Raw genomic sequence first — 71,170 nt, forward strand, 5'->3', positions numbered from 1 at the left:
GTGGCTGTTCCCCTTATTACAGAAGCACTTAGTCTCGGGTTTGGGTTCAACCTTGGGTTTCTTCACTAGAGCAGCAGCTGAATTGCCGTTTCATGAAGTATCCCTTTGTTCCCTTGCCCTTCTTGAAACTAGTGGTTTCACCAACCATCAACAATTGATGCTCCTTCTTGATTTCTACTTTCGCGGTGTCAAACATCGCGAATATCTCAAGGATCATCATATATGTCCCTGATATATCATAGTTCATCACGAAGCTCTAGTAGCTTGGTGGTAATGACTTCGGAGAAACATCACTATCTCATCTGGAAGATCAACTCCCACTCGATTCAAGCGATTGTTGTACTCAGACAATCTGAGCACAAGCTCAACAATTGAGCTTTTCTCCCTTAGTTTGCAGGCTAAGAAAATCGTCGGAGGTCTTATACCTCTTGACGTGGGCACGAGCCTGAAATCCCAATTTCAGTCCTTGGAACATCTCATATGTTCTGTGATGTTTCAAAAACGTCTTTGGTGCCTTAACTCTAAACCGTTTAACTGAACTATCACGTAGTTATCAAAATGTGTATGTCAGATGTTCGCAACATCCACAGACGACGTTCGAGGTTCAGCACACTGAGCGGTGCATTAAGGACATAAGCCTTCTATGAAGCAATGAGGACAATCCTCAGTTTACGGACCTAGTCCGCATAATTGCTATTATCAACTTTCAACTAAATTTTTCTCTAGGAACATATCTAAACAGTAGAACTAAAGCGCGAGCTACGACATAATTTGCAAAATCCCTTTTTGACTATGTTCAGGATAATTAAGTTCATCTTATGAACTCCCACTCAGATAGACATCCCTCTAGTCATCTAAGTGATTACATGATCCGAGTCAACTAGGCCGTGTCCGATCATCACGTGAGACGGACTAGTCAACATCGGTGAACATCTTCATGTTGATCGTATCTGCCATACGACTCATGCTCGACCTTTCGGTCTTCTGTGTTCCGATGCCATGTCTGTACATGCTAGGCTCGTCAAGTCAACCTAAGTGTTTGCATGTGTAAATCTGTCTTACACCCGTTGTATGTGAACGTTTGGATCAAACACCCGATCATCACGTGGTGCATTGAAACAACGAACTGTCACAACGGTGCACAGTTAGGGGGAACACCTTCTTGAAATTTTAGTGAGGGATCATCTTATTTACTACCGTCGTTCTAAGTAAACAAGATGTATAAACATGATAAACATCACATGCAATCAAATAATAGTGACATGATATGGCCAATATCATATAGCTCCTTTGATCTCCATCTTGGGGCTCCATGATCATCTTGTCACCGGCATGACACCATGATCTCCATCATTGTGTCTCCATGAAGTTGTCTCGCCAACTATTACTTCTACTACTACAGCTAACGGTTAGCAATAAAGTAAAGTAATTACATGACGTTTATGTTGACACGCAGGTCATAAATAAATTAAGACAACTCCTATGGCTCCTGCCGGTTGTCATACTCATCGACATGCAAGTCGTGATTCCTATTACAAGAACATGATCAATCTCATACATCACATATATTATTCATCACATCCTTTTGGCCATATCACATCACATAGCATACCCTGCAAAAACAAGTTAGACGTCCTCTAATTGTTGTTTGCATGTTTTACGTGGCTGCTATGGGTTTCTAGCAAGAACGTTTCTTACCTACGCAAAAACCACAACGTGATATGCCAATTGCTATTTACCCTTCATAAGGACCCTGTTCATCGAATCCGATCCGACTAAAGTGGGAGAGACAGACACCCGCCAGCCACCTTATGCAACTAGTGCATGTTTGTCGGTGGAACCGGTCTCACGTAAGAGTACGTGTAAGGTTGGTCCGGGCCGCTTCATCCCACGATGCCGCCGAATCAAGATAAGACTAGTAACAGCAAGCATATTGAACAAAATCAACGCCCACAACTACTTTGTGTTCTACTCGTGCATAGAATCTACTCATAGACCTAGCTCATGATGCCACTGTTGGAGAACGTAGCAGAAATTCAAAATTTTCCTACGTGTCACCAAGATCTATCTATGGAGAGACCAGCAACGAGGGGAAGGAGAGTGCATCTACATACCCTTGTAGATCGCTAAGCGGAAGCGTTCAAGTGAACGGGGTTGATGGAGTCGTACTCGTCGTGATCCAAATCACCGATGATCAAGTGCCGAACGCACGGCACCTCCGCGTTCAACACACGTACAACCCGGTGACGTCTCCCACGCCTTGATCCAGCAAGGAGAGAGGGAGAGGTTGAGGAAGACTCCATCCACCAGCAGCACAACAGCGTGGTGGTGATGGAGGAGCGTGGCAATCCTGCAGGGCTTCGCCAAGCACCACAGAAGAGGAGAAGGACTTAGGAGAGAGGGAGGGGCTGCACCAAAGGCATAAAGGGGTGTCTCAAGAGGCCCTCCTACCCTCACTATATATAGGGAGCCCAAGGGGGGTGGGCCAGCCCTAGGAGATCCAATCTCCTAGGGGGCGGCGGCCAGGGGAGGTTTCCCTCCCCCCCAAGGCACCTAGGAGGTGCCTTCCCTCCTTGGGACTCTTCCTTAGGGTTCCCCTTCACCCTAGGCGCATGGGCCATAGGGAAGTGGCGCCCCAGCCCACTTTGGGCTGGATCCCTTCCCACTTCAGCCCATGGGACCCTCCGGGATAGGTGGCCCCACCCGGTGGGCCCCGGGACCCTTCCGGTGGTCCCGGTACAATACCGATGACCCCGAAACTTGTCCCGATGGCCGAAATAGGACTTCCTATATATAAATCTTTACCTCCGGACCATTCCGGAACTCCTCGTGACGTCCGGGATCTCATCCGGGACTCCGAACAACATTCGGTAACCACATACAAGCTTCCTTTATAACCCTAGCGTCATCGAACCTTAAGTGTGTAGACCCTACGGGTTCGGGAGACATGCAGACATGACCGAGACGTTCTCCGGTCAATAACCAACAGCGGGATCTGGATACCCATGTTGGCTCCCACATGTTCCACGATGATCTCATCGGATGAACCACGATGTCAAGGACTTAATCAATCCCGTATACAATTCCCTTTGTCTAGCGGTACGATACTTGCCCGAGATTCGATCGTCGGTATCCCGATACCTTGTTCAATCTCGTTACCGGCAAGTCTCTTTACTCGTTCCGTAACACATCATCCCGTGATCAACTCCTTGGTCACATTGTGCACATTATGATGATGTCCTACCGAGTGGGCCCAGAGATACCTCTCCGTTTACACGGAGTGACAAATCCCAGTCTCGATTCGTGCCAACCCAACAGACACTTTTGGAGATACCTGTAGTGAACCTTTATAGCCACCAGTTACGTTGTGACGTTTGGTACACCCAAAGCATTCCTACGGTATCCGGGAGTTGCACAATCTCATGGTCTAAGGAAATGATACTTGACATTAGAAAAGCTTTAGCATACGAACTACATGATCTTGTGCTAGGCTTAGGATTGGGTCTTGTCCATCACATCATTCTCCTAATGATGTGATCCCGTTATCAACGACATCCAATGTCCATGGTCAGGAAACCGTAACCATCTATTGATCAACGAGCTAGTCAACTAGAGGCTTACTAGGGACATGGTGTTGTCTATGTATCCACACATGCATCTGAGTTTCCTATCAATACAATTATAGCATGGATAATAAACGATTATCATGAACAAGGAAATATAATAATAACTAATTTATTATTGCCTCTAGGGCATATTTCCAACAGTTGTGGCCTCCTCGGCCCACCTCCGGTGCCCATCTTTTGGTATATAAGTCATTTTGACCTAGAAAAAAAATAAGAGGAGGACTTTCGGGACGAAGCGCCGCCACCTCGAGGCGGAACTTGGGCAGGAGCACTTTTGCCCTCCGGCGGAGCAATTCCGCCGGGGAACTTCCCTTCCGGAGGGGGAAATCATCATCACCAACAACTCTCCCATCTTGGGGAGGGTAATCTCCATCAACATCTTCAACAGCACCATCTCCTCTCAAACCCTAGTTCATCTCTTGTGTTCAATCTTGTTACTAACTATAGATTGGTGCTTGTGGGTGACTAGTAGTGTTGATTACATCTTGTAGTTGATTACTATATGGTTTATTTGGTGAAGATTATATGTTCAAATCCAATATGCTATTTAATACCCCTCTGATCTTGAGCATGATTATCATTTATGAGTAGTTTCTTTTGTTCTTGAGGTCACGGGAGAAATCACGTTGCAAGTAATCATGTGAACTTGATATGTGTTTGATATTTTGGTAGTACATATGTTGTTATTCCCTTAGTGGTGTCATATGAACGTCGACTACATGACACTTCACCACATTTGGGCCTAAGGGAATGCATTGTGGAGTAGCAATTAGATGGTGGGTTGCGAGAGTGACAGAAATTTAAACCCCAGTTTATGCGCTATTTCGTAAGGGACCGATTGGATCCAAAAGTTTAATGCTATGGTTAGAATTTATTCTTAATACTTTTATCGTAGTTGCGGATGCTTGCGGGACGGTTAATCATAAGTAGGAGGTTTGTTCGAGTAAGAACAACACCTAAGCACCGATCCACCCACATACCAAATTATCAAAGTATAGAACACAAATTGAACCAACATGATGAAAGTGACTAGTTGAAATTCTCGTGTACCCTCAAGAACGCTTTGCTTATTATAAGAGACTGTTTTGGCTTGTCCTTTGCCTTAAAATGATTGGGCTACCTTGCTGCATACTTGTTACTATTATCGTTACTTGCCCGTTACAAATTAACTTGCTATCAAACTACTGCTATTTACAATTTCAGCACTTGCAGACAATACCTTACTAAAAACTACTCCCTCTGTGAACAAATATAAGAGTGTTTAGATAACTACTTTAGTGATCTAAACGCTCTTATATTTCTTTACAGATGGAGTACTTGTCATTTCCTTCTACTTCTCGTTGGGTTCAACACTCTTACTTATCGAAAAGAGCTACAATTGACCCCCTATACTTGTGGGTCACCAGTCGGTACCAACGGGATCATATCGGTCCGCGGCACGGTCCAGACGTACTTTCTCCCGTAAACGGGAGACAAATGTGGGAGAGCTTTGCGGACGTCCGAACCGCTCCCAAGCCCGCTTCCAACCGCCCTGGGCCCTGGCCCACCATAAACCCCCACCCGCCCCTCCTGCGCTTTTCCTTCCGATGCACACGCCGCTTACCGCACCGCATTCATGCCGCCCCAGAGCACGGAGCGGCCGGCATTGATGCCGCATTATGTGACCAACGGAGGGCGGAGCTGACCGCCGCGACCTCTCGGCAGCCGTCGTTTCAATGCAGACGCAGCTTCTCGAGGAACCAACTCCGGTCATTGTGCTGCATTGAAGCGGGATGACCGCCCCTTCGCCTGGCTTGACCGTGGCTATATAAGCCGTGCTCCGGCAAAGCACAGAGCTACAATCACCCTCCCCAAGCACCGACGCACTCTGCCTCTTCGTCACCCACCTCGTCAAGCCCTTCCTCCTCTCCCATCTCAGAGGCAATGTCGAAGTCATGATGCTCCGCGCCGATAGGCGGCGTCGGTGGAAGCTCTTCCTCCGGTGGTTCTTGGCGCCGTCATTGTCGCTCTTTAGGCCCTTCGGCATCCACGATGGATGGCTCCTCCGCCAAAGAGGAAGATCGTCATCTTCTCCGGTGTTGAAGAGGACCAGACGCCGCCGCAGCAGCCGCCCTGACTCCTCAAGAAGATCGTCTGTTAGATCAAGATAATTATGGAGCGGTCGCTCTGTTACATGGGCCCGTCACCGCCATCCCCGGCGCGCGTCAAGGAGGAGTCGCCATCCCCACTGTGCCACCACACGAAGCGTGAGCTAGCGTCCCTGCTCCATCCTGTGAAGGAGGAGCCGGCCTCGCCCCCGCACCGCCATCGCGGCGTCCGGATCGGACGCCGGGTCAAGGAGGAGCCGACGTACCCGCTGTGCAGTCGGTATGGCCGCATGGACGCGCCGCCACCGCCTCGCCGTCAAGGAGGAGTTGCTGCCCGCAATCAATAAGGCGCGGGGCCGCCTCCTCCACTACCTCGGAGGAGGCGGTTACGGCGGTGCCTCGGGCTTGAGGGCCGTCGTCTCCAAGGCGGAGTGCGCGGCGAGGTACAACCGACGCAATGCCGATCATCAAGAGTGACATGGCGCCAGACTGTGTCCGCAACGACCCTGACCTCGTCGCCGCGTGACCATCCAGTTTCAACTTCAGTTAGTTTGAAATCCGCCCGGTTTGAACAAATTTCGTCTAGTTAGTTTGAAATTGTTGGCCGGATATATGCAGACAGCATTGGATGACGGCCTTTTGCATCCATATCCTGGGACTGGTCCCCGTCATTGAAAATGTCCTTATTAATTATAATTAATGCTGTCCCTCAAAAAAATATAATTAATGCTAATTAGCACGTGAGACATGCGCGCTCCATCCACCAAAAAGTGCAACTGCATTTTGGCACATCCGGGGACGGTGGGGTGACGGGGTTGGGACGCGACGCGTATGAGAGACGGGGACGGCTGAGGCCCACGACCAGTCGCCCCGTTGACGTTTCCATTTCCGCCACTCCACAGTCCACACCGAAATCAGATCCAAATCCCACCACACCAATCCATCCGCCCCCATCTCCATCCCCGTCGCCCGATCCGATCCGGTCCGGTCCCTCGCCATGGCACCGTCGTTCTGGGGCCCCGAGTTCCCCCCGCAGCCGGCGGCGGTGTTCGATGACCTCGCGCTCGTGGAGGCGGAGGACGCGTACGAGGGCGAGGGGGACGAGCAGCATGAGCACGGCAGCGACGGGGAAGTCGTCCCGATGGACATCGAGGACCTGGAGGAGGCGCATCTCTCCTGCGGCTGCGGCCGCAACCTGCTCACCCTGTGCTTCCGGGGCGTTGTGCACATCTTCATGTCCGCCTCCCCTGACAAGGTGTCGCAGGTGGAAGCTGCACTTTCGCTGCAGGGGCGATTGGATCCGGCGGACTCTACCACTGTGCCGCCCGCCGCGCGCAACACGCTCACCATGATCTTCCGGGGCCAGGAGTGCAGTTTCGACTCTGTAACCCCTGATGAGGTCCATCCCTTGTACTCTGCAAACTGTCTTCTCTGCCTTTTTTACGTGATTCAGTAGTCTCGGACGATGCTGCAAGGTGCTAGTGTATTTCATCGCTGTCGCAGGTGCAAGATGTACTTTTGTCGCTCGCGGGAAGGGAGCTGATGGTCCCTAGGATTGAGCTCAAAATGGAGTTCCTGCACGGGAGCTACGACTTCGACTCTGTATCCCCTGATAAGGTCCATCCCTCGAGTTAGCAAATTGTCTTCTCTGCCTGTTTCACACATGATTTAGTACTAGCCTTGAATGATATTGCAAGGTAGTAGTTTCTTTGATTGCCGTCGCAGTTGCAAGCTGCACTTCCGCTGCTGGGGGGAATGGATCTGACGGTCTCTACGGCTCTGCCATGTGCCAACAACCAGCTCACTGAACCCTTGATATGCTGGATCGACGTGTTCGACCCTGTATTCCCTGATAAGGTCCGTCTCTTGCCGTTTGCAATTAGTATAATTTTTCCTTCTCTGCCTTCTGTACGTGATTCAGTAGCCTTGAATGATATTGCAAGGTGGTAGTGTCTTTGATTGCTGTTGCAGATGCAAGCTTTACTTTCGCTGCTCGGGGGAGACGAGCTCAACCCAGGCATTGGTGGTGGAGCATCACCATCAATTCCATACAGACTATTTTTACAGTCTATAAACCATGTTTGGTAAGATTATGTGCTGGATGATTCACATGCGGCAGAGGTCGAATTTACCCTGCTTCAGAGGTTGAATTTTCCACAGTGGTGGCACCATTGATGAGATTTAGGGAGAAGCTGAAAAAGCAGGACTTTGTTAAGAAGATCTGTTATACTACTGTTTGGAAGAAACTTGCACTAAGGTTGGTATAGTTGTTGACTGGAAATTCCAGTAATTATGTCTCAAATGTTGTCTGTTGAAAATGTCTGAAATACTTTAAGTTTGTTGTGTTGGGAGTCGCCAAATTTGACAATATATATTGGAATATGCTACATTCCTTATGCATATTATTTTGCCATGATTTTCTTGGGAACATATGCACATCGTAGCTTTTTTCTTAACAAACTCTGTTCAGTATGAAGATTGATTAACTGCCTCTAGTTGTTCTGGTCGCTTGATTAGTGTGTACCATGTCAAACATCACCGTTATGCTGCGATTCTCGTCAGTTGTAATACTAGTGTGGCACTTCTTTCTTTAGACATGGTTTCCGTGATCACGACATAGATTGCAGTATCCTGTGATACTATGTTCTTACCAGAGCCAAATGATTTGTAGTGTATCATATATAGCAATTTATAATTGTCAGGTTGTGTTACCACATCTGCACAACCATAGTTTTTTCTTAGAAAACTCTGTTCAGTACTCCCTCCATTTCAAAATGCATATTTGTAAAGTTTGACCAAGTTTATAGAAAAGCATCGACGTCAACAATATGAAAATAAATGTCATGATGGATGTGATGATATTGATTTGGTATTGTGGATGTCGATAAATTTTTCTTTAAATTTGATCAAACTTTACAATGTTTAACTTAGGATAAACTAATATGCAATGTATTTTGAAATGGAGGGAGTATGAACATTGATAAATTGCCTCTAGTCACTTTATTAGTCTCGTGTCAAGCATTACCAGTATGATGTGATTCTTGTCGGTTGCAATATTAGTGTGGCACTCCTTGATTTAGACATGGTTTCCGGGATCAATGTTTTTAAGGCGGTAAGGTGAGGCGAGGCTCTGGGGGCGCATCACCTTTTAAGCGCTAAAGCGTAAGGCGAGGTGACGCCTTAGACACATACATATACAATATATGGTAGCCAATTAGGCGATTTAACAACTAGCATTACAATAAATAAACTGTTACCAACGTCGGATATAGCTCTCTAAATCGAACATATGGACTGTCAAGCTAGATCTTCCTCACTAAATCTGGCCAGAACCATACGTCCTAGCTGGATCGTCGGATGTAGCTCTTCTCTTGGGATCATTTGATAGACCATAAGCATTATCAGCCACAGGATCCATCAGAGCAGGGACACCTGGCTACTGGAGCAACACTGAGAGACGGTCCAATCAGCCGTCAAAGAAAAAGAGAGAAGAGACAAATCACTGGAGCAACCAGATCAAGCATGGGGAAGGAGAGAAGTGGTGGTGGGGCTGTTGCCTTGTGGGTGGATAAGCAGATTTGGGAGGAAACAGATGCAGAGAAGGAGCAGTTAAGCACATCTAGCTACACTGCTGGGAGAAACAGAGCACTGGGAGAGGTGAAGAAAGAGCAGAGGAGGGCTGGGGAGAAGTGAGATGAGAACGGGAGCCACACCTTGCTGCGCCAGAGGAGGAGGGTGGGGGCGGGGGAGGGAGGACCTGAGCCCAGAGAGGAGGAGTGGCACAGAAGATTGGAGCCATGGAGGAAGAACCGCTGGCAAAGGTCAGAGAGCAGAGAAGGAATCCCTCTCGCGTGGATTGGACAATTTGTTCGATCCTCTCTCTCCCCCCTCTCCGTCTTGTACCTGTTCGCGCATGAGCCAGTCTTTCACGCGAAAGTTTCCCATGTGGGCCGCTCTTTCCGGCCTGAGAGCAGCGCATGGCGTCTGATCTGGCCCAAGGTGCCGCCCTGCTTGCCCAGGTGGACGATTCCGACGCCCTTTTGTCTAAGGCGCATGCTTCATGAAGCAGTCACAAGCGAGGTCGATGCCTTGCCATCTGAGGGCGATCTGACACCATAGCGTGGGTGATGCCTTAGGGAAGCTTTTAAAACAATGTCTAGGATCACTGCATTCTTACTAGAGCCAAATGATTTGTAGCGTATCATGTACACCAATTCCATTGTATTCATTGTCAGAATGCGTTACCATGATTAGAATCGCTCGGTGCACATGACCTATGTGTGGTACCATTTTCTATCCGAACAAAATCTTAGGGTCAGCCATGCTTCGCAAGGGTGGGTTAAGCAAGAGATATGCCCTCGAGACCACATTAAACCTCATAACTACGTCTAGTTCTAGCTAGTTCGTCATCTATTGCTCTTGCGTAATTAGTTGACCCCTTGAGGCATTGGGCTTCAGTTCTTAGCAAAATCACATTCATGCAAGTTTCAAAAATGCGTTGGGCGTAAATTCCTAGTTCTGCCTCTACGTAGAGCCTATATTGCCTAAGCGCACGCCTAGGCACTCTTAAAGACAGTAGCTCTGCTTCTGCCTAGCGTCTAGGAATGCTTAAGTGCGCGCCTAGCAGCTATTTTTTGGTTGGGCTGCATTCATTGTACGACACTTTCTTCATCTCTTGAATGAGAAGAATCAGTATTTCCCCAGAAAGGAATATCTATGAATTAATTTGGATGTTGCATTCTGTAAAACAGTCATTTACATTGCGTTCTGTTAAAACAATTTGTTGCGGTGCATCAGGTTAGAAATTCTACTCGGTTATCGATTTGGAATTAACCCTAGCAGTGTTAGTGATAATATAATTCTACCATAGTATTATATTTTTCTGAATTGTGTTAGAAGATATATTTCAGATATTTTAAATAATATATAAACAAAATTATAGTTTATGAAAAATCTAATAGTATAATGATACTACAATGTGGTACTGCTGAACAAAAAATCGGTCACTGCCTTGTAATAACCTTTGTTTTAGATAAGATTATATTTGCTTGTTGGTGCTTCTTGACTAAGTTGCTTCTGAGTGATTATGCACAAGCACTATTAATATTTGTCATATTTTACTCTTTATTCATAGGATGCAGCGCAGTAGATGCCAATTTACATCTTCAAGGCCAAAACCTGATAAATCAGCATCCAAGTTGGTAACTCCAGATGGCTCCGCAAATAGGGAATTAGTGGAGGCTCGATGTCTGTCTGCTGCCGAGTAAGGTAATGGAATGTATTATGTTGTTATTTGTTTATATGTATTTAAAGTTTCCAGCAATATTTCTAGATGTTTCAAAAGAGGTTTTGTGTGGGATTTGGCAGCTATGCGTGAAATTAATTGCTCCAGTATGTCATTGTGGGTGTGAAAAAAGGAACACAATTTCTAGCAAATACTTAGTGCAGCTGGCTTCTACACATCATAGTTTATAATACTCCCTCTTCCAAAATACTTGTTGTGATACTAAAACCACGTCAAGTATTTTGGAACGGAGGGAGTACCTTTTTTTGTCTAGCTCATTTTTCCTGGGATATTCAGTTTTGTTTGCTTTGTTAGTTGTGTATATGGACTGGAAGGTATTATCTGATACCTAGCATACATGGACAGATGCTTCTTTCCATATGGTATTGGTATTGTTAGATCTTACCTTTTTGGCTTCTTGAGCATATGGGATTTTATTTGTAAATTGTGGTGATGTCTTAGAATTCTTTCAGATGCCATCACTGTGGTATTAATGCAAGGACCACTTGCTCCTTTGCTGTTTCCATTTCCACCATCCAAACTAAAAGCAGATCGAAATCCTAGGGTTACTACCCCCTCCAGGCTATCTCCATCCCCATCGTCCGATCTGATCCTTCGCCATGGCACAATACAACGGCAAGCAGTACCGGCCTCGCCGGGGCCCCGAGCACCCCCTGCAGCCGGCGGAGGACCCGGAGGCGCACGCCGTGATTAACCACCTTGCGGTCATGGCGGCGGAGGCGGAGGTGAAGGCGATGAACGCGTACAGGGAGGAGCATGAGCAGGAGGTGGAGGAGGGCGAGGGGGATGGGCAACATGGGCATGGGGAGCACGGCGGCAAGGTGGAGGTCGTCCAGATGGATGCCGATGCCGTGGTGGCTGCTGCTGCTATGGCAGCGGCAGTTGTGGCGGCCACACAGTTGGACCTACACAGGGCAATGGTCTCTACAATTGGGTCGCACCCTTTTATGTGATGTATAAGCCAAATTATAAAAAAGGGCAGCCCGGTGCATGTAGCTCCCGCTTGCGCAGGGTCTGGGTAAGGGTCCGACCACTTTGGGTCTTTTGTACGCGGCTTTTCCCTGCATTTCTGCAAGAGGCTGTTTCCAGGACTTGAACCCGTGACCTCATGGTCACAAGGCAACAGCTTTACCACTGCGCCAAGGCTCCCTTTCTATAAGCCAAATTATAGTTCATGAGAAATATAATAGTATCGTGATTTTATGATATGGTACTGCTTTACAAAAGAAAGTACTGCCTACTATTCTGATGCTAAAAACCTTTTTTAGACAAGATTGTATTTTGCTTGTTTGTCTAGATTACCTCTGCACGCATTATGCACAAATACAATTAACGGTTTTCAGATTTTCCCTGTATTTATAGGATGCAGCGCAATAGAGACCAATACATCTTCAAGACCAAGACCTTATGAAGCAACATCAGAACTTGGCAACTCAAATAAGGGATTAGTGGAGGGTCGACCTCCGTTGGGTAAGTATATTTTTTGGCCTCGAACTCTTCCAAAAGTGAAGAAATCGTCCCTCAACTTCAAAACCACCAAAATTCAGTCCCTCAACTATTTAAACCGGATACTTTTCGTCCCTAATAACGTTTAAGGTGGTTTTACTGTGACGTGGACCCTGTTTTGACTAAAACGGGCCACGTGGGCTGGTTTTGACCTCCAGGTCAATCAAGTGACTAAGGGCACCCGCTGGCTCTCTCTCTCGCTTTCGCATTCTCTCGATCCCTTTTCCCATTCACGAACCCTAAATAGAGCGGTGGCGGCGGGCTGTGAGGCGTGGCTACGGCGGCGTGGCCTGCCAGTGATTGAGGCGCGGTGGTTGCTGGCTGAGCACGGTGGCTGTGGTGGTGGCTGCTAGGGCATGGCGGCAGCGACCTTGAGCACGACCAGTTCTGGGCGGCGGCGGCGATTTAGGCAGCGGCTGCGGTGGTGATTCCCTCATGGGCGGCGGTGATTGAGGCCCGCGGTTGCTGGTTGAGCATGGTGGCGGCTGCGCTGTGAAATCCAGTTCATCCTTTACTGTCAATGTTACCTCCGGCCCGGCAAGTTCCCAAGTTGGCGGAAATTAAAGAGCAAAGAAAGTGCCAGCAAAACTACCAGACTAGTGCTTGTTTGCTGTTGTCTGTTCTTATGTCAGACCATGTGAGAATTCATGTTTGTCATTGATTCTAAGCTATATTCAGTACTATTTCCCTTTCCCATTTAGTACTTTGTCAGACTATGTTAAACTAAATTGGGTCGAGAATGTGTTCAGACTATTTTCAATTAAATTGTGTTCAGACTATGTTCAGCTAAATTCAGTACAATGCTCTGAAATGTCCAAACTATTTTCAGTTATATTCAGATTTTGATAAGCTATATTCAGTGCAAACACTTTCCTTTTCTCTTGGTTCTCACTTGTACACACGCGCACACACATACTCATGCACAAACACTTAATTGATGTGGCAGTCAAAACCAGTGTATGTGGCCCGTTTCAGTCAAAACAGGGTCCACGTCAAAATAAAACCACCTCAAGTGTTATGACGAACGAAAAGTATCCGGTTTAAATGGTTGAGGGACGAAAAGTATCTGGTTTAAATAGTTGAGGGACTGACTTTGGGTGGTTTTGGAGTTGAGGGATGATTTCTCAACTTTCAAAAGACTTCCGAGGATGAAAAATTTACTTATCCCACCTCTGTCTGCTGCTGAGTGCTGAGTAAGTTAATAGAGGCCAATGTACTTTGCTGCTATTGGTTTATATGTATTTGAATTTTCCAGCAACATTTTAGATGCTTTCTGTGGGATTTGGCAGCTATGCGTTGAGCCGTTGAGGATCATTGCTATGCTTGAAATAATTGATCTAGTATGTCATAGTAGGTGCCACAAAAGAAACACGATTCTTGCAAATACTTAGTGCAGTTGGCGTCTACACATCATCATAGTATATAGTTAGCTTTTTTTAGTCTAGCTTGTCTCTTTCCTGGGATATTCAGTTTTGTTTACTTTGTTAGTTGTGCAAGCAGGATTGATATGGACTGAAGGCATTATCTGATACCTAGCATACATGGAGAGATGCTTCTTTCCATATGATATTGTTATTGCTAGTTCTTACCTTTTTGGTTTCTTAAGCCTCATCCCAAATCCAGAAGCCTGAGAACTGTGGTACACAGATTTTAAGGGTGAGTATCAGGAGGGAGTGGCTTGCTCATTAATAAATTCGGATGTCCTTGGCACCCTCGTCTCCATGGGAGATGTAAAGTTATCTTGGTCATGATCATCTTAATGATTTCCTGGGTTCCTAGTTTTTTCTTATTCCTATGAATCAAACACCCAACTCTACAAAATTCATGTGTTTTGTGATTCTTTATTTTGCGCATGCTTTCGTATCCTATTTTTTTGGTTTCCTGTTCCTAAGTTTTTTGAATCCTGCGAACCAAGAGGCCCTTAGTGGGATATGGTTCTGTTCTGGTGGTGGCTTTGGTTACCGTGTGCCTATGGAAGACCTCATTGGGCGAGGAGAGCTTGGGAAATTTATATCATGTGCCTATTGAAGGCCTCATTTGCCGATGAGTGCTCGGGATGATCCTTTCCAGTGTCTACTTGTAAGCTGAGGACACAAATCTCTCAGTATGTTGTGAACATATTATGATACATCAGTTTGATTTGTCCTCTTGCTGTGGGAGTTAGGATCATATTTGATTTTCTTTCTTGAGCAAGCAGTTAGCCAAAATCTTTTACCGCGTATGGCCGGCTTCTTTGTGTTTCATTACTCATTAACGAGATGGAACTTGTATATAAAAAGGTCACCTGTTTTGAATAAAAAGACAGAATCCCGGTATCTTATATGGAGTTGCCCTGTTCAGTTAGCAGCCTTCTTTCTCTCAAGCATATATGAAAGAAAGAAACCAACCACTGGGAAAATATAGCATGGAGTAGCTCCATAAGGAGTTGCCTGTTATTCTTATATAACAGTTGTTTACATGTATTACACCAATGAAATTAGATAGAATGCTATAGTATTATGCTGTTCATGAATATATGATTAGTCTTGAACTTATTGTGTATGAAACTCGTGTGGAAACCTATGCAAGCACAAACCTGCCCCCGGAACATCCACCGGCATGCATGTATAGGCTCTAGATAAATTGGTTTACTTTACTTGGACAATGCAAGTTCCAGATTATCTTCCAGGCTTGACTCTTTGTATTATCTGCATCACTTGGCTTCTACAGCTGCGCATGAGAGGAACACATGAGTTCACAACAACATTGCTTACGGAAATATGGAAATTATGTCGTTCCTGGTACCGAGAAGCCAAGTAGTATAAGAGAGACATGAGAGGTGCCCTCCTTGTATTAGATTATCATATCAGTAGTAACTTACGCATGAACAATCATAGGTTGCCCTCTTGTATATTAAGTGTCTACACCACTGAAGAATGGAGGACATTCAGTGGGAGTGGCGGCGGCAGTTTTTGACGATTGTTATTTTATGGCGTGCGATTTTCTGCGTATTAGTTTTGAGCATTGTAATAGGGAAGCAAATAAAGTTGCTCAGAAACTTGCTAGATTAGCTAAATTTTCTGTGACTAGAGATTGTTTTAAGGAACCTATGAATGAGATTGTAACTTCTCTTATTAACGATGTAACTGTTATTTTCAATGAATAAATGCGATGTTTATAGTAAAAAAAAGTGTCTAAACCACTGTGGTAGTTTTTGCTAACCATGGATAGAATGATGCTGGTGCATTCTTTTAAGGTCATCTTGTTTTTGAACTTGTGGCACACTTTATTCATATCAAATACGGAGTACTAAATGCAACATTACTATCAAGTTCAACTAGGATAATCTGCGGAGGATCACCCTTTCAAGAAATTACAGAATTAGAATCATAGAATTCCTAGCAAGCTTGTGCCAATACATTGAGCTAAATGAAAATGCTCATTCAGAGTAGCAGAATAAGGGCCCATGATGCCTAGAGGCCTGGGAATTCGGTTTAAGCCAAAAATTCGGTTAGTGCCATTTGGTTTATTTGTAATTCGGTTATTTAAAATGCTAACGGAAAATGGTAGCATAAAACAACAAACCAAATTTTCTAGATGGCCGGCAGCACGATGTACACCTCGGTACCGTCCACTCACACTAGCCATTTCAGATGGCGGCTGCTTGATGTGCCTGCGTATTGAGAGCATCTCCAACCGCGCTCCTAGAAAGGCTTCCTAAATGTTTTTTTCGCGCCGACACAAAAATATCAGTCTAGTCGCGCCTCCAGTAGCTTGATTTTCGCCGGCCTGTGTTGAATTTAGCGTCGGCGGACCCAGGCCGAACCCGGCGCGCTGGGAGGCGCCGGGGCGAGCGATTTTGGTGCCAAAGAGCCGCGGGCTCGCCGCGTCAACGACACCGTGCGTCGTCTTTTCCGAACGGCTTCGGCCGCCGCTCGCTCCGCGAACAGGAGTCTTGGCTCCTGTTTCAGGCGAACATCCCGGCGTCGCCGGACATACGCGCCGGGCATACGCGCCGGGCCAACGGGGTGGAGACTCAGCAACGGGGGAGTGCCCATTCCCCTGTTGCCCGACGCCGTGGCGAAACCGGGCTACTTCGCCGACGAGGTCGACGTCCTGCGCGCCTCCCTCACCGACGCCCAGCTCGCCCTCCCCGAGTACGCCGCCGACAACATAGCGGCGTGGACGGCGTACTTCCAGTGCCGGCAGCAGCAGAGGATGGCGTCCACAAATGGCGCGCCGGTGGTGGCCGGCCTGAAGAACAGCGAGGGACGCCACCTGTGGTGGGGTGTCCTCGGCCGTACCCTCGAGGGCGTTCTGACGTACCTCGAGGGCGGCAACGACCTGCCGTTGGCATACCCCCCGGCGAGGGCGGCCGCCACGGCCACGGCTCACCGCCGACGCGACGGGCAATGGTTGCCCAGGAGGTTCGGCGCCTCCTCTTCTTCCTCCTCCTCCCGCTCTTCGTCACACTCGTCCGGCGCTCCGGCGCTGCTCAACGTCAAGGCCGAGCCCGCGGCGGAGATGCCGCTCGGCCGGCGCACTCGCAGCGCCGGCATCGTCATCAATGAGGGCGGCCGGTGCGCCTCCTCATCGGTTCCTCCTCGCTTCGTCAAGCCCAAGACGGAGCCGGGCCTCCCCGCGGTGAAGACGGAGCACGGCGGCGACGTCGAGCTTGACGACGACGCGGCCCTAGAATGGGCGCGCGCGGACTCCCTGAAGATGGCGAGGGAGCGCCAGTGCGCCTCCCTGCGGCGATTCGCGCAGCGCCGCCGGGACCGGGGGTCCACCAAGGACGGCCGCGTCAAGGAGGAGAAGCCGGACGACGACGACGGCGGCGGCAGCGACGACAGCGACTACTCCGCTTTTAGCCAGTTCCTTTTTTAATTATATATATTATGTAATAAAAACCCGTTTTTAATGTAATATATGCCGAACTTCGCCGAATTTTGAACTTTGCTATATTTTTTAATTTTTTTGAACGCGCCTGGGGACGGCTCTGGGGCCGGCAGCTAGGGACCAACTCGCCCCCAGCCTGATTTTTTGCGCCGGCTCACCCCAAGGGGCGATTTTAGGCGCCCCCTGGGGGCCACCGGTTGGAGATACTCTGAGCTGTGTGTGTACGTGCATGTTGTGAATGGTGAGAAGCTGCGGCGGCAGGCTGCGTGTGAAGCAGACGCTGAAGGACGGGAGATACATGGTCACGGTCACGGTGACCACCTGAAAGACATGGCACCAGGGCTCGGACCTCAAGGATGACAGGCGCGTTGGGGAAGCAAGACTCCACGGGCTGCATGGCGAGGCACTGCAGGGACTTGGGCGTGGAGACGGCTGCAATGCGTGTGTGCTGCATGCATCCGTGCTAGTGCGTGCTGTGAGTGTGCACAGTACGTGCCGCGTGCTTCTGTATAAAAAAATGATTCTGATATTTGGCATATGTGTGCCATATAATCAAAACTGCCACACTTCTATTTCCTTCATTTTAAATATATGCATACATTAACATTCTTTCTCCTTACACGTATACTTCTCTTTTTATTTATATGCATACACCAGAGAACAAAAAAGCTGATGTCATTCTAGATTCTCTTTATTCCAAAAATTTAAAATGTTTTGTAGCTCAAACCGTCGGTCCGATGTAATAACCGTTTTTACATAAAAGATTCGTTGCGACGAGATCTTTGAAACTAGATCCCATGTTGGCATGTTTCAATAACTTTTTTTCAGCCAAATTTTACCACGCCTAGGCTACATAAGTTACCATGCCCATTATATGTAAGTTACCGTGCTATTTTCACATAAGTTATCGAAGGTATAAAAATGCTGTATTCATATAAGTTTTTGGGCCCGCTGTTCTTATATTACCATGTTTTTAGGTCCGTGGTTCGTATATTACCATGCTCTTTGGTCAATGTTATACTTATATTGGTGATTGTACATGAGTTATTAGTTGCGGTTCGTATATCATCATGATATTTTCATATAAGTTAGTAGGGGGTGTGTTTTTAACATTTTCTCCGCTTGATCAAAGTTACCGTGGTGTTTATACGTAGGTATGTGATGCGTATGTAACCAAGCTATGTACACAAAATTTACAGGGGTATGTTTTCAATAATTTCCCCACGGAGTCAAATATTACCATGGTATTTGTACGCAAGTTATCAGGTATGCGATGGGTATATTACTATGCTATTTACACAAAAGTTACCGGGGTATCTTTTCAATAAATTTTTTCTCCAGATCAAATTTACCACTGCGTTTGGCCCTAAATGATCAAGGTTGTGGTGCGTAATTTACTGTGCTATTTACATACAAAAGTTACCAGTGTATTTTTCGACCACTTTTTACTACTCTCCCCCAAATCAAGACTATTACCATGCTATTTACACATAAGTTCCCGGGGTATATTTTCAACAACTTCATCCACCCGAATCAAACTTATCATGGTCTTTGTACGTAAGTTATCAGGTTTTGTGGTTCATATATAACCGTGCTATTTTCACTTAAGTTATCGCGGATACGTTTTTCGACAACTTTTTTGCCCTTTAGTCAAAGTTACCGTGGTGTTCGTACGTAAGTTATCCGGTATACAATTCGTATATTACCGTTCTATTTTCATGTAAGTTATTGGGGTATATTTTTCAACAATTTTCCCCTCTTTGGACAAAGTTACCATGGTGTTTGCATCCAAGTTATCAAGTCGGTGTTTCCTATTTTACTAAGCTATTCACACAGAAGTTACCGGGAGTACATTTGTCAATAACATTTTCCCCTTGGTCAATGTTACCGCGATGTTTGTACGTAAATTATCATGTACGCGGTTCGTATATTATCATGTTATTTTCACGTAAAGTTATCAGGGTATATTTTTTAACAACTCCCCTCCTTGTTTAATTTTATCACGGTGTTTGTACTTAAGTTATCATGTTACGGAATGTATATTACCGTGGTATTTACAAAAAAAGTTACTGGGGTTATGTTTTTCAACAACTTTTTTGCCGGATCAAAAGTTACCATGGTGTTTGTATGTAAATTATAAGGTATGTGGTACTTATATTATCGTGTTATTTATACAAAAATTACCGGGGTATGTTTTCAATAACTCCCTCCACCCTCCGCTGTTAAAGTTACCATGATGTTTGTATGTAATATCAAGTCCGCGGAGCGTTGATTATTATGTTATTTACACATAAGTTAGTGACCTTATTTTTTTTTCAACAATTTTTTTCGGGCCAAAGTTACCGTGAGATTTGTGTTTAAATTATCAGGTCTGGGGTACATATATTATCATGCTATTTACATAGAAAATTACGGCGAGTATGTTTTCAACAACTCTTTTCCCAGGATTATTTTCTTTGGCATAGTGTTTGTGTGTGAGTTATCAATTATAAAATATGTAATTTATCATGCTATTTAGATTCGCATTCGTCTCAACTTGTTGAAAAGCAAAAAAAAATTGCATTCCTAAGTGACTCCCTCAACCCAGGACCAAAGTATGACACCCTTCGTCCAGTCTGTTGGCTATCGTCCTCGCCAATGATCCCTAGAGATGCCCGCCTTTGGTCACCGCCCTGCGCGTAAATTATCTAGTTGCGCAACATGGTGTCGGTGGTGCATAACAACAGCGTGCATTTAGATACATGACATCTCACTGATCAACCTCTACTCTCTCGACCGATAAAAACCATCACCCTCTGTTTCAAATTTTAAGCACAAACAAAATAGAAGCACAAATAGGCTACATACACTCCATAAAAAGCCTTGAGATAGCCAAAAGGACTCAAGTCCAATCAGCTGATTAGGTGACTACAGTGAACATGGTGGTACTAAAAAGCTGACCACACATCTTCAGATTAAAAGGTTGTCGTAAGCGGCATTAAATAGCCAACAATAGATTATCATACTATTTACATTAAAAATACCATGCGTGCATCATGACAAATTATGAGTGTGCATCTGGCAAAAAAATGAGCAACAAGCATCCTGCACCACACGGCTTGGTGTGTCCATTCTCTTACTAAGCTATGATAAAAGAAAAAAAATGTGTCTGTACAAGCCTAGCTAAGCAGAGGACGGCTGGGCGGATGTTGTCGCCCACTAATTCCACCCTCTTTGATGATGACCTCCTCCAGATCACGCCCAGCAGCACCGTGAAGATAGGGATCAGGATCATGGGTGGCAAGATGCTGCAAAGCTATCATATCACTTACGATCATTCAGAGGATTAGAGCAAGATCCTCAATTAGTGTCAGAAAATTCAGCATTTTGTCAGCGCTCCGGAGTAGTTACTGCACTCGTATGGTATTAACCTATGTGAGCTTGGGCTCCACCGCCCCGTGTCGTGCCATGGCGTGCAGCCGAACGGCGAGCACTCGGCACCCGAGGTGGCTCATGTCGGCGCACGGGCTCAACGACCTGACAGAAACACGAGCAAAATTCAGAGCCTGATAGCAAGCGAGTTCGTTTGACTTGGTGAATTCAAGCACAATGACGACACTAAATATACTTACACGTAGAGGAAGCTCTTGTCATGGAGTCCGATTGGAGACCGACGACGAGCGTGGAGGCCTGGAGCTGCCCCACGGCCGCCTCCACCTTTCCCCGAGCTCCTCCTCCTGCATCACGATCTCCACCTTCGCCTCCATACGTGGTCGCAGAGGTCCCTGAAGGCGCCACATGGTAGGACGATGAGGAGGCGTCCGGGTCGTGCGGCGCGGCACGGAGCCCGACACCTTGCGCAGCAGCAGCGACGCCATGGCTTGCCGTCGGACGGGCGGTGGCGGCGGGGCGACGACCACTATATGTGAGCCGCGACGCGACATCGCCTGAAGGAGAGGACGGGCATGAGGAAGGAGTGGAAGAACCGAAAAAGTGGATCGTGCTACGATGCCGATCGAAGGGATACCGAGTGGTGTGGCAGTTTTACAATCGGGCACAGGGTTGCCAAATATATATTTCGATAAAAGAATATGGCCTCTTATTATTACCTAAAGTATCGTGTGCTTAATTGGCTATCGCGTGCAAGTTGCCACCCGTAGGTCTCTGGGTCTCCACCCGTCTGAAATTTTATTCTTTTCTTTATTTCTTCCCTTCATTTACTGACAAGTGGGACCCACATGAGGAGGAGAGAGAATGCTATCACACAGTGTTTCACCGGTCAACTCAGATAAAAATACGAAGCTATGCAGCGGGTCAGTGACCATATTGACTACTTCCTCCGTCTCATAATATAAACACGTTTTTAACACTAGTGCATATCTTCCCTAGATCCTACATGCTTCATTTATTCAGATTTGCTGTTAGCGAAGGAAGATGCCACTAGTGTCCATCAGGAAATCAATTCACAGGCTATCCCCGCTTTACTTGATGCTTTTCTTCTTCTTTGAATTCCTCTTCCTTGGGGTGGTGGTGCAGGTAGCCGGGAGATTGTAGGGACGCGTTTGACACTGTCTCCGGTCTACGGACCCTCGCCAACCTTGTCGAGTCCGTGGCTGTGGCCAGGTGGAAGGCCGGGGAGAACGTGGCGCGCTGCTCAACCTAGTCATGTACGATGTACGACGGCTAGCTGTGGTGCCGAAGGTGTCGGATGTTGGTGGTGTGCAGGAGGCGGTGACGGAGCTCACGGGGGAGGGAACACTGGTTCGCGATTTTCTCGATGAACTCGTGCATCTGAGCTTGTTGGTGGCAGGTCACCAATTTCAGAGCAACGTATGTCCCGAAAGAGTGGTTGTTTTAATTTGAAACGGAGGTAAAAGTATTGCCTCATCCATTAATTAAGAAGAAGAGAGCTGCCCAGTTAATTTGCGGAAAACTGGGCAAAAACCGTTACAAACTTGCTCAAGACAATCGAACAAGCACACACCTACAAGCATGCCAACTACTCCCGAATCATGGAGACACACGACCACATAGGCATGCTGACAAACACACCCAACACGATATTAATGCCACTCCCCAACACATGGGTCTCAACCTCACAAAGAAAACCCCATTGAGTCATTGCAACTTGAAAGAAACACATCGATAATGTCAACGTACACCACCAAGCCCTCGTTTGCAAACCAGAAATCTGAGTCATCATGGAACAACTTGTGCATTCCCTTTTGCACCATCCTTCTTACTTTTGGTCCTGCTAGATTACTCCTTGAGGATGCCAGGTGGAGGATTAATACCACCTTTCTTGCATTTGTCCCTCAATGCTTTCTTCTTCAAGAGATATCCAATCGTCTTTCCAGATTTTGCAGCATCCAATTCTGCAAGAAAATAACAAATCTTGGCGGCGAAGAGGGCCCCAGGATTAGGCACCACCACACCGGCCACAACAATGTCCTCACCCACAGGAACCATGAGTCCGATGGGCTTCGATGAGTGCATGGAACTAGAATCACGACAACTCTTCTCTTCATATAAAGATGCTTGGCTAGGATCTGGAGTGGTTGTAGCGGGAGCCAAAGCCACAACCGAGGGCACGAGCGAACCACCTTGAAGATGCTCCCCTAATAGCGACAAAACAGGTTCCTCACACATCTGCTGAAGCTTAGGCATAATCTGCATCACCGGAGCCATTACCAGGGTTGTGGTGTCACCCATGGAGGTAGCAGGCATCGAGGGCAGGGCAGGAAACGGCGATGAACTGGCCCTAGCATGAGGGGAGAAGCAGCCGTAGAGCTCGGCAACCCTCTCGTCAGCAAAGTCAACGTCAATATCCATCATAGCAGTTTTCCCCCTTCACATCCAAAGCAACAGAGAGCTTATCCAGAGTAATCTCTGCACGCTCCAGAAAGCTCTCAAACTGAAGCAGACAACCATCCATACATTCAACGACATCACGCAGAGGCTAGACCGCCTCCTTCAGTTGAAATGAAGCCAATTTTTGTAGTTTAGAGCGCATCAGCTTGATTTGTGCATCAAGACCATACTGCATGGCCAAATTACTTGGTGTTGGCGAGCCTGTGGGAGCAGCAACAACAGACGCCCAAGAATCACACCGAATCGCCTTGTAATGGGCCTGACGTGGAGCTGAAGCTTGATGATGCTTATTGATGTGGACAAGCAGCAATGGCATGACATATTTTGACAGTAAGCTGAGTGGACACCAAGCATTGTGACACCCACGTGACCGATGACCGTTCTCGAGGCAGCGGGAGCATCAAAACAGATCTCTGCAATCAGCGGCACAATGCCCAGGAACCAGACATCTGCAACATCTACCTTTGAGCCAAGCGGGTTGTTCTAATGGAGAGGCTGAGGGAGATTTGTTGGATCCGAGGACCATGACAGAGGTTGGCACTGCGGCTATGATGCATGAGAGAGGTATGGGGACGACGGAGTTAGATACATATATGGAGATCATGGAATAAGTAAATAGCAACAATATGTGAGCAGCGGCTGCGAGCAGCCAGGAGTCTTAGACTCCTACCAAACGTAAGTATAATGCTATTTGATGATCAAATGCACAGCCAAATTACTTGGGGTTGGCGAGCCTGTGGGAGCAGCAACAACAAACGCCCAAGAATCACACCGAATCACCTCGGAATGGGCCTGGCGTGGAGCTGAAGCTTGATGATGCTTATTGATGTGGCCATGCAGCAATGGCATGACAAATTTTGATAGTAAGCTGAGCGGACGCCAAGCATTGCGACACCCACGTGACCGATTGTCGTGGTTCTAAGTCTGACAGTAGAATGGGGGGTAGGAATGTAGAGGCAAGATCCTAGCTATGGAGGAGTTGTACACGCAGGTTTTACGAGTTCAGGCCCTTCTCAGAGGAAGTAATAGCCCTACGTCTCAGAGCCCGGAGGTGGTTGACTGGATTATGAGCGTGTGTGTTACAGGGGGTGCGAACCCTTGTCCCAGAGGAGGGGGGTGGCTTATATAGAGTGCGCCAGGACCCCAGCTCCCCTCCATTACATGGGATTCAATGTACATAAAGGGGTGGCGTTACAGGTAATGCCTGTATTGAAGTGCTACAAATGATTATTAAATATATGAGTAAATACCCGACCATTGTTGCGTAGAGCGGCTTTAGGTCTTCTTATATGTCGAGTGGTTTCATGGTCGAGTGACCTAGATAAAGAGAGGTCTCCGAGTGAATGGTAGGTCGAGTGGACTTCACTAGACACCTTCGCTGGATCCCTTCTTCTGATTCTTGAACTTTTTTGTTCTTAGGACAAGGACCTTAGGTAGGACGTATAGGTCAGGCCTATTGCCCTACCCCAGGTTTATGTCCTCATCATTAGCCCCCGAATGGATCGAGGTTTGAGTGAAAAAGAAGGATGGAGTTGATCTTGCTTTTGCTCTTGCTTCGTCTTGCCTTTATCTCCCGGTGGAGGCCAGTTGTTAGAACTTCAGCTTCGTTTCAGTCGCCTTGATCGATTCAGGAATTGCCGACTGGTTTATGCGATGACATCCGTCGAGTGACATCTCTGACATGGAATCTTTGGCGTGATCGGTTGTAGAGGATCCCGAATCTCATGGGATTCGAACTTTTGGTGGACGCGCGCCAGGCGGAGCGCTCCGCGGTAAGTGGAGTAGATAAATAGGACGTTTTGATTTCCGCGCCACCTTTTTCGCCACGTATCCTATGCGTGACTGTTGGGGGGATTTGACAGGATCGCTCAGGCCCACGCGTCAGCCACTCGGAAGTAGGCCTTTAAAAGCGGCGAGGCCGAGGCATTTGTACTGTGCGCATCCATTTCCCTTCTTCCCCTCGCATCTCCGCTCCGTCCAGCCCAACCACTCTCGACGCCGCTGCTCCGCCGCTATGGGGAAGGACAAAACGACAGCGCTAGAGCGTGCGAAGAAGGCGACGGGGGCGGCGAAGAACAAGAAGATGAATCGGGGGTCTTCGTCGCGCTCAGGGCTACCGTCGGGTTGGATCCAAGGAGACTGGATCCGATCCTCGCTTCGACAGGAGGACTTGGATGATATGGCCGAGTTAGGGCTGATCGTCCATAAGTCTGCGCGTCTGCCGAGGGGGGAAACGGAGCCGCAGCCACGACCGGGTGAGTGTGTCCTGCTTGCCACCCACGTCGATCGCGGCTTCTCGGTTCCACCACACCCCTTCTTTCGAGGTTTCCTGAATTTCTTTGGTGCTCAACTCCACCATTTTACTCCCAATACCATCACATATCTTGCTGCCTTCGTCTCCATGTGTGAGAATTTCCTGGGGTGCCGACCGCACTGGGGTCTTTTCAAGCACATCTTCACCATCCGATCCCAAACTGTGAAGAAAGCGAACTCGAACGACGAGAAGACCCACGTTATCCAGATGTGTGGGGGTCTGGGCATTCGGAAGAGGAAGAGGAAGAGGAAGAGGAAGAGGAAGAGGAAGAGGAAGAGGAGTTATCCACGTTTGTTGAAGAAAGCTACAACAATATTGCCTGACATGATCTGGTCCCGACATAAGGCACAATTGTAATCTGGGATGAAGAATTCCAAAGCAAAGAAAAGAGGAATGTTAGAACACCCACTTCACTGCTCTTTGTGAAAACATTGGGCCATTCCCGCACGCACATTCAGAAAAAAAATTGAACAACCCAATGAGTCTGCACCTATAGAAAAATGTAAAATTCCTAGATTAGATAGAAATTTACATAGTGAGTTGATATATTGATCCCTTCGCATCTAGTGATGCAAAAAATAAATAACCATAGATAACTGGTTATTATTTTCTATGTTTAAGTGGCAAAGATTACCATGTAGGTCAGAACAATAAGGAATGAATAGAGCAATTTTAATGTAAAATCAGAAAAGGAGTTGGCCACTAAAATAGAACTCTGGAATACAGAAGGTAATTCAACATTAAAGTAATACTTACGGGTTAATATAATAGCCTAAATCTCCTTATACTATTATAGACTAAAAAGTGTGAATTATCAGACAATATGTGCTTCCTCAAAAAAATCATATAATATATGTATGATCAATTGGGAAAGTCAGATGGCTGATTAAATGTAGACCAAAGACGTAACAAACCTGATCAAATATTGCAATGGATTATGAATGACCTAGAACAACCACCAAGAAACAACATCGAAATAGGCGTTAATGATATATGTTTTAAACGATGTTCTAATTCAGCAACATGCTGAATAACAAAGCTTAAGAAAGAGAAGACCCTAGAGGAAAACAAAACATATTGTGTCGCCAAATAGATACCCTATCGGTTTCATATATCTGTCATGATAGCAGGTAGGTGCCGATGCATTGAATAACATCCATGGAGGAGTCAACATATTTATATAACTTTTTTATGTAGCCAAATGAAGTCAAATAGGTAACGATGATCTATTCTCGTGTTAGTAGGTGGAAGATATCGTTACCTTGCAAATAAAGTCCAGACTCCAGAATGAACAATGAAGTTTACAAATCAAATCAGGAAGCTTTTATAACCGGGTGATGATTGCATTAGACAAATATAGCCCCGCGTCGCCCTCCGCTCGGGCGACTCGGGTGACTCCCCAACCCTAGCCGCCGCCGGGGCCTAGCCCATCTTCCTCTCCTCCTCCCGCCGCCGCCGGAGGACGCCGCCGGCTTGCACCCGGAGGCCGACCGTGGTGGCGGGGGCTCTTCCTCCCTCCCGTGTCTCAGGGGTGGCGGGGCCCCAACATGCGTGGAGGTGCGGCCGATCTAAAAGCGACGGTGTTGGCTTCGACGACAGCGGCGGTCAGCCCTGCCTCGGGCCACGGGCGGCTGCTGGCCTGGATCGGGTGGCGGCGCCATGCAGTCTTCGGCGGCATGTCATCTGGCTTTAGATCGGCGGCGGCGTCGAGGGCCTGGTGGACTGCTTGGCGGCACCCATGGCAGATCTGTTCTGGCCGGTGTAGCCAGTGGTGGTGGTCATCTTCTTCGTCGGCGGTGGCCGGCCAGAAGCTTGGTGATCGGATCTCGAGATCCATCATCTAGTCCCGGCTGCGAGTTGGGGAGACATGGTTTCCGGTGAAAACCGAGCCGACGGCAGGCGATGGCGGCGTTCTATGCCGTTACCTTGATGAAGGCATCATCGTGTAACTACTGTCGACCCACTCGTGCTGCTCCGGGGGAAACCCTAGGATCTGGTGTTCCAAATCGGACGATGGCGGCACTGCGGTGTCGTTTCTCTCTTGGGAGCATCGTTTGTGGAGCAACGCTGAAAGTCAGAGGCAGGAGGTGGAGCGACTTCGTCTTACACGGAGCTTCGGTGGAGATGTCAAGTCATACCTGACCGACAGGTGCTACGCTTTGTCATGCCTGGTCGGCAGGTGCTACGCATGACCGATCTTTCAAGGTCTTCAAGCTATGTCGGCTGGTGATACTTGGCAGCATGGCGCTGAGGTGTATCAGTGGTGACCGCGACGTGCTCAACTGTTTGCGCGCAGGGAGGAGGTGCCGTTGGACGCCGTGGTGGCGTCGACGATAGCTAGACCAAGCAAGATTGATGCATCAATACAGTTCTGAAGATGGAGCGGTGGCAGTTGGCGGCGGCGGCCTTTGAGAGCACGCCGGACCAGTGTGTGCCCCAAACCCGGCAAGTGGCTAGGTTGGGGTCTCAGGTCTTAGATGTTAGGCTTGGCTGCGATGTCTGTTTGGTATCAGGCCCAGGCTATCTGCTCCCCTTCATCAACTGGATAGGTGTAGCGACAGTTTGTTGCTTAGACGGCGGCTTTAGTCTTACTGTTGTATGACTTTGTAAGATCTTATGAGAATAATTAATAAAGTGGCCGTATGCATCATCCAGATGCAGAGGCCGGGGGTCATCCTCCTTTTCTAAAAAAATCAGACAGATATAAAGCTAGCTACAGCCTGCAGCGCCTCGGTTACACCTTCATCTATAGTGCAGACGTGAAGTAGTTTTCCAGCACAAAGCAACCATTTGGAGTCAGTGATATACTTGACGTAGTGATAAATGACTAAACAGGAGCGTACTTTTAATATGTAATCTAGGTCTTGATCTGTTTAGATGGCAATATCGATGAAGAAAGTTTGTTAGTACAATATCAACACATTAGTACATCTTTTCTATTTAATATGTAATCCTTTCTATCTTTGCTATTTAAACCGAAATTCGTGATCCGCTCCTTTATCTTTGCTATTTCAAATGAAATTGGCAATCAGACCAAAGTCCTTACCCACTTCATATGACAAAGAGAAAGCTCTGCAAGTTTAAAAAAAAGAGAGACAAAGATCTCGAACATATGGGAAATAATCATATTGGTATGCATCTGTAGTTGTAACCATGATACAGCATATGTCCTTTTGGGATCAACAATGCAAGAGAAAACGCGATTAACTGTATGTGCCCTGGCCAACATGAAATGATCTTAGAGCAAAGGAGGGGATACCAAGTTGTGATGGGAGACGATGAGAACGATGGAACTCCACAAAGGGACAGTGTAGCTGGGGCGCCTGAGGTCATTTGAGATCCGGCGGCGTCGTCGTGTTGGGAGGTCGTCCTTGAGGAAACGGAGTCATCACACTTGAAGGTGGCCGGGCCGCCGGTGCTGGGCGCGTGTAGGCTGCAGGGAGGCATCTTGGTCCCGATGCCGGTGTTGTTCCTCTCATCGATGGACCTGGCCGTCTCACTTGGATTCGTGGGGGCGGTAGGCTGCGTGCCTAAGTCTAGCCGGCGAGAGAGATGCTCTGCCCTTCTCACTTTCTCAACAGATGGCAGCGGCGGTGATCTCACACCAAATCTGGCTGGGGCTGCCTTGGCGAACTCCACGCACGGTGGAGGCTGCGGCCTATGCGGATTTGTGACACGAAGAGCTCTCTCTATGGCGTCTATTAGATGGACTCGTCGGTTACTGAAGCCCAGAGGTCACATAGAAGGGGAAACGATCGGTAGCTTCCTAAATCACACGATTTCTTTGAGATTCCTTTTATTCTTTCTCTAGAAAGCTCAGGTGGCAAATCTGTTTCCGTGGAACACTGCATGTTGATAATTGTTGACGTGGAAGGATTGCAAGTGGTAGTGGGAACTGAATTGGTGATGTGGCATGGATGCTGATATGGACATTGTGCATGTTAAGAGAATCTCTACTCCTAACTAGTAGAATGCCCGTGCGTTGCCACGGACTTTTGAAATAGTCACAGATAAAGACAATATATCAGGGTCACAATTGCATAATAATTGAAGTCCGCTTAACTTGTAATGTAAGGTGATAACAAAATAGCACAATAACAATATATACATATAAAGTAATGATCCAACTAAAAATCTATTACAAAGTATTGAGAACTACTTGATGCACTTAAAAAATTGTCTCACAATGTCAAACAAGTTGTCTTTACCTTCATTTGCACAATGTTTGAGCAAGTATAATAAAAACTGCTTCATCAACTAATAGATACAGTACGACATTTTACTATCAATATTTTCTACTGTATGATATTTTTTGTGTTCATGAGAGTATCAAACACAATATTTTTCAATTTGTGACAAGTGTTTACCGATCCGTTTGTATTGCCTCATGAAACTATTCTACGACATTCCATTTTGTAACATTGAGATTGAGCCACTTATGATCTCTGTTAAACTCTGGACTCTGTTCTCCAAGTTTCAAATGCTTTTCAAGTCCTCGTAACTAATTTATATATGGAAAATAATAGGGGTTAAGGCAAACAAAACATATGTTAAGAGGACCAAAAAACAATAGTTACCGTAGTAGTAAGCTCACTCCGTTCGATCCGAGAACCAAGTGAGTCCTCTTCTGATAATCTCACGTTTTTTTGGCATTGACGTCTGCCAGATATCAATGAGTCCGAGGCATGTTAATTGGCATGAACAACTGGTGTAAATATCATATAAGTCGTAGTCACAATTAGATATAAAAAATAATAAATTATTATACACATGGATTAATTAAAAAAATACATCATGATATGCATGGATAATGAGACGATACTAACCATATCTTGTTGTAGATAAGTATTAACATGTTGTAAGAAGTGACGATATTTTGATGGGTCTATGTCTTTTTCTCCGTCTTCTTTCATCTGGCCAGAAACGAACGTGCTAATAATATGTAACTTTTCACCCGCCCTGTCTCGTAGATAGTTGTGAGCCAGCATGCAATACATGTAAGCATTTATCACCTGTAATTTCGCGTTTAGATTATATCTATGTTTTACTATATTATATACTCCCTTCGTTCCAAAACATTGAAAAGAATACCTTGTGCGATAACATGTAAATTGGCATCCTTTTCTGTTTTTTATGAGATATCACTGCCTCCACATCATTTTGTTATGAAAAACTCGGTGAATTTTCGGCCCCTTTCAGCGTCACCGCTTCGGAACCCTTGTTGATGCATTCTTTTTCTGCATCTCCAAAATCCATATCTATGTCTCCTATATTCTGAAAAATAATAATATGTAAAAAATAAACATTTTGTGTTATCATGTATAAGGCACAGACAAAGAATGATTAGCTATATACCTCTTCTTGTCGTGTTTCAGTCCGGCCTGTCATCGTTATATCAATGTGTATGTCGGAACCCATCACTTTTTATCTGTGATGAAATATAAATGATATTTGCTACTGCATGAAATAAGACTCAATATAATATACTCCCTCCGTTCGGAAATACTTGTCCTAGAAATGGATAAAATGGATGTATCTATAACTAAAATAAGTCTAGATACAATCATTTCTAGGACAAGTATTTTCGGTCGGAGGGAGTATAATAAAATTAAGAGTGAAACAAACACAACTGTTTTATTTTGTAAAAAGAAAAACTATTTTTCATATTATTACAAAAAAGATGTTGCATTTCTTTCGGAGCAAACAACCAACTATAATGTTCATATATAAATAATATGTCATCTGAAATTTCTTAAATCATTTTAATCTATTTATATATTCTTTTGATAATTTTCAATTATTTTTTATAGGCTAAGGAAAATTGTCCGACAAAACTTAAAAACATGCAAGCAATCCAACATAAACCAAGTATATTCGGTTTCTTTTCTCAAAATTTTGATTTTTTTGTGATACTCTGAATATATGTAATAAGTATAAAAAACATTTATTCATATGATCCAATGTATATACTTTAGTGTATTTTTCCTTCGAAGAGCAAACGTCAAAGGCCCAAATTGGCTAACCAGCACGGCCAACCAGCACCCAACCCAGCAGTATTACTCCAAGTTATAAAGAAAAAACAGTATTACTCAAAACCCCTAAAAACAGTATTACTCAAAAAAAAAAACCCAACCAGCACCAGTCTCCCTCACTCTCTCCATTCCCGCACAGTCCTTAGATCTCACCCCCCCCGCGCGCACCCTCGTCTCCCGCGGCGGCGGCGGCGAGGTGCATGAACGCGGCGTGCGGCGCGCCCGCCCCGACGGCGGCGGGGGTGGGCGAGTGGAGGAAGGACTGGCCGCTGCGATCCGGCGGCTTCGCCGTGCTCTGCGACAAGTGCGGGTACGCCTCCCCCTTCCTGCTACCACCTCCCTCCCCCCCTCCCTCACTCCGCGCTTCCTCTGCGGGTGCGTGCGGCTCTGTTCCGAATGGACTGGCTGGCTCGCTAGCTCGTCGGCTGGACGAATCGATTCATCTCGATGCTCTGCCTACCTTTCCCCCCTGCCTTTTCCTCTCGAGGAGAAGATGTTTTGTTCCTTGTTGTGGTTGGGCAATCTGTGGATTTCCTTTTTGTCTTGCGCGTGTAGCAATTTTTCAGAAAAGTGGAGTTGACTCAGTTGTAGCTAGCGTGGATACCTATCAGCGACATATAGAACAGATAATAAGCACTACTTGGTTGTGTGGAGCTCATGTCGAATTCAGATTTCTGTAATCGTTCAGTTACTTAGGGCCGACCCAAAATTGCTTGCAGCAGCTTAGCTAGGGCCGACCCAAAATTCAGATTTTCTACTGAGTGGTTAGATCTTCCTAGCTAGGGATGAATGAGCTCTGACATGGTACTCCTACCAAGAATGGAAGAATACAGACATCTAGCTCTATGCATGAACATTCGAGAGCATTACCGAGAGAAACATACATACAAAGGCTTAAGCAAGACTATACTTTATGATTGACGCACTGCTTTGTCAAATACCCTGCTTCTTTCATGATTTAGACACTTGTATTGTATCTGACAAGATTTTTAAATCCCTTCTATGATTATTTCCCAGAGTTTGAAAGAACTCATACAAAATGAGACGGTGCCCTGCCCCATTGACATAGTTAATAACGCTATTGACGATCACCTAGCCAAGAGGCTCACCGAACTGTGTGGTTCCGAGAACAAATTAGCTGTGGGAAGTGCTGAATATAAAAGAATAATTGAAATGAACCTGGTTAGTATACTTTGTAAGCTTTCTTGTTGCTTCTGTCTGGGTGAACAGTACTGACCACCACCTACTTTTTCAGGGAATAACCTGTCTTTATGTTGATGTTCCGGATTGTGAGATCATAATTTGGAGATGAATCCCGTGCGTACTTTACTTGGTTTCCCGACAGGAGACATGACTATTGTGCTGCTATATGAAGCACCCGTTGGCATTGCAATTTTCTCTTTTGATGGGGACTACCTCAATGATCCAGCAAAGGTTCTTATTTTTTCCTTGCTGATGCTCCTTAAGATTTGGCTGTCATCAATGAAAAACTCAAGATCATCTAATCGATTACTCTGCTTTTTCTACAGGACTTTTGGTAATGCTTGCCACCGCTTGTTAGTAACGCTCCCATTTTTTAATCAATGATCCTGCCTCCTTTCATGATTTAGACAATTGTGTTATACTGTATTTGACAAGCTTCTTAATTATCTTCTATGTTTATTTCTCAGAGTCTGAAAGAATTCGTACGAAATGAGACGGTGCCCTCCCCAGTTGACATAGCTAATAATGCTATTGACGATCACCTGGCCAAGAGGCTCACCGACTTGTGTGGTTATGAGAAGAAATTAGTTGTAGGGTGTACTGAATGTAAAGTAATAATTGAAAAGAACCTGGTTAGTATAACTTTATAAGCATTCTTGTTGCTTGTCAGGGTGAACAATATATTGATCACGATTTGATTTTTCAGGGAATAACATGTCTGCATGTTGACGTTCCGGATTGTGAAATGAGAATTTGCACTCAGAAGAAGCCCATGCATACTTTATCGCCTAAAAGACTATCAGATCCTACTGAAGATTCAACGATATTCTTACATCAACATGACATTACTTGCAAGCTCGAGACGGTGAGCTTACCTCTTGTCCTTCCTTATTTCTCACAAGTTGATGTTCTCCCTTGTCAATGTTAGTACTTTATGTTCTTTCCTACTGTTCTCATCTTCTATAGCAAGCATTAATAAATCTCCTTTGGTTATGCGATGCTAAGATTTCCTGACTTATTGTGTACTTTATTTTCATAGACATACCGTACTGTAAGTTGACAATTGAGAACCTCATTTTGTTATATTCAGCGCTGTACCAACTTCTACAAAATTTTAACCTTTATTTATCTTTTTTTCACTTAAAGCAAATGCTCCTCTTTATCCAGGTTAACGACTATTGTTAAGGAAGCTCATCGCTTGCATCAAATCGAATTGCGTGAAAAGGAACATTTGAAGTTCTTGCGCCTTCTTCTTAAGGATTTTATGATTAAATATGGCATTGACACTGAGAATTGGATTCTGACCCAATTTGCAACAGCTCTGAAGATTATTGTTTTATGCCCCTGGAGCATCGGGTATGTCTGCATGCTTAATTCACTCATTTTTTGTGTGCAGTAGGAGTAGTTTCTAGAAATTTATTGAATTTTGTTTCCAGTAGATGCACTGAATTTCAAAGAAAGAGTACTCTAGGAGTACATGGAGTTTATGCACTGAATTTAGTTTGCAGTAGATGCACTGAAATTTACTGAATTTTGTTTGCAGTAGGAGTATTTGCAGTTCTGAACTGCTAGGAGTACTTGTAGAAGCACTTTGCTGGTGCACCGTGCATATAACTTGAGCAAAGTGTCCTCTGAATTTATATGCACCTAGCACTTCTGTTCATGCCCTCACCTGTTCATGGCCCAGGAGTAAAAGAAAAGGAACAAACATAAATAAGCTACTTCTATACCATTAATCCAGTGGGGTATATCACTGTTGCTTTGACCATCTGTACCATCAATCATCGAAGAACCAATGGCCACATTTCATTTTGATTAGCAGTGACTAATTTAACTTGAGATGCAAATAACCAATTGGTGTAACTGGAGTTCTAATACCAAAGATACTAATCGGTCACAAAAATGACATAGTAAACAAAAATAAATAACATTGACTGTGCCTGATTTGTGGCCACATCATAAATATTTCTCTAATGTAGAACACTCCAGTGGAGTCTAGTTTTACAAGAACGGAGTGATCAAGGCAGTGTGCAATATTTGTGCAGGAAAACAAAGCCGGGTTTAGATGTAGTAGATGATTGATTACAAAACAACAAAAGAATAATATACATAAGCAAACCAGCAAAACGATAAATAATGTCACATACAGCAAAATTTGGCAACTTGCAAAGTCACAAATCCGAGGCAATATTATTAATACTTGCCTTGTAGTATAAACATAATAAAGTTCAATTGCAAACATCGAAAGATAGAGATATGTACAAAGACACCAAAGAGCACCAAATTACCTGTAGCATAAGAGTAAATCCTCTCACATATTTAAGATCAGACTTCAGCCTGTAAGGACTTCCTTATAGACGATGTTCTTCATCGAGGTCTGTAAGGACAAGGCAGGTCTTTTCCGCTTCTTAGATTTACCGCTTTGCTTCTTGGCATTCTCCTTCTCCTTCTCCTTCTCAATGAGGATCTTTATATTTATCTTTGCGGTGGCTCGAGACAATGCGACATAGAGTTGACCATGAGAGAACACTGGATTAGGTAGGTACACGCCAACAATCGGAATTGTCTGGCCTTGAGCCTTGTTAATCGTCATAGCAAAGCTAAGCCTTACAGGAAATTGCTTCCTCTTGAACTTGAATGGAAACATGTCATTGTCAGACGGGCATAGGGGTATTCGAGGAAGGAATACCCTCCTACCTGCGTGTTGTCCGATCACGATTTCTGCGTTGATGGCGTTCCTCTCGAAACCTCGCACCACAAGCCTTGTCCCTTTACACAGACCATTAGCCGGATCAATATTCCTCAGAAGTATGACAGGGCAGTTGAGCTTCAGTTTGAGTGCATGCGGAGGCAGAACGTTGGGAGTCAATCCATTTAAGAACTCGGGAGCGTAGTAGCCATACGGGTCGTCTTCTGCACTGTCAAAGCTATGGTAGATTACTTCTTCTCCCCAAAAACGCTCTACCATGCGTATGTTTATCTTGTCGACGTTGTCATTCGTGGTGGAGAGGATTGCGCGTGAAGTCATGTAATTCGGATCGGACATGTTGTCATCTAGTCTCGGAAACACATGGTCAATCAGCTTCTCCAGGTCGTCACCCTCGCCTGTAGACGGCACACAAATATCTTCAGGGAGTCGTATGTTTCCTTGATCATCAAGTTCCTCGGTGCCATTGCCTACCCTTAGCAAGTAATCCGCAAACCAGGTGTCATTATGAGCCCTCATGTTGGTGACGAGCCTTAGCGGGCGCATACCCTTCCAGAGGTGTGAACTTCGGAGGGTTGCATCGATTATCTGACCCCGGGACCCCCTCCTGACGACCGGAAGCACCTGCCTGAAGTCCCCGCCAAACACAACAGTTTTTCCCCCAAAGGGTCGGTCCCGTCTTCCCATGATGTCGCGCATGCTGTTGTCCAGTGCCTCGACCGCCTGTCGCTTAGTCATGGTGGCCTCGTCCCATAGTATCAATGAGGCCATCCTCAGTAGCTTAGCGGTACCACTCTGCTTCATGAAGGTGCATGAGGCGCCATCGTCGCATCTCAATGGGATCTTGAACCTCGAGTGGGCAGTCTTGCCTCCAGGCATGATAGAAGCGGCGGCGCCTGACGTCGCGGTAGCGATAGCAATGTTTCCCTCGCTTCGAACCTTGGCGAGCAGCGCCCTGTACAGGAAGGTCTTCCCTGTACCTCCCGAGCCATCAACAAAGAACACACCCCCATCACCGCGTTCAACAGAAGCTAGTATCTCGTCGTATGCAACCCTCTGCTCAGGGTTTAGCGTCGAAGCCAATTTAGTGTCGTTGATGTCAAAATCGACGTTAGATTCCTCGATCACTTCTCTGGCCTCGCCCTCGGTTGGGTCGAACGCATCGTCAATGCATGGAAGAGCGAAATCAGCTATGTCTTTGCCCATGGACTGCAACATACCCCTAATGTCAAGCAACACCATTTGTTCCACCTCAATCGGGCACGTGTGTGATCGCTGATAGTCATCAGACATAGGCTTGAAGTGCCTATCCCATAAACCACGCACGTCGCCTGGCTCACAGTGCACCAAAATTGTTGCGAAGAGCCTCCTGAGCGAACATGGCATCGCCCACTGCTCTGCCTCAGTAAGACAGTCGTCGAGCATGTTATCTGCCTCGATGAGTCCCAACCTTTCGGCAGCCTCTCTAAAGCTCCCGCATAGCCTACCATCCACGGTGAGCAGGTCCTCATAGGATGTCTTGCCAGCAACATGGTTTAGCAGCACACGCAGATAGTATCGCTCCCCCTCGGCAGGATTGGCAGACACAAATTCGACCTATCTGATAACGCTCCACCCGCTCTTTCCAATACTTCTTACCCTTCTGCCATGTGAACCTTCCAGGAAAATCCTTGTACAATATATTCCTAGCCCACGGGTGGTTTTGGTTAGCTTTGAAATACTCTGTCAACATGGATTTGGAAGCATTCTCAGAGGCGACTACGTCGGTTAAGTGAGCTTGCTCATGGAATGCCACCCTATGCATATTCGGGAGATGAAGGGGCAACTATAGTACAGGCGGGTCATTGGCACACAAGGGGAAGCCAAATATCCTCCACATCGCCTCTGGAGGAGTAACCCACCTCGCGTCTACGTATCTTTTGATCTCATCAATGTTACCATCGGCGTCGGGCTGGTCGATGCTGAAAGAAGCCCTATCATGGCCCTTGTATATGTACTTGTAAAGGTATTTGACGGCCTTTATGCTGGAGCAAACCTCAACATTGATGTGGCAATTGAACATCCGCAGAAGGTAAGGGTTATACGGCACAACCCATCTGTTGTCCAACATTTTACCCCGGGCCTTAGCCTGCCGACCATTATCTCGACGACGATAAACTGGGTATGAGTCCTTGCCCTGTGCCGTGTTTTCATTGAACGGCCGCGGGTATCTGCACTTGCACTCATTCTGTTGCATGCACACATTTTTGGGGTTGAGAGCACCGCATGGTCCGTGCATCATATGTTTCACCACCAAGGCATGGAGTTCAGGATACTTCTGCTTGTCTGGGAGCTCGGCAGAAATGAGTCGGTCGTACTGCTCCGGAACGACAAGCTTATAGGTAGAATCCATGATCAACAAAAAGTGTGCGTGGGGGAGGCCCCTCTTCTGGAACTCGACTACATATACATGTGCGACAACACCCAGGATATTCTTCTTGAAGAACAACTCTTTCATAGCCTCTAGCTTGCCATGGAACACACGAGCCACAAGATCAGGTCGGTCTTGCGCTGTCTGACCAGGAAATAACTCATTCGTTATCTCTTCCCAGTTAGGGTTGCAGGTCATGGTCAAGAAGATGTCAGGCTTCCCGTAGGTATGGACAATTGCCATGGCATCCATATGCCTCCGCTTCATGTCACGGTCGCCACGTGGGTACGTTCCAGGGAGCACTATCCTTACGCCAACAGCGCTTGCCCGGGTCTCGCCGGATGTAATTGCATCAACAACTCCTTTATACAGGTCGGCACGGATCTTTGTCTGGTTTTTCCTGTACCATTTCAACCTACAACTCTCAATCTTGATGTACATGTCCACCCCCCATTGCTGGAGCAATCGTGCTCCACAGAGTATGGGATTGAATATCCCAGGTCGTGTCTGGAGCATGTAACAGTAGTAGTCTCTCACCGAGACGTATAACCTGCTATTCCCCTCTGCACATGGATATGAGTAACGCGGACATTAGGATTCATATGAGAAGTATACAATTCATCTAAACGACAGAATACACATAAGGCTTACCTGCATCCTCCTCATCATCATCATCACGTCTACCTCTTGGTTGTTGCACAACCGGCCAAGGGACGTCACGTTTAGGTAGTTTCGGGTGCCAACCGAGCTCCCCCCTTGGGTAGAAGAGTGGGTAAGAGAGCGGGTCATACGAGCCAGCCGTCACATGTATACTGTGCCTCTGGTTGTCATTCCCGCAAAGTGTAATCCTACGATCGAACCTCTTCGCTAGGTCAGTGCCCTCCACCCAAATTGCAGCGACCTCAGATGACAGAGGTCTATTATACTTCCGTTGGTCTAGTCTCTGGTCAGTGTTGAGGTCTATCCTGTAATCGTCGAGGTTGTCCCTGTGCGCACCCAAACTCCTGAACTGCTGGGAGTACGGGTTTTCCCTGAGTATGTCCACTAACTTTCTGACGACATCCTGGTCTAATTGCTCGGTGGCAGCCTTGCGATGGGTTAGGCCTGGGTCGTCGTCGTAGAAGTACAACTGTAGATGCTCTGGACGGGATGTTGGCCCGAAGGAATGAACATTGTGGTAGATGGTGCCGTGCGCCCGAAATGTGTACACCCCAGACTTCATGTTTGTGTAGCTTTCATCGAGGCTGACGCCGAGGGTTGTGAAGAAGTGGCCGTTGAAGAACCGTATGTTCTCCCGAAAATGCCTTGAGTCCGCATCCATGCTAGACCAAAGCCTCATTAGCTCCGGGATGGGCTCCGGTTGCTTCAGCTCGATCTGCCCACTGCGACAGCAGAATCCCGGGGCCTCGGACACAAACTTCTTGGCCTTGCAGTGATCGCAGTTCGCCGCGTGCTTCAGGATGTGTGTGTGGTCTGGGAGGTTTGAGTAGACATAGTCCAGTGGATCATGGTCGACATAGGTATTGTGACTTGAGTCTTCCAATTCGTCGTGCTCCATGTCATCAGCATCTGAGCCTGCAAACAATGTTTATAATTAGTGTGATATTCCCAACGGGTGGATGTTGCTCAAGTCGGTGTACATACCTTCACCAGCAAACAGGTAATACTCATCGTCAAAGAGGTTGTCAGGGTTGACATTATCAGTCATGAGACGACTAAGGTAAGCGTCCATCTCGTCTGCTCAAGTGCGAAACCAATAAATGAGGGTTCAGTCTCAAGGGACGCGTGGAGAGTAAGGATGGGATTGTTACCTTCACTTCTGATAGTGTACTCCGGCGTGCTAGATGAGGTTGAGGCACCGTGTGCTTCAACTACGGTAGGTTGTCCAGTTGAGCTCATTTCCGGTATGGAGATGGACCTGACAGTCGGGGTCTTCACCCTACCTGCAAAGCTTTCATTACGACGATCTAGCAGGGCGTTCCTCTCACCACGTGGCACCTTCGTACATGATTTCCGCTTGCCAATTTTCTCCTGACGCTTCTTCGCCGCCATACTTCCCTTGCAAGATCGCTCTCTCGTCCTAGGCTGAGCTCTGGACGCATGCCTTTGCTGGTCAGCTCCATTATCCGCTATTGTTAGCGGATCATTGGTTTGCTGGTCGGCACTTGTTAGGTGCTCATTGATTTTGCTGAGGTTGCCATCTACAGCACCACCTAAGGTTCTGCTTAGATAGGCACCTGCAACATTTTTGAATCATTATAAATATCTGATGAATGATTACAAAATGAAAGATGACCGTTGATGGGATAACTACCATCCGTTTCGATGTTGCGAATGTATGTGGGGGCCGCCTTGACGGTAGGAGCATGATCCTCGCACATGATGCCTATTCATTGAGATGGTAAGAAAGAGACGGTACAACTGAAAATTTGTGTAGAAGAGTGACAGTACCCAATTCTTACCATCGGTACCGACAGGGTACGTCGGCATACTCATTGCAGGGCCCCCATCTAGACACACAGATGTGGACCGAAAGTCAGGTGTTGCGTGAGAGTCAGACATTGTGCTAGTTAGATCTGGACGCGGCATTGCGATCGATTCAGCACACAGAGTGTTTTTCTTTGCAGCATACTTTGCCTTTCTCTGAGCACTCGACTCGCCCATCTCATCAGAAGTCATGCTTTCTCGGTGTTGCATGCGCCATTCTCTTTGATTTTGATTTTTTTGTTGAAGATCAATCATTCCGTTATCCACATTCTTCCGATAATCTGCTCGCCTCTGCGCATTTTCCTGCTCCCTTTGCCCGTCCCTTAACCTTAAGTTACGCTTGCGTTCTTTATCATTTTGACGCCTAGCTTGTTTTTTATCATGAATGACACCAGATGCAGTTGAAGGAGGCAACGGGGCAGGCTGATTTTCATCTTGTTGCTTTCTGGCTGCCTCCTCTTTTTTCTTTCAATAAGCAGCTCGCCTCCGAGCCTTTATTTGCTCTTTTTTCTCGTCAAGGTCCACCGAGGTTGGTTGACACCCATTAGTGATGTCACCGAGAGGTAACAGGGGAACATTTTGGATATCTGCACGGAGGGTTTAGGGTCTTCATTGTTCAACAAGAATTCATGTAGTAGACTCACACTTACTTTATATAGCTGCACGGGCTGGTTAAACAATGATGTATAGCTGGACGTAGTTGGGTTGGCTGGTTGAAGCTAGTTCTTTATCTAACGATTATTATTTAAATAATCCCTCCGTGCCCATACATAAAGTGTAAATATGGACTCAAAAGTCGTATGTCTGACCTATATCGACTTTCCAAATTTGTGTTACTTCAACATAAATGATGAGGAATTGTATGTAGAACACAGTGGTCAACTATTGGTCAATTATTTTATTCACTATTCTTGGTCAATTATTCATGGGATTGAATTGCATGGAAACATGTGTCGCCTACATTCTTAACTAAGAAAGTATATACGGTCATCGTATTGCTGAAACATAAAACATCCTTACCTGATTTCGTAAGGGCAGCTAGATTTTCATCTTGTTGCTTGCTGGCTGCCTCCTCTTTTTTCTTTCGATAAGCAGCTCGCCTCCGAGCCTTTATTTGCTCTTTTTTCTCGTCAAGGTCCACCGAGGTTGGTTGACACCCATTAGTGATATCACCGAGAGGTAACAGGGGTACATTTTGCATATCTGCATGTACATTGATATTAACCTTATATTCTGGAATAGAGGGAGTATATATACTATCCTCGCAGTGCCGACACATAAATCATTCTTACCTGATATCGTAAGGGAAGACAAATTTCCATCTTGTTGCTTGACGGTAGCCTCCTCTTCTTTCGATAAGCAGCTCGCCTCCGAGCATTTATTTGCTCTTTTTTCTCGTCAAGGTCCACTGAGGTAGGTTGACACCCATCAGTGATATCACCGAGAGGGGACAGGGTAACATTTTGCACATCTGCTTGTACATTGATGGTACCCTCATCATTTTTCGTCGGATATTAACATTATATTGTGGAATGGAGGGAGTATATATACTATTATCGTAGTCCGACACATAAAACATTCTTACCTGATATCGTAAGGGCAGACAGATTTTCATCTTGTTGCTTGACGGTAGCCTCCTCTTTTTTCTTTCGATAAGCAGCTCGCCTCCGAGATTTTATGAACTCTCTTTTTTCGTCAAGGTCCATAGAGGATGGTTGATAAGCATTAGTGATATCACTGAGAGGATGGTGTGGAACATTCTGCGGCCTCTTTTCCTCTTTATCACGTTGCATGCTAGCTAGTTCTTTTGTCAGATTACTGAGAGCCGGCAATGAATCTACAGTATATAGGAATGAGATTGGGTGGCTGTCTGCATCATGTAAACATAACAAAATATTGGACCGAAATAAGGCAAAGTTGTAGGCACATGGTGTTAACCTTTCAGCAACATAATACTTACCCGTAATCAGATGGGAAGGTTGATGAACATATGTCCTTTCACAATCGGTCTGTTCAAGTATCATCCATGCCGAGGGAGTAATATGGACTCCTACAAGTCACACGCTTGATCCATTAGAATTGGTTCTGCCCAAGTCTGTTAGGTACGATTTATCACATAAAAAGCACAAATGTAAGCTCTGTATATATGCACAGCCTTAATACCTGGACTACTTGGGTAAATCTTGTGAACATCGTCGGCTACATGTATAACCCCTTCGTTAGAGTCGTCAACATTTGTCCCCTCCATCGGGCCTGCAACATCTCCTGTGATGGTGTTTGACATGTATAAGAAAATATGTAGCCGAACATATACATGGAGGTACACATATACCTGGTGTATCATATGTGCTATCACCATCGGTCTCAAATATCATCAGTTCCGAGGGAGTAATATGGACTCCTACAAGTCACACGCTTGATACATTAGAATTGGTTGTGCCCAAGTCTATTAGGTATGATTTATCACATAAAAAGGATAAAATTAAGCTCTGTATATTTGCACAGCCTTATACCTGGACTACGTGGGTAAATTTTGTCAACATCATCGGCTACGGGTATGATCCCTTCGTTAGAGTCGTCAACATTTGTCCCCTCCATCGGGCCTGCAACACATTCAGTCTCCTGGGATGGTGTTTGACTTGTGTAGCACAATTTATAGGTGAACATATACCTGGAGGTACATGTGATGAGGTCGTCTGTTCCGTTGGCTTGCTGTGTGGAGTCCCCATATGGAACTATTAAAAAAAAGGCATGTCCAACAGACTCAGGTATCCCGCAAATACATGTAAACTGACTTTGCAAGCAGATCACGTGAAATACCAACAGTACTAAAGGCCCGTTCCCATTGTACAGAAATTCAGTCCATAAGGGCAGCTTGTTACAGATTTATGAGTTTTGCTATACATATCAAAATAAAAAGACATGTCCAACAGACTTTGCTACCTTTCAATTTTTTGTAAACTGACTATGTTGATTTACATGTTAAAAATTCAATATGCTAAGATGAACTGTTCATCTGATTGCAGCCAGATGAAGGCCGTCGAAGATCACAAGGGCAGCTTGCTATTGTACAGGATTTCAACACATAAGGGCAGCTTGTTACATTTTACAGAAACTCATGATGTTGGCAATGGTAAGGGGGCGAAATCATGAAGGCACGGTTGGGTTGCAAGGTGCTCAAACTCTCATATTGCGATTTGCCTACAACTTTGTTGGTATGTTTGGTTGTTTGTAGTTTGTTTCTGTGACCTGTACTAAACTATATAGCAGCTATTTGCAGTCTGACATACATCTGCATATACAAAACTCAGAGAAGTCATGGAAAAAACTTGCTGTTAAGCAACTATATGGGCGTCAGAAAGAACTTCAGTCATTTGTTTGAAGCGCAGATCTGTACACGAATACCCTAGAAACATGAGTAGTCTCGTAGATCTTTTAGCAGGTATTGAACATGAGTCCATCAGGATCGCCCTGATTTGTACACGAAGACCTTACAAACAAAACCCATGTTCATACCTGGGGTTGAAACCGTACAGCATACCTGGGGTTGAAACCACCCTGCGTCCTCAGCGGCGCCGACGGGAGCTCCTACGTCTGTGGCGGCGATCCAGAAACGTGGATGCGAGATCCGTCTGGCGGCGGCGCTGTCGAGTGCGCAGATCGCACGACGGCTGCGCAGATCGCACGACGGTGGCGATCCAGATGGAATCAGGTGGCGAGATCCGGCGGGGTCTGGGGATTGGCAGCAGGGCGATCCCGCTGGACTCAGGCGGCGCTGTTTCTTTGGGCTACGTGGGTGGGGTTGGGTGGGTGGGTGTGGGGGTGAGGGGACGAAAAAAACCAGACAAAAAAAAACCCAGACGAAAGTGGTGGGACGAAAAAAAGCCGTGGACGCAATCCTACCAACTCAGACATTAGGAGTAGAGATGGACGAGTTGGTTGAATAGTACGGTTTATTTTCGTCCCACCACTTTCAATCGTTTTTTTTTTCGCTGGTTTTTTCCGTCTCCCCTCCCACCACCCTACCAGTTTATCTTTTCACCACTATTTCCTTATAAACAAACACTTTCCTACCGTACAAAAAGTCATAAATCTAACTTTCCTAACTTAGCCTAATCAATCGATCCATCTCATTAATGGAATTTGCTTTAGGAAACAAATAATGGATTTGAAGGAAACAAATAAAGGACTTTTAAGGGAAAATCCAATTGACTAATCGACAAATATGTATATGAACCTTCCTTCTTCAAAACTCCACTCGGTCCTGATGGTAGGTATCGACGTTGTTTCGTTCGTCCTCCCTCAAACATGTAAAAAAGGAAACTCCTCCCGCAAAACAGCCATGATTCACGGACGCGGGATCATTCCCCACCAAGATTCCCATCCCTCCGCGAATCTACACGTCGACATTTTGCCATTCACATCCGTGCCAGATCCCTCACCGCATTGTCTCCCCCATCCCTCATTGCACCATGGCAGCTCCCTCCATAGCACCACATCGGCTTATAGTCACGTCGCGCTAGGTATGGGTCCACGGGAGCTAGCGCCCGGCGGCCCCAGGTCCAGTGTTACTCGTTCCCGCCACCGGCCTCGCCACCTACATCGACGGCGGGATCCGCAGCCTCCTCCTTCTATTGGGCGATACAAGGATCCGATGTTGTGTGCTGCTCCATCTACACGCTTTCTTTCTTATAGGAATCGGCTTCGCAGGTTAGTCCTCGATCTTCCATGTGGCTTACTGAATTTGAAGTAGTGATGGAACTATGATCTGAGGCAAATGTGTGCAGATATTCAGTAGCTGAAGTCTCCCGATTGATAACATACACGTTAGTACTCTGAACCTCCAAATTCCCTGCTCTGTTCTTCCAGAAGATACATTAATAGATCCTTTTTTTCTAGAGATGAGCCTACATTTTTATATGCTAACATCGTTGTTATTCATGAGAACAAAACAACACCATCAATTTTAACACATATTTTGAGTTTTACTGATTTGTCTGGAGGTAGAATTTGTGCATTATCAATTCAAGAAATGGGGGCATTGTTTGGGCAAGCCACCATTGAGATGTTTCCGCAAATGACATGATACACCATCATACTTTCTATTTTCTGCATTAGTTTCAGTTTATTGCAATATTTTTAGACTTCTTTCTATCATAAACATAAGTACATGTGATCCCTTTTAATTAGCCCAAGTTTTTTAATAAATGGTAGGATGGTATTTCTTCTGATAAAATATATTAGAACAATCCAAGTTTTGTTCTTGGCACTATACAAGTGCATCTCCTATTTTATTGTAATAGCATGATGCACTTAATTTTCTTATGAGTGATAATTCAATGTGATTATATGATTATTGGAGCTCATATATTTTTTTAAGCAATGCAGCATGTGGTATTGTTTTTCATTTGTCATAGACAGTAGTAAAGGGAAAATCTGGTCGAAAAGTATGTGGTGTACAGTTTATAAAAACTTGCCGGGCTGATAAAAATGAAATATGATTTAGTGTTACAAGAAGAGAGATCTTGATTCATGGCTTTGATTTGTTTGAATTATTTATTTTCAGCTTTATGCTTCATAAATCAGCATGCTGATGCTTGGTACTATAATCATGTGACCTACCAGATCGAGGCCCGGATACACAAGAGGCAGTACCAAGCAGCTACAACTCTCCGGCGACAGCAACAACAAGGCATGTTGCCTTCTATGCTTTTTCGGAACCTAGCTATTCATGTGCTTTTCTTATCACCCTGGATCAAATAATAGTTGTCAAAGCTCTTGACTTAAGGCATTCAAATTTATACAAATATTTTCTTGAATAGTTGCTCGAATATTTTGTACATCTATGTTTTATTATTCACATCTCAAAATAATGTTCTGTAATCAGGATGCATGATTGGCATGGAGTATGGATCATCTTGCCATGTTGTGTTCTTCTTGTGTTTAAGATTGTGTTTTTGCAGATGAAGATGTTAATCCTGCTGATGCGCGCCGCTGTCGTCGGGATATTTGCGAGGGGAAGCACCCTTTTCGAGAGATTTCAGAGAAGAAGTATGTTCCCTCGGCTTCTTCTTCGGTTGGTTTATTTTTGGGCACGCCGCCTCCTGGTCTGAGTGGTGTTTCAGTTGGTGCTCTGCCGCAGGCCTCTGTCCTCGCGTGGTACTTCTGTTTCACATGGCCATTGCCGGTCTTCCTAATTCTGCTGTCTCGCCGACAGCTCCTGCGGCCCCTCTCTTTGCTGGTGCATTGGCTGCTGTGCTAGATATTTCGTCTTTGTGCTCTTCTTGCTTGGTGGATATTCATATGTACAGATGCTGGCTTCCCATCTATTTTGCAAAGGACAATTTCTTCTAGTTCTAATGTGCGCACGAGAGGGGGGCGTCAGGGTTCGTTGTCAGCTAGCTGTCTGAATCTTCGTGCTTCGGATTGGTCTGATGATCTACAGCACGTACGACGGTATGCATCCTTCTCACGTACATGTCCCCATTGTGGATAATTTGGTGCTAGATTTTACTGTTGTTCGTGAGTAATTTTCCTTGAATTTTCCGTTCTCGCAAGCCATTTTTTATTGTTGTTTCCTCTTTAGAATAATTGTTTATGAATTTTTTAGGAGGACAACAGAATTCTACTGAATTGTGGCGGCGCCGTCGAGAGATTGATGAAGGAAAACGTCCTGTGTTGGGTTCTTCAGGTTTACCTCGACTTTTTGCATTTTGATTTATTCCTCCCCCGCTTCTTAACTTGTTCCCGCTGATGGGGTGTCTCTCCCGGGTATATAGTCTAGACACGTTTCTTCCATGTGGTTGTTCCCATCTTCTGGGGCCTCTTTCTCTCGGCCGTAGGTGTTGGCAGTCCAGCCAACCACGGGTATTCTCTTCTTCGAGATCTAGACCATCTTTTGTGTCTGGATGACACCAGACTTAAATTCTCGATCTATGCGCCCGGGTATGTTTCATTTAGTTGTAATTTATTGTTCATTCTCTGTTCTGCATGTTTAGTTGTTTGTCTAAATGTTCAACTCCCGACGACACATCATCGGGCCACCTCTACCATCACCGTCGAACTGCCGTTGTTGTGTTGCCGTCGAGTTGCTGGCGTTGCAACATCGCCGACTGCTGCTGATATGATCATTGTGGAGCTGCGACGGTGCTGCCTGACTTGGAGCCGAGAGAAAGAATAGGAAGAGATGCGAGAGAGGAGAACCTAGAGCTCTGTATTAATTTCTTTCTTGCTCATTGAGTTACAAGTGTTGTGGTTTTGTAAGCCAACCCAACAAACCATGGTTGAAGCCCCCCACACACATTAACTTAACACACGCACTCGAAGCTGGCGTGGTGGCACCACCACTTCCCACCCCTTACCGGTGGTGCACTCCTGCATATAAGTCCCCTCGGGCGTGACATCTCAACGTACACGCAACGCTGCATCAATCTTTTGACATATCATTGTATATTCAAATGCTCATGATTTAGATGAAGTGGAAAAATCCATATAGTACTTGTTCTTCTCTGAACACATTAGTTTCATGTGGCTTCTGAGGTTGTGCCTTCCGGGATTTAAAGCAGCATTAGCAGTACTATGTACTCGTACGCACAATTGACTAATAAGATTGTACTACCACTTGCATTCCTTTTGTTAGTATGCACGCAATCTACTATTCTTTCCGCATTCAGATTGTGCCTTGTGGTGTGTTTATTTGATTCAGATTGTGCCTGAACTAGCGGGAGCCTCTGAAGCAGCGAGAGAGTAACGGATGGGGAAACTGGTAGATCCTTTTGTGTGGACGACAACTCGACGGTGGCAACTCGACCAGGTTTGCCTTGAGAAGGCCAGACTATGCGAGAGATTTGGCGCGTGTAGTTTATTTTGTCGCTAATTACGGTGGAGTGTGGTTAGATTATCAGCTTTGTTAGATGAATAGGGCATGGAAGGAGCGGTGGATATGAGCTCCTACGGCATAACTACTATGCCTTGAGCAACGTCAGAGGAGCCGACTCCCGCTGAGAATACATTTTATTTTCTTTAGCCGATTAATTCCAATAATTAATGAGGGCTGATGCACCCCGGGAGCAGCTGCCAAGATGGAAGTTTTAGCAAATAGGACGCCTTCCATCGAAGGGAAACTACGACCAACTCCGCTCTCGTTGGCTGGCGATGCATGACGAGGCCAAAGGACAACTTGGTGCTACACAAATGAATCAAGGAGAACATGCTAACAGACCAGCAACGTGCTAGGAGGCCAACGGGAGCATTACCTGGTGTTGACCGGCGGGCAAATGACATCATATATGTTTTTGTCCAACCAAGGTAACCCTCCAAACAGTGCCCTAATAGTCATCTATTCCTTAATGTTTTGGCCTGGAAACAAGTTTAGTTGCAACTCTTTTGCTATCAAGTTTTCCAAATTTCGTTCACTAGGGTTCCTTTCTTATTATCATCTTCCAGATATATATTTTTGTAATTACATGAATTCAGTTCTACTTCTATCGTGTCTCCTTTTCACATGTTTGCATCCAGCTGAATATCCATCTACATGCAGGATTTTTTCACATGTGTAGTGCAGTCTAAAAATTATAAGCTAGGATGTTATGCCCTACCATCTGCAAGAACAATGGATTGTGTACTGAACATAAGTTTTTTTGCAAGTTTGCTCTTAGTTATGTCTTTGGCGGGGCATACTTGATCATAAATTTTGTACGAAAGGTAATAGCTAAAAATACGTATGCAGTTGTTACTTAAATATCAGATTGTTCTATATTGTTTAGATTTAATTGGAGAATGCAACTTAATCAATTATGTCATGTATTGGCAATAAGGGGTGCCGGTCAACCTACTAGGAGATGGCATATATGGGCCTTGAGGACATGGCACCGTTCAGGAGGGCGGCATTCCGACAACACTCCAGCATAGACTCATCGTGATACATGGACATGGGCTGGTAAACAGAGGTAACAGGGAGCCTGAACATCAGCACATCAAGAAGGAAGCTGATGATGATGAATACGACCATCTTGGCATGGATTGCTGCTGCTGCCATGCCCATGTCCAGCAACATGTTGTTGTGCCAGTGCTGCAACCTTCTACTCCAAACACGATCGCAGGCAATGTGGTCATGAACTTTTGGGATACTTAATGTTCCCTGTATTTTTCTAGCAATGTCTTAGGTAGGACGTAGATGCAAGGGCTCATATAAATATCAATGAATTGATATTAGTTACCATGATAATTTGGTTATATATATGACCATATCCGAATCATTTTAGGCTTATAATGGCATTTGTTTTAATGATTTATTTATAGAGTATTACAATGGTGACAATGGAGGGATTCTTCTCTTTTTGTATACCATGTATTTTTCATGTTTATACCTTCACCGCGGGTCTCTAAATCTAAACAAAAAAAAGGTCATTTTCATTTTCTTTACTTTACTATGTTTCGTATACTTACATTATGTTCTTGTAACTGCATGATGGTAGCACTTGTTTTTTCTTTCTATTTGTTTCCTTTTATCCAAAATTTTAACTGAACTAGGTAGGATGCCACAACCTATTTAGCCTCTTTTGTGTGATTGCATGCTGATAAACTTATGAAACAGATGATAGATTAGGTGTGCATGTAATGAGATGGTGTGGTTGATTGAGATGATGCTAGAGTGACGCAGTGTGGCAACGAGAGAAGGAGGTGAGTTGAGAGGTAGGTAAAGAGGGTATAAGAGGAGAAATAAAGAAACAATTGTTTTTTTCTTTCTATTAAAGCATACATATCTACAACAATCTATTTGGATTTTTATTTTACAGTTTAAGCAGTGGAGTGTATAGAAGCTGAACCAATTGTCTTAGTGAGCAGTCTACAAATAACATGCAAGTTTACAGCAGATATAGACTCCTGCTGATAGTCGAAGTACAGAGTCATCACCCAGTGTTGCACAATGTTGTTTGTAGCCTAGCCGTTGAACATGACATATCAACTTAGTTCTTCTATTTTTTATACTTGGTGAAGAGATTGTCTATAGCCTAGCTGTCAGACATGATGCATCCAACCATTTGCGAGATAGCTACAGTTCTGAGTGCAGTGTTCTCTTGAATGTAACTAGGGGTACAATTTAGCTTGATTCGGCGAGTTTGATTCCAGCAAGTCTTCTATGCATCTGTGCACTAAAAAAAGTGAACTCTGATACATACAGGATGTGCAAGATCATGCAAGCAAAGACTTATTCCTTTCATAAAGATAAATTGGTTGAATCTATGGCTTTAGTATCTTACGAGGCAGTCATGTTTCTGAATAGCAGATGGCAACTTAATTTAGGTTACATAGTATTATCTCATATTTTTGCTTGCAATTTTATTTGAACTTGATAAATACATGACTATTGTAGTTCTTTGAAATCAAGCTCAAATAATCCTAAGTGAATGCAAGCTTTAGTTAGTCTTTGGTTTCCAGTCATCTTATATGTCCTTATTTCTCATGTTGTACTACGACACATAGAATAGAAAGTTCAGTTGTGGCGACAGATATTACTTATAGTACAAGGAAAACACATGTAAATGTAAACTGCGTGACTAAAAACGGCAAGAAGCATAACTCAGTTGTTTAGCTTAATTAAAAGGTGATGTCATTTTTGGGTTTTCTAGCTGGAGAACTTTCCACTTTATATGTATGTTAGTCCAAATAATTATCAAATTCCCTCAAAACATGTGCTACCAGTGGAAAAACAGTTGTCCTGAAAAGTCTTTCTTTCCTACAAAGGCAGCTTAGTGGACTGGAGCCATATCAAAGTTAGTAGAAGTACCAACATGTTTGAGCCATGCTTTTGTTTTACACCATCATCTTTCACATGTACATTTGAGCCGACCGAATTATATATCGCTTTATCTCCACAATTCTCCTTTTGAGAAGAGAATTACTATAATTTGTGTATGTACAGTGTTCGGTCAGCATGTGGCAGATTGGTTAATTGGTTTAGAGAAGGCGGGCATACAAGTTGTTCGGCAAAACAAATATTTGTTGTGTAGACAGTGCATATATTTTATTGATATGCATGGTTGGACATAGTACCTATGTTACGTGAGGAGTAACGTAAGATGAAGTGTAACATGGTGGACATGGCTTCATGACAGAGCTGGTGGAGAGATGTTATGGGGTGATGTTGAGGTCGGCGGCGAAAGAAATGGGCAAATGGGGTTCCTGATAGGTTCCCGACATTCTCATGGAGCGATGCAATGTGCAGCAACACCGTATTGGGTTCCATTTCTAGATGGAGAAGAATGGATGAACGACATGTGCGCGATTCATTTGTTCATTCATTTTATCCTTCCTTATTCTACTCAACTCAGATTTAGTTAATTTTGCACTCACCCATGATTTGATGGATGTAAAAATTTAGTGACATTAATTGTAATGAGAGGGACCATATATCCATGAGCCTCAACTATTTTTTCCATTGGAACATGATCATTATGTTTATATATACAACCACTAGTAGAAAATAGGGCTTTGGTTCGGGCAGGGCAAGCCCATTAGTCCCGGTTCAGTCACGAACCGGGACCCATGGGCGCATTCGTCCCGGTTCTTTAGCCCAGGGGGCCGGCCGGGGCCTCGTGGGCATTGGTCCCGGTTCGTATGGACCCATTTGTCCCAGTTCTAGGCACGAACCGGGACCAATAGGCCTCGCTCCTGGCCCACAAACATTGGTCCCGGTTCTTGGCTCGAACTGGGACAGAAGGCTGAGCTTTAGTCCCGGTTCCAGCCACGAACCGGGACAAATGAGTTGCCTATATATATCCCGTCGCCGCAGCAGAGCACTGCACAGTGCTCTGTTTTTTCTGGCGGTGAGGAGAGGGCATTTGGGTGCTCTAGCTCACCTCCTATGCACATGAGGTGTTCGATGAAATGCCCGAGCCACGTTAGTTAAGCTTTCTCCTCTCGAAGCTCGACCTCCAAGCTCCATTTTCCCCGAGATTTGCATAGGTTTAGCGGTCCGTCACGTCCCGTCCCCGTCTTCACCGCCGTCGATCGCCCGCGCCGATCTCGTTGCCGACACCACCGTGGTGAGCCTCTTGTTCTTATCTTCTTTCTGAAAGAAAATAATTCTTACTTCAGATAGATACTTGTCTAATTTTCTAAATTTTATTATTGCTTGTTATTATATAGTGCGATGGTTTTGGTATCCACCTGACCCTCGTCCTGTCTATGATTCACATGTGGTATTATATTATCTTTTTATAACTATTTGCTTCATTTATTGTTTTTGACAATTATGCCGACCAATGTGACATAGATTTTATTTACGTAGGAGGTAGTTGAACCGGAAATTCCAACCGACCCTATTGTCGAGAGGTTAAATTTAGTTGAAGAAGAAAACAATTACTTGAAGGAAAAAAATAAAAAAATTGAGGAGGAGAAGATGATATTGGAGTTGCATGTTGCGGATGTCATCGATGATCAAAAGATCAAGATGGATGCAATGCGGTTGAAGATTAGAAAGATTAGAAAATATGTTATTCATACCGAGGCTTGGTATCATTATGCCGTTGGATCAATTTTTACCTTGGTTGTGATTATGATCGCATTTGTTGTTGCATTGAAAGGTTTTACATAGTTTCAATGTATGGATTAAGTAGATGCTCTGGAGAGCTATATGTTGTTCAATGAGAACTATGTATGTACTTTGTTTTTAATGCGATGATGAACTTCTATTAATTTGGTCACTTATATATTCATGAGAGCTATATGTATTAAATTGATGATGTGTAAATTGATGATGTGGCTATGAATGGTGCATTTTGAACACAGAAAACTATGGAGTTCAAAGAAGTTAAAAAATGAAATACCTTTGTAATAGACAAGTTTCCGTATGAAACCCTCATACTTCGAAAGAGATTGTCCGTTTTGTACACAAAGTGTATCCCGCTTTTGCCATAACCCTCTCTACTTTCTTGCACATCCTATGTGGGTGAAATGATGATATCATGCCAACTTTCAACCTTTTCAGAGTTCATTTGTAGTGCTTTTCAATTTCAGGGTCTTATAGCTCAAAATAATCAGTAAATGCATGAAAAATAACAAATGAAGTCAGAAAGGTTGAAAATTGATGATGTGGCTTTGAATGGTGCGTTTTGAACACAGAAAAACTATGGAGTTCAAAAAAATAAATCCCTTTGTAACAGACGAGTTTCCGTATGAAACCCTCATACTTCGAAAGAGATTGTCTGTTTTGTACACAAAGTGCATCCAGTTTTTGCCATAGCCCTCTCTACTTTCTTGCACATGCTATGTGGGTGAAATGATGATACCATGCCAACTTTCAACCTTTCTAGAGTTCAGTTGAAATGCTTTTCAATTTAAGGGTCTTATAGCTCAAAATAATCAATAAATGCATGAAAAATAACAAATGAAGTCAGAAAGGGTTGAAAATTGACGATGTGGCTTTGAATGGTGCATTTTGAATACAAAAAAATATGGGGTTCAAATAAGTTAAAAAATGAAATCCCTTTGTAACAGACGAGTTTCCGTATGAAACCCTCATACCTCGAAAGAGATTATCCGTTTTGTACACGAAGTGCATCCAGTTTTTCCCGTAACCATCTCTACTTTCTTGCACATGCTATGTGGATGAAATGATGATACCATGCCAACTTTCAACCTTTTCAGAATTCATTTGGAATGCTTTTCAATTTCAGGGTCTTATAGCTCAAAATAATTAGTAAATGCATGAAAAATAACAAATGAAGTCAGAAAGGGTTAAAAATTGATGACATGGCTTTGAATGGTCCATTTTGAACATAGAAAAGTCTGGAGTTCAAATAAGTTCAAAAAAATGAAATCCCTTTGTAACACACGAGTTTCTGTATGAAACCCTTGTACTTCGAAAGAAATTGTCCATTTTGTACACGAAGTGCATCCAGTTTTTGCCGTAACCCTCTCTACTTTCTTGCACATGCTATGTGGGTGAAATTGTGATACCATGCCAACTTTCAACCTTTTCAGAGTTCATTTGAAATGCTTTTCAATTTCAGGGTCTTATAGCTCAAAATAATCAGTAAATGAATGAAAAATAACAATAAAGTCAAAAAGGATTGAAAATTGATGATGTGTCTTTGAATGGTGCATTTTGAACACAGAAAAACACTGGAGTTCAAATAAGTTCAAAAAAATTGACATCCCTTTGTAACAGACGTGTTTCCGTATGAAACCCTGATACTTCGAAAGAGATTGTCCATTTTGTACACGAAGTGCATCCAGTTTTTGCCGTAACCCTCTCTACTTTCTTGCACATGCTATGTGGATGAATTAATGATACCATGCATGATACCATGCAAAAAGAAAATTAACTAAAAAACTTTTATAATACTTTAATAGCAAAAGGAATGAACCAAAAAGCTTTTATAAACCGTTAGTATTTTTTAAACTAAAGTTATATAAAATTCATGCCACTGAAATTATCAAAGTATTTTTTGTTCAAAACATGAAGAGCACAAAGAAACAAAATAAACTTTAATAAATAAGTAGAAACAAAATTAAATAAATGAAAATTTAATAAAATAAATAAGTAAAAACAAAATAAAATAAAATAAACTTTAATAAAATAAATAAGTAGAAACAAAATAAAACAAATTAAAATTTAATTCAATAAGTAAGTAGAAACAAAATAAAATAAAATAAAATAAACTTTTATAAAATAAAGAAGTAGAAACAAAATAAATTTTATAAAAGTAAAATAAATAAAAATATCAACAGTAAATTTTTTGTTGTAAGTAGAAACAAAATAAAATAAATAAAGCAAAAAATAAAAATAAAAAGTGCCAACTACTGGGCCACCACGACCTGAATACGACTAGAAACCCTATCATGAACCAGGATTCAGGCCCACAGAAGGCCCAGTAGGCCCATCAGGCATATCAGTGACAATTAGGCCCGTAAGCCTGCAATCGAGAGGAGTTCGAGAGGGGTGCGACAGTGGGGCTTATAAACCACTACGCGCCCCTCTCAACTAGCGAGGTGGGACTAAAGTTTTGGCCACGGGGAGCATGAGGCCTTTCATTCCGGTTGGTGGCACCAACCGGTACGAATGCCCCCCTTCGGTACCGGTTGGTGCCACCAACCGGAACCAAAGGCCGCCGCTTCCCGCCCTTTGGGCTGCCGAAAACTGACCTTTGGTCACGATTGGTGGCACCAACCGGGACTAAAGGGTGCATTGGTCCCAGTTTGTGCTCTGAACCGGAACCAATGCTCTGGGTATATAAGCAGGACTTGTGAAAATTTTCACTTCTCATCTCGCAGTTCCGCCCCGACGACGCCGACGACATCGACGCCGCCAAGCTGCCGCGCCCCCCCGTCCGCCGTTTCTATCGCCCTTGCCCCGGCATTGCCGCACCCTGCCCCGACCTCGACGCGCCCTGCCCCGACCTCGCCGTCGCCGAGCCCTGCCCCGACCTCGCTGCGCGCTGCCCGGCCCGACCTCGCCGTCACGCATGCCGAGCGCCCTGCCCCGACCTCGCCGTCGCGCGTCTGCCCCAACGCTGCCGCCTGCCCCGATGCCGACGATGAAGCAGGCCCCCTGTTCACATATATATTTATTTTTTGTTCATATTGTAGTAGTAGTAGTAGATAATGATGATGATGTATGTATGTTCATATGCAAAAGTTAGGATTTTTTTTCTGTTCATAGATTTTTTGGTGATATTATTGTAGAATATGCAAATGTTTGTATGTTCATATGCAAAGAATATGTCATTTTTTAATAAAAATTTTATGATTTTTTTCTATTGTAATTTTGTTCATAGAATTTTTATTTTGTTCATAGAATTTTTATTGTTTTTTCTGTTGTAATTTTGTTCATAAAGTTTTAGGATGAAAAAAAGAAGAAGAAGAAATAAAAAGGGAGGAGAAGAAGTTTCGTTTAGTTTTAGGATTATTTTAGTTTATGTTTAGTCTAGTAAGAAGGAAAAGAAAAAGGAGAAGAAGAGGAGAAATAAATAAGAAGAGGAAAAAAGAAAAAAAAGAGGAGAAGAGGAAAATATTCTATTTTTTCTTCTTCTCCTCTTTTTTTTTTCTTCTTTTTTTGTTCTTCTTTCTTTCGTTTTTTATCAGGTATGTCGTTATCGATATACCCCCTCCCCGATAACTTCGACATGAGGGGGGAGGGGTCGCCGAGGGTTCGAGGGGCGAGGGTCGGGAACTAGCTAGGGTAGAGGGTCGAGGGTCGCCGAGGGTTCGAGGGTTGAGGGGTCGTCGTATGTCGTTGTTGTCGATATACCCCCTCTCGACCATGATAACTTATACCACGGGAGCACCCCCCGACCCTCTCGCTCGACCAAAACTTTTGAGGACACGCAAACCCTAGAAAAAAACGATGTCGGTCTCCTACCCCCTCCTGCCGTGCCCCTACCCGACAAACTCTCTCGAGGCCACCAAAATTTACCAAGTTAAAAGAGCGTTGTCATCGAGGCCACCCCATACCCTTGAAGCATTGTCGAGGCCACCCCAAACCCTTGAAGCGTTGTCGAGGCCACGCCAAACCCTTGAAGCGTTGCTGAGGCCACCCCAAACCCTAGAGAAGCAGTGTCGAGGCCACTAATATGATTCCTTATTGTGATTAGCTAGCTAGTTCTACGTTTGCCACTATATATCCATCTATCATGTTTGAATAATAATTGCCATGTTGTAAATATTTGCAGAATCTATGGACCCCCGAGACGAAGCAACAGAAGCGGTGTTGGGGGACATAATCGCACAAGGAAGTGATGCCGTCATGTCGTTTCTCAACGAAACCGATGGTCTGGAAGGACAGGGTGAAGAAGCAGGCTATGATTATGATGGCTCCGGTGACCCAATGCCGGTGCAAGAAGGAGACCATGATGACGGCTCCGGTGACCCAATGCCGGTGCAAGAAGGAGACCGTGATGACGGCTCCGGTGACCGAACCGAGTCCGGCCAGGTATATATATTAGTTAAGCATGTGCGGACTAGCTAATTGATGCATTCATTGTTTTGCTATATGTACACATATTAATTAACTCTCATCTTTCTTCTTTTTTTCTAGCCCTCCGGATCAAGCACAACTTCGGTAAAGGGACGAGGCCCGAAGAAAAAGTTACGCTTGGATGAAAAGTTTGAGATCACAGCAATCGCGCGCGATGGCATGCCGATTGAACCCATCCGGACAAAGGAAGCATTTGCTGCTCCGTGCGGGGTTCTTGTTAGGGACAAGATCCCGATCAGTATCCACCAATGGTGAAAGCCTAAGAATGAAGACCCTGAGGTGTCTTATGTCTCCGATATGCAAAAAGATGATCTTTGGACCGTGCTGAAGGCAAATTTCACCCTACCAGCAGAGGAGGATCCGGAGAAGCCAGTTAAAGAGCAATTAATCAAGTTTCATGCTCTTAAGAAGATGGCAGAACTATTCAGGAGGTGGAAGAATGAGCTGAAAACATCGTTTGTCGACGAAGACAAGACACCAGAATTCACTGGCCGGTATGAGAAGATCAGAGATCACTGTCCCGCATTTGTGGCCCACAAGACATCAGACAAGAGTAAGAAGATGTCAGTGACAAATAAGGAAAATGCTACGAAGAAGAAGCATCACCATCGCATGGGGTCAGGTGGCTACCTCAAAGCCCGACTGTTGTGGACCAAGGCTAAGAATGACCTGATTGATAAAGGGGTGGAACCAGAGACGAGGAACTGGCCAGATCGTTGCCGGACTTGGTTCTTTGGGGTTGGCGGATCCTTGGACCCTGTATCAGGGAAGTGCGTTTGGACGGACGAGCAACTAAGAATACCCGTCACGAGGCTTCAGGAGTATATCAAGGCAGCGCAGCAAGGGACGTTCGTTCAAGACAGAGAGAACGACGAGCTCACAATGGCCCTCAGGAATCCTGAGCACCCTGGACGGAGACGAGGCACGCCAGGCTCCGTTTCGTGGAAGGCCGGGTTTCCGGACACAGGCAGTTACAAATGCCAGGAGAGGAGGAAGAAAGTTGAGCAGATCCAAATTCAGGCGCTGCACGCAAGGGTACAAGCGATAGAGCAACGAGAAGCAGATCGCAGCAAGTGACCCGCCAAAGCTTCCCCGGAAGCTACCCCGCCATCTCAGCGGAGAAGCAGCGTGGCTTCCACCGAGCTGCAGCAGCTGGAGCCTGTCTTCACGGCTCCTGCTAGCTACCCCGTGGACTTAATCACAGAGTCTCAAAATTGCCACCTTATGACGCAATGGAAGAATTTGAAAGTCAAGGCGGCTGTTGGCTCTGTTGCACCTCCTAAACCTGGCGCAACTTTTCACTGCCGGCTGATTCCAGAAGGATATGCTAGGGTGATGGTGGATGAAATAACAGACGGATTTGAGGACCTCAAGCTTGACCACCCTACTGGTGAAGGGGAGACTCGGCTGGGTTCTTCTATGAAGACTCCATGCCTATGGCGGAAGGAGCTCATCAACCTTTCGAACTGGACGCCTCCGCCTCCTTCTCCTCCTCCGGCGAGTCAGGGCACTCCGCCTCCTCCTCCGCCTCCTCCTCTGGCAAGTGATCAGGGCACCCAGCCTCCTTCTCCGGCGCGTGGCGGCACCCCGCCTCCTTCTCCGCTTGCGCCGGCGCGCCCGAGCAGCCAGCCTCCTCCTTCTCCGCCTCGCCAGCAAGGGCAGAAGAGACCCGCCGCCGCTACGGCTGCTCCGGCGCGCTGTAGTCCTTCTCCTCCGCCTCGTAAGCAAGCACGAAAGAAGACAGCCGTAGCCGCTCCGTCTGCTCCGGCATCTAGCAGTACAGCCAGAGGCGGGAGGCAATACATATTCGGTCCACCTCTCAAGCCTCTAGTGAAGTTACCATACGAGAGGACCATGGAAGAAAATGCGAAGATCATGGAAAAATAAGTGAAGGACTTCTTTGAAGGGGTGAAAGCAAAGAGACATCCACCTCCGGAGGAGAAGGTAGATCCGGTGAAAGCAAAGCGCACTATCGATGCCCCGAGGAAACCACCAAAGTCTCCGCTGAAAAACAACTATGAGCGCATTACTGCAAAGGTATATATCGAAGCGGAGCGGCCGGGAAGTACTATCAGTGATCAAAGGTTAGCAGAATGACGAGTTGGGAAAAAAATTGCCCAGCTCGGCGAACAAGCGGACCAATCGTGCCCCCCGCTCAAGGTGTCTAGCGATATCGTCGCTAATGATCCGAGGATGGTGCCCGGTTATAGCAATCTTGGAGATTACCTGCCCGATGATGTACATTATGATTTCTTGGAGGTGGAAGAACACAAATACCATTACGGGAAGCCTCTTGTCAAAGATGAAAAATCTCTAATAACGATGATGCGAAGATTCCATGATTGGTACATGAAAACCTGCAGAGAGTCTGGGGGACGAATACTTTGTATCTGAGAGTTAAAGAGGAGCACGACCTCGTTGGAATTGATTTGTTGACTGTTCCATTTGAGGAGTTTGTTGGGGATACACATAATAGGTAGGCCCACGAATGGTCGAAATATCATAAAGCATGGGGTCCACACAACATGTGGGTCCAGATAAATTTTATACAGGCATACTATCCACTCGGACAAGAAGCATACTATCCACTGGACCAAGCAGCATACCATCCACTCGACCATACGAGTCACTCGGATATACGAAGACCAGCATACAACAAAGCAGTCGGCATCATTCTCATAGTGAGGGCTTGGTAGTGGGCTGATATTATGACATTCATGCCCCACTTTGTAACATAGGAGGTGAGGGGGTGGCGCACTCTATATAAGCCACCCCCACCACTAGACGAGGGGGGCTTTTCTTCCACCTCTCTCTCTCTTTTTACCATTAGTCTCAGGACTTAGCTCAGGCATGGGATCCGTTCCCTTATCTCACACATTGTAATCTCCGGATACATACTCAGATAATACAAAGCCTCTCTGGAGCACAAGACGTAGGGCTGTTATCTCCACCGTGAGAGGCCCGAACTCGCTAAAACCACCGTGTTACCCATATGCATCTCGATAGATCATGCTCCGTTACCCTATACCTTATTATTATCGGAATCGTTCCCACGACAGTTGGCGCCCACTGTGGGGCCTGGCGTCTATCGGGCCATGATGCAAATGGTTTGTTATTCTTCTGTGTTTAATTTTCTGTGATATATCACATGTTGTTCATCTCCACAGCGAGCTTCTGAAGCATCACAAAAAGGGGGTAAAGATACATCTTTTACTCGACACTGCGGGCATGCCGGATCGATCATGGATCAAGAGTAAGAAGAAGAGAGGGCACCAGGCGAGGAGGAAGACCGCCTCATCTTCCCCATGCCCGGACGCGGCATGCTGCAGCGATGCCCTTCGGAACGACCTCCTCTTCTTCTTGCATGAAGTCTCGATCGGCGATCTGGCTCCCGCATGAATGTTCGGTGAAGTCTACGTCCGCGGCAACCGCTCCATCGACTCCAGCATCGTCGGCCTGCTCCTTCCTCCGATCGTCCGCTTGGCCATGGTCTCTGCGACCAACTGCCCGGCTTCCCGCACAGCAGGGCGCCGCATGGACGGTGCGCCCCGCACGGCACGGCACGACACGGCGGCACGACGCGTCACGCTACCCGCACAAGGCGAGTCCTCCTACAGGCATCGCGGCCCCGCTGTGGCTTCCGCGGAGGTGGCACTGGCCCAACGCGGTGCGGGTGTCAGGGCTGGCCGCACCCCCCATGTGCGGCGACTCCTCCCGCCGGCGTCTGCTACCCTGCTGCAACGTCCGTAGTCGGGGCGCAATGCCATCTGGCAATAAACCGGCAGGGAGATAAATGGCCCGTGGAAGAAGGAAACTTCCTTCACATACACGAACGGTAACGCATCTTGCTTAATTACCGCTAGCTAACGCCTCCTGCATGCAGATTCTGGACGGGAGCAATTCCCTTTTTTAACGCGTTGGTTAGCCATGCAATCACATCTAATTACTAGGCATTTACTGCTAATTTTGATCCATTTTGGAGCAAGAGTCCGTCTCTCTGCTCGGCCTTGGTCTGCAGGTCAGACGCCCGCTGGATCCGGCCGCTTGCAAGCAGGATAGAGCCAACTGCCTCCAGCAAACGGATCAGCTCTCGTGCGCTCATGGGCACATCTACACCGAACATCACCAACACCTCTCAGCCCAGCACTCCGCGTCGGCCTGCGTAGCCAGCTCCACACCGACCGGATCGCCAGCCAGCTCTGGTTCCCTCGGACCAGCGGGTGCACTTGAATGAGGCGTCCGCTCAGACAGCGCCTACTCGGTCATGCAGCCCCGGGATCCACTCGGCCGGTTCACCTTTTTTTTTTCACTCGGCCAGCTAACGTCCAGAACATCATCGACATCAGCACTTGGGGCCAGGCGTCCTCAAATTGGCCGGCGGCCTGGCTCCCCCGAGCAACAAAGCATGATGGCCGACAGCGCTGCTGCTCCCTTCGGCGTGGACTGCCGGATGCAGTGCAGTTGTTGCACCCTTCCGCTTACCTCCGGGCACAAGCTATTCTTTCTGAGTTTCTTACTCTGTTTTTTGGCTCCGCAGGCCCGACGCGGCAGAAATCCGGAGGATGGCCACGCCCCGAGCGCGCGGCGGCTCCTCCCTTTGCGAACTGGCGGCATCCGCTTCCATGGCGATGAACTCGAGGGAACAAGTCCCCAGCCACTCAGCATAGGATTGAGGACCTTATCCTCTCTGATCATTTTACAATTTAGCTCATAAATTACTCGACAGTCGCTTAACAGTCCCTTTTCTGTTCAAACCTAGGTTTACTCGGACGGGACTTAAGTTCATGGGAACGCATGTTTGGATGAATTTGCTCGGATGGTTAACAGACCATTGCGGCAGTCGGACATAGACGTTTAGTTCCAGCAATCACTCGGATGGGCTAGTTCACTCTAACCGAACAGGATCACTGGCACTCAGCCGCCCGTGCGCCGCCACTCGGCCGCCCTGCACACGGTTACGAAGCCACTCACGTCATCATCAACTTTCCTGACTCAGAGTCTACTTCACTCGGACGCCCCGCGTCTCGCCACTCCGCGGGACGTGTCTACAACACTCAGACGTCCCACGCATCGTCACTCCGCGGGACACGTCTTCATCACTCGGCCGCCCCGCGCATCGTCACTCGGTTGGTCACCTCATCACCACTCGGCCGCTCCGCGCGTCGCCACTTGGTTGGTCACCTCACCACCACTCGTCCGCTCCACGCCTCGCCACTCGGTTGGTCACCTCATCACCACTCGGCCGCTCCGCGCGTTGCCACTCGGTTGGTCACCTCATCACCACTCGGCCGCCCCGTGCATTGCCACTCGGTTGGTCACCTCATCACCACTCGGCCGCCCCGCGCGTCGCCACTCGGTTGGTCACCTCATAACCACTCGGCCGCCCCGCGCGTCGCCACTCGGTTGGTCACCTCATCACCACTCGGCCGCCCCGCGCGTCGCCACTCGGTTGGTCACCTCATAACCACTCGGCCGCCCCGCGCGTCGCCATCGGTTGGTCACCTCATCACCACTCGGCCGCCCCGCGTGTCGCCATCGCCAAAATCCCCCAGTGGGTGACTTAGCTGCGAATCTGTTTCGCCTAAGTTCAAGAAATCCTACCGAGTGAAGAGCAAACCTCCCACTTGGGGGCTTAGCTGCAGTCCAAGGACTCGCCTAAGTTTGAAAATCCTATCGAGTGGAGAGCAAACCTCCCACTCGGGAGCTTAGCTGCAGTCCAAGGACTCGCCTAAGTTTGAAAAAATCCTACCGAGTGGAGAGCAAACCTCCCACTCGGGGGCTTAGCTGCAGTCCAGTACTCGTCTAAGTTTGAAAAAATCCTACCGAGTGGAGAGTAAACCTCCCACTCGGGGGCTTAGCTGCAGTCCAGTACTCGCCTAAGTTTGAAAAAATCCTACCGAGTGGAGAGCAAACCTCCCACTAGGGGGCTTAGCTGTAGTCCAGTACTCGCCTAAGTTTAAAAAAATCCTACCGAGTGGAGAGTAAACCTCCCACTCGGGGGCTTAGCTGCAGTCCAGTACTCGCCTAAGTTTAAAAAAATCCTACCGAGTGGAGAGCAAACCTCCCACTCGGGGGCTTAGCTGCAGTCCAGTACTCGCCTAAGTTTGAAAAAATCCTACCTAGTGGAGAGCAAACCTCCCACTCGGGGGCTTAGCTGCAGTCCAGTACTCGCCTAAGTTTGAAAAAAAATCCTACCGAGTGGAGAGCAAACCTCCCACTCGGGGGCTTAGCTGCAGTCCACTACTCGCCTAAGTTTGAAAAAAAATCCTACCGAGTGGAGAGCAAACCTCCCACTCGGGGGCTTAGCTGCAGTCCAATACTCGCCTAAGTTTGAAAAAAATCCTACCGAGTGGAGAGCAAACCTCCCACTCGGGGGCTTAGCTGCAGTCCAGTACTCGCCTAAGTGTTTGAAATCCTACCGAGTGATGAGCAAGCCTCCCACTCGGAGGCTTAGCTGCAGTCCAAGGACTCGCCTAAGTAGTCAAAATCCGACTGAGACAAGAGAAAACCTCTAATTCAAGGAGCCGCATCACAAGTATAATGTGCACTCCATCCCTATCCGCAAGGACACCGAGACGAAGGTCGACTGTCACCATCGCCTCGTCACCACTCGGCCGCCCCGCGCGTCGCCACTCGGTTGGTCGCCTCATCACCACTCGGCCACTCGCGTGCCTTCAGACAGCTAAGTCATTTTACATTCTGTTATTTCCGTCTTCCCGAGTATCCCGTAATTCACACATCACGTACGCTCGGCTGTTTATTTTCACATACTTGCTTAGTACTGGTTATGTTACTCCCGAGTCCAACTTCCATTTTTTCGCACACATCATTCACGAACACCATGTGTCGTTCTTCATTTCGAGTTTGCATCGGTCCTCCGGGGCTGCAACTCAGTCGAAACACTACACTTCCGTTTTATTTTAGCCAGTATTCCAACGAGTTCAGTAGGATCTCTCGCTTCGACAAGTTTGAACGAATCCTTCGCTCCTTTAGACTCTTGCTGGTTAACTAGCAAGCCCCTTGCACTCCCAGCGGGTGTCTATGGGTGTTATTCACACAAATCATTTCAGCACACATCAAATTTCCTTAAGAAATTATTTTGTTGACTTGTGCCATTTTTTACACAAGTTACGCGATCACTCGACGGCCCTATGCGCCAACTTCATCGCTGCTCGGACTCGGTCACCATACTGGTCCTAGCGCAGCACAACACTGACCTTGTCGCTCTGTTGGCTTCAAACACATCCGGCCAACCCCTTTGTGGAATCCTCTTCATCGATAATATAGACGTCGTCAGGCATGAGACAGATAAGTCCCTTTTATAATTAAACTTCACACATCACTCTTTGCGAGTTTGCCTCTTTCGAGTATCACTCAGAAATTTCTCCTCATCCTTACCCGAGTCCGACTCGATGAATTACAAATTATCCATTCAACACTATATTTCCCGTATTCCGACATGTCCGTTGTTGAAGCCTATAGTACGCTCGGGAGCTACGCCACACTCGGAGGCTGCAACTCATTTGGAATGACACTCTCCTGAGTGGTCGAGTGCTTCATCACTAGTTAGATCCTTCACTTCAACAAGTGCATTCGACCCACACTTTGACAAGTTTTATAATCACCCAGACACTCTGCGCGCCATCTTCATTCCTACTCAGACTCAGTTGTCACGCCGGTCTTGTTGCGTCGCAACCACACCACATCAACCTCGTCGCTACATTAACTTCGAAAGCATCTGGCCAACTCCTTCGAAGACAATTTCATCCACTTGGCTGGACACGTAGTCCTTCACTCGGCCACCTCACGTATCTTCACTCAGTCGTCCCGCACGTCGCCACTCGGTTGCGCACGTCTTCACCACGTGGCCGCTCCGCGCGTCGCCTCTCGGTTGTACATGCCTTCGTCACACGGCCGCCCCGCGCGCCACCACTTGGCTGGACACATAGTCCTTCACTCGGCCACCTCGCGCATCCTCACTCGGCCGCCCCGCGCGTCGCCACTCGGTTGTGCACATCTTCACCACTCGGCCGCCCCGCGCGTTGCCACTCAGTTGTGCATGTCTTCACCACTCGATCGCCCCCCGCGTCATCACTCGGTTGTACACATCATCGCCCCTTAGCCACCTCGTGCGTCACCATCAGTTGGACATGTCTTTACCTCTACACCCCCAACACGGGAACGACTAAGTTACTCATATGATCAAACCTCATATCACACTCTGTAGCAAGCTTACCTCTTTCGAGCATCATTCGGGGGCTACGCTCAGCCATTGGCCATGCTGCCCTCAGGGGTTACGCCCATTCGATCAACCCATTGATCACATCAGGAGTATCTTTCTGACCATACATGCTCGTTCCACCGAAAATTTATAAGGGTAGGTACCGTTCACTCGGACGATCGTCCAAGTCATTTATTGAAGTCATCTTCAGGACTGCAAAAGGGTGAAACGATGGTCCTCTATGGATACACTTGGCCCTTATCCTAGGCTCCAAGGCGTCAGTTTCACAAACTTGGACTCAGAGATGGCATGCACTGGTGTTCCCCCGGAATGATGAGTGGCATCTCTCCGGGGAGTCAGCCCACACACTAGCCTCGCCACTCGGGTTTCATGGCATGTCGATGTCAGACCACTAGTCTATCTCCTCTGGGAGACATACGAATGCCACCAAGTTTTTCCTTGCAGTCAACATACCCAGATCAGTTGGGAAGCACGTACACTCGGACAAATACCCCTTTCACGCAAAATCTAACGGTCAATATAAGAAGTATTACTGGAACGACCACTCCCTGGAGTGTCCAGCTTTTTTCTACAGTCGGCAGTTTCAAAGACGAGTTCATTCACCGTGCCGAGAGCACGAAGATTCACCTGCTTGACCAAGTTCCAGGCTGAATTTATTCCGTGCCGAGTGCACGAAGATCAGTCCAACTGACTCAGCTCCAGGCTGAGCTTATTTACCATGTCAAGCGTCTGAAGATGCATCCGAATCACTCAATTTCATCCTAAAAGATATTTACCGTGTCGACTGCATGGAGGTTTACCAGGAGACTTAAACCCTCTGCCCAACTCATCTAGTCCGACAAAGGCTCGGGGACTACACCCAGTGGGTGCACTCAGCGTGCCCCCACTGGAAGAGAACTCAGAAAGAAACATTTTTGCTCGGTCAAGACCAGCTCCAGATCACTCAAGTATTACTCGACTTTCGAGTCGAGGAGAAACAAGCTAGACCAATACCATATTCTCAAGTACTACTCGACCTCTGAGCCGGAGAGGAACAAGTTCAATCGGTACCGGCCAAGAAGATTTTTACTTTTCTCAGACCCCCGCCGACTGCCCGCAGTCGACGGCGGTCTCGGGGACTACACCCAGTGGGTGCACTCAGCGTGCCCCCACTGGAGTAATCTCCACTCAGTACGACCTGACCAGTCTGAGTGATGAACAACAAACAAACAAGTTCTAAAGGCTCCCATCGTCTACCAAAAAAATTTGCTATAAGGTGAGTTTAACGCTCCTCTGTGGACCTGTCTTGAGCCTTCTCCTAGGACTCAAAGCGTGAAACTCATAAGTTTGGATCAAGAACCGACTCGTATTGACGTTCCTCCGGGATAAGAATGGCATCTCTCCGAGAGAACAGTTCATGCGCCAATCTTGTTGCCCGGATTTAATGACACATCCATACTCTGATCACAAGTTAACCTCTTCCGAGAGATGATCGAATGTCACCAAGTTGCTCCTTGCGGGCACTTACCCCAGATCAGTCGGGAAGCACAGTACCAGAATCCATTGAGATTTTGTTCAAACCTTGGTTGTCTGAAAGCACGATGACAAGTACCGAGTATTTCCGTAATCACTCGGACCAAATTGTGTCTTTCACGAACTCGTTCTGCAAAATCACAATCGATTCGCGGGCTAATGTTGGGGATACACATAATAGGTAGGCCCACGAATGGTCGAAATATCATAAAGCATGGGGTCCACACAACATGTGGGTCCAGATAAATTTTATAAGGCATACTATCCACTCGGACAAGCAGCATACTATCCACTCGACCAAGCAGCATACCATCCACTCGACCGTACGACTCACTCGGATATACGAAGACCAGCATACAGCAAAGCAGTCGGCATCATTCTCATAGTGAGGGCTTGGTAGTGGGCTGGTATTATGACATTCATGCCCCACTTTGTAACATAGGAGGTGAGGGGGTGGCGCATTCTATATAAGCCACCCCCACCACTAGACGAGGGGGCTTTTCTTCCACCTCTCTCTCTCTTTTCACCATTAGTCTCAGGACTTAGCTCAGGCATGGGATCCGTTTCCTTATCTCACACATTGTAATCTCCGGATACATACTCAGATAATACAAAGCCTCTCCGGGGCACGAGATGTAGGGCTGTTATCTCCACCGTGAGAGGCCCGAACTCGCTAAAACCACCGTGTTACCCATATGCATATCGATAGATCATGCTCCGTTACCCTATACCTTATTATTGTCGGAATCGTTCCCACAACAGAGTTCTTTCAGTTTTTCAATCAAAAGGCTCTCGATAAATTAACGGTCACTTTCTACTGTCTGTAAGTACTACTTCTGTCATTAAGTCTCTATATATAGCTCAACTCTTTCATTCCATGTATTAATAATTATCCTCACTATATTATGCAGATTGAAGTTCGTCGAGTGCGGAAAAGCAAAAATGTATGATATTGGGTTCATTAACACAAATCTCATAGATGAATTTCAGGTTAAAAAGAGCGCCAAAGATGCCGAGGCCAACTTGCTCAAATCATTGATAATAAATCAAAACAAAGATAAAATACTTTTTCCTTACAACTTCAAGTGAGTGTTACTGTCTTGTGCATATTCTGTTTCCCTTATTACTCGAGCGAGGTTATAGTAATGTAATTGATGAGTTATGCATGTGTCCGCAGCTTCCACTATATTCTCCTGGAGATTAAGCTTGAGTAGGGACTAGTAACCGTTTTAGACTCGAGATGAAAAGATCCCGAGACCTATGCGGACATGACTAAAATTCTCAACAAGTAAGTTCAATCGATCATTATCGCACCATATCGGCAACTTTTTGTTCATTTCCTGATATCTCAAGTAATAATTATTTTCTTTGTCTAGCATGGTTTGGAAAAAGTTCACCGGAGAAGCTCCAGGACTGCCAAAGGAGCTACGATATACATACCCGAAAGTAAGTACTACTAGCTAGCTAGTTCCGCGCATCTCCCATTGATTCTAGCTACTTTCATCAATGCCATTTATAATGCTTCATTATTAGTTTGATTGACCTCTATTTCTCGTAAAGTGCTTGTGGCAGGAACAAGGGAATGATTACTGTGGATACTACGTGTGCGAGTTCATCTACAACGCGACTTGCAAAGATAAGCGGGGCTACTCTAAAAGACAATTTGATGTGCGTAAGCAATAATATTCAGAATTTCATTTTATTACACCATCATTTCTGTTGAGTTTCATTCATATATATGTATTAACCCCCGTCTTCAAATTAGACGTGGGAGATGCAGAATGAACTCCTACCAGAAGATCGCATGAAAGCAATTCAAGAGGAATTGGCGGGATTCTTTCTTGACCACGTCATCAATAAAGCCGGAGAATACCATGTGGAACTTGATTTCAGATGCTAGGGGATTGTAAGAGATCTTACATATTGTATATGTATGTAGCCAGTAGCGTCGGATAGATAATACGAAAACTTGTTGTTCGACCAATCTCTCGGAGAAGGAGAGGTCGATCACTTCTCTCGGTATGCATGACGAACTTCTGTCCTTAAAGGTTTCCTTCATTTTATTAATAGCTAGCGTTTCGAGGGCCTCTCTATACATATAGTACGTAGCGTCGACCAAGCACGGAGATAAGAGAGGACACTTCTCTCTATTAATTAATTAGCTACCTAACATAATATATGAAACACCTTAATTAACCATACAAAACCCCCAAATCCTCCCCCCTTTTCAGAAAAAAAACAAAAAACCTAACCCCTGAACAACTGACGCGTGGATGCCTTTTGGTCCCGGTTGGTGCCACCAACCGGGACCAAAGGTCCTCCTGCCTGGACTCGCAGCATCGGCCACATGGAGGCCCATCGGTCCCGGTTCGTGTAAGAACCGGGACTAAAGTCCTTGGGCTTTAATAACGACCCTTTAGTCCCGGTTCAAGAACCGGGACAAATGGGCCTTACGAACCGGGACAATAGGCCATTTTTCTACTAGTGAACCATTAAATGTTGTAAAATGCCCGTGGCAATGCACAGGCATTCTACTAGTTGAAATTAGTGGGGATAAACTTCTTAAGAATGTTAGATTTAGAAAAACTTTTGGCGACCTTTGTATTGTATGCAAAAAATATTACAATTGGATTACTCATTGGGCTGTTTTTTGTGTGGATTGCATAACCTTAAAAGTGCCGAATGCATAAATAGATCACTCGTTGATCTTTGGTTTGAAATTGTCTATGCGATTCTTCCAGATTGTAGCATCGATTGTTTTTCCCTGTCAAAACAATCACCAGAATATACTTGTTCATCCATCAAGATCGTTTCTCATTTTTCTAGGCTAATAAGCGAATCAATTATAGGATTGACTCAATCCCACATTCTTATTGCCTTCACTTCTATGTTCCAATTTTGTCTCCTTCTCGATAAGTCGTTCAACTTCTTGTATACCATAGCCTTTTGCCTTCAAAATAAATGAAAGATAGTTGTCAATTGATGAGGCACGTATGAAGTTTTTATCCAGAATAAGTGAGCTTACTGAATAATAAAGACCAAACTTGATGATTCACGTGAGAAGAAGTTCGGCGTGGTTTGGTCGCTCGTCGAGCTGTGTGCCACATGAAGCAGTTGAGCATGGCTTTTTCGAAAGTATTTTTCCTTCAATAGAACAGAAAGAACAAACTTGATGATTAAGGTGAGAAGAAGTTAAGTGTGGTTTCGTCAGACATCAAGTAGCATCTCACGTGAAGCAGTTGGGTGTGGCTTTGTCGGGCGTCAAGCTGCACATCGCGTGGTAGTTCTTGTTGGCTGTTAAGTGTGGCTTCATCGGACATCAAGTAGCACGTCACGTGAAGCAGTTGGGTGTGGCTTTGTCCGGTTTCAACTTGCACATCGTGGGTTTGTTTTTGCTGGTTGATAATTGTGAGGCATCGAGTTTCATCGCTCCAATAGACTTTGATTTGAGGGTTTCATTAAGGCTGCAGCCTCAGCCAGGAATTTTTGGTCCCCTCACCTTTGGCTGCCATCTTGGCGCTATGAGGTGAGGGGACCTCACATCTTGAAGAGTTCTACATTGTTTGTCGTCATCTAGTGATCATCATATTTTATGAGAATTAATTTACTCTCATTTTAAATTAGAGAGTTTATATTGGTGTGTCAACCTTTTTTTGTCGGTTTGATTCTTTCTGAAGTTGAAATCTTTCATCGATACCATGGTGAGAATACTATTGATCCGACGGCCTGCACTTCTAGGGGTTCATCTCTGCCCAAGTACGTTCAACGATCAAGACTTTCCATCTTTTTGGATGTGCGACTCAAGGTGCTTTCAAAAACCATCGTTGCTCCAGTCCTGTTGCAGCCTCTTTACCGAAGTCTTTGGAGTATTTCTTCTAGTAGAGATTGACACCGCGAAGAAGGTGTTTTCAAGATATTTCATTGTAATTCTTAGTCATAGCAGTTATTTTTTATTTTCTTAGATCTTAGATCCAAATCAGTGTACCTGTAATTGTTAAGAGGATGAATAAAATTACAGGTGTTTCTCAAA

The 71,170-nt window shown here is 45.8% G+C and overlaps 4 protein-coding genes across 25 annotated transcripts; 3 read left to right on the forward strand and 1 right to left on the reverse strand.

Moving 5' to 3' along the window:
- Positions 1-6,538: 6,538 nt before the first annotated feature.
- Positions 6,539-14,846, forward strand: LOC125525709 (GATA transcription factor 20-like). Of its 3 annotated transcripts, none has more exons than XM_048690712.1 (7): positions 6,539-7,112; positions 7,217-7,330; positions 7,439-7,570; positions 7,685-7,797; positions 7,874-7,970; positions 10,848-10,981; positions 12,362-14,846. In XM_048690712.1, the coding sequence occupies exons 1-5, from the start codon at positions 6,711-6,713 to the stop codon at positions 7,896-7,898; spliced, it is 786 nt and encodes a 261-aa protein (XP_048546669.1). In that variant the 5' UTR covers positions 6,539-6,710; the 3' UTR covers positions 7,899-7,970; positions 10,848-10,981; positions 12,362-14,846. The 3 variants fall into 3 exon arrangements, with proteins under 3 accessions (XP_048546669.1, XP_048546668.1, XP_048546671.1); XM_048690711.1 differs by having other exon boundaries at positions 12,381-14,846; XM_048690714.1 differs by having other exon boundaries at positions 6,541-7,112; positions 7,685-7,970; positions 12,381-14,846.
- Positions 10,988-12,347, forward strand: LOC125525711 (GATA transcription factor 20-like). The gene has a single exon (XM_048690719.1). It carries the CDS (start codon positions 11,618-11,620, stop codon positions 11,969-11,971), a length of 354 nt encoding a protein of 117 aa, XP_048546676.1. The 5' UTR covers positions 10,988-11,617; the 3' UTR covers positions 11,972-12,347.
- A 16,842-nt stretch (positions 14,847-31,688) lies between the features above and the next one.
- On the forward strand, positions 31,689-49,819 carry LOC125520608. 20 transcript variants are annotated; one of them, XR_007288754.1, is made up of 11 exons: positions 31,689-31,908; positions 32,616-32,780; positions 32,854-33,032; positions 33,128-33,135; positions 33,269-33,433; positions 33,508-33,666; positions 33,969-34,157; positions 43,065-43,173; positions 43,432-45,115; positions 45,193-45,231; positions 46,031-46,102. XR_007288754.1 is itself a non-coding variant. In XM_048685568.1 (7 exons), exons 1-5 carry the CDS (start codon positions 43,157-43,159, stop codon positions 46,757-46,759), a joined length of 567 nt encoding a protein of 188 aa, XP_048541525.1. In that variant the 5' UTR covers positions 43,067-43,156; the 3' UTR covers positions 46,760-46,861; positions 47,016-47,096; positions 48,111-49,819. The 20 variants fall into 20 exon arrangements, 2 of the variants coding, with proteins under 2 accessions (XP_048541525.1, XP_048541524.1); XR_007288756.1 differs by having other exon boundaries at positions 43,436-45,115; XR_007288757.1 differs by lacking the exon at positions 43,065-43,173 and having other exon boundaries at positions 33,128-33,154.
- On the reverse strand, positions 37,328-43,137 carry LOC125520607. Its single transcript, XM_048685566.1, has 5 exons — positions 43,077-43,137; positions 42,569-43,008; positions 39,563-42,455; positions 38,570-39,493; positions 37,328-38,481 (listed from the first exon to the last, which is right to left on the reverse strand). The coding sequence occupies exons 3-5, from the start codon at positions 39,648-39,650 to the stop codon at positions 37,334-37,336; spliced, it is 2,160 nt and encodes a 719-aa protein (XP_048541523.1). The 5' UTR covers positions 39,651-42,455; positions 42,569-43,008; positions 43,077-43,137; the 3' UTR covers positions 37,328-37,333.
- Positions 49,820-71,170: the final 21,351 nt, after the last annotated feature.

This window comes from Triticum urartu, chromosome 7 (assembly GCF_003073215.2).
Source record: "Triticum urartu cultivar G1812 chromosome 7, Tu2.1, whole genome shotgun sequence".
NCBI classification, from domain to species: Eukaryota; Viridiplantae; Streptophyta; class Magnoliopsida; order Poales; family Poaceae; genus Triticum; species Triticum urartu.

Excerpts from the sequence above, each read along its gene's own strand:
- LOC125525709 (XM_048690712.1), top strand. The coding sequence starts at position 6,711 with ATGGCACCGTCGTTCTGGGGCCCCGAGTTCCCCCCGCAGCCGGCGGCG. Across the intron at positions 7,113-7,216 it reads ACTCTGTAACCCCTGATGAG|GTGCAAGATGTACTTTTGTC; the intron begins GTCCATCCCTTG and ends TCGCTGTCGCAG. Across the intron at positions 7,798-7,873 it reads CAGTCTATAAACCATGTTTG|TGGTGGCACCATTGATGAGA; the intron begins GTAAGATTATGT and ends AATTTTCCACAG.
- LOC125525711 (XM_048690719.1), top strand. The coding sequence starts at position 11,618 with ATGGCACAATACAACGGCAAGCAGTACCGGCCTCGCCGGGGCCCCGAG.
- LOC125520607 (XM_048685566.1), bottom strand. The coding sequence starts at position 39,650 with ATGGACGCTTACCTTAGTCGTCTCATGACTGATAATGTCAACCCTGAC. Across the intron at positions 39,494-39,562 it reads TTACCTGTTTGCTGGTGAAG|GCTCAGATGCTGATGACATG; the intron begins GTATGTACACCG and ends CATTGTTTGCAG. Across the intron at positions 38,482-38,569 it reads TGATGATGAGGAGGATGCAG|AGGGGAATAGCAGGTTATAC; the intron begins GTAAGCCTTATG and ends ATCCATGTGCAG.
- LOC125520608 (XM_048685567.1), top strand. The coding sequence starts at position 43,135 with ATGGAACTATTAAAAAAAAGGCATGTCCAACAGACTCAG. Across the intron at positions 43,174-43,435 it reads GGCATGTCCAACAGACTCAG|ATGAAGGCCGTCGAAGATCA; the intron begins GTATCCCGCAAA and ends GATTGCAGCCAG. Across the intron at positions 46,457-46,530 it reads CGAGAGATTTCAGAGAAGAA|TTGGTGCTCTGCCGCAGGCC; the intron begins GTATGTTCCCTC and ends GTGGTGTTTCAG.